The following is a 72,089-nucleotide window of genomic DNA, read 5'->3' on the forward strand; positions in this document are numbered from 1 at the left end:
AAAAAAACAAAACTTTTTGATCTCGTCTCTGTAGGAACGGGTGTGCTGAAAACGAACGAAGGACGAGGCACACCTAGTGGTGTGCACTCGTCCTCTAACAAGGGACAAGCATGGGGACGAATGGGAACGAACCCATTGTGAGTACTCTGAGTCATCTCCAATTGTAACATCAATATCCTCTGGCATACCGAGCTATCAGTTACTTCAACGACACGTCAGAATATGGTTGCATACTCAATCAACATATTGAACGCATTTTGTCTACAACCTAACACACTGAAACCCAATATGTCAATGTCATATCATCTTGGTCAAGCGCAAGAAAGAAACAAAAGAAAACATGCAATTACATGGCCTGCTAATACAAATTTTTTGCAATTTCTTGGCCAACACATTAAATCCTCAATCATAACATATATCTTTTTTTAAACAACTAAAATTTATTGATATTGTCCAATATAACAAAGAAATAGATACACTTACAATAAAAAGATGGACTCATTGCCCAAAGTGATCATGAGATACCAAGTATCTATTACAACTAAAAATTTTAAAGTACAATAGTGAAATAATCTTTAAGCATATATAAAACAAATTCCCTTTTTTTTTAAAATTTTCAGCCTTTAAAACACTTACTTTTAGTTACTTACTTTTTTAGCCTTTAAAACACTTAAAATCTCATTCTTTTTTATTAACTAATTAGATATTTTCAACTACTATACGTATAATACCCTTAATGAATTTATTTTAAAACATACATCCCCCAAGTTTTAAAATAATTACATTAACAGTAAACGAAGTATCCCAATGACAGGGAATTGAAACTTACAAGATGTGCTATAAATGTCTTTCTTCCCAAAAACACGAGCACAAGGTAACGTGTCAAATATGATACTAAAAATATGCTATATTTGAACACTACTATGACCTTTAAGTAAAAGGAAAGGTCACCTTTTTTTGTAGATGGTTATATTTTGACTATCCAGTTTAAGATCTTATCGTTTTTCAGAAGATTGGAACTTGGTGGATGTCATGTATGGTCTATTTGTATGTGATAACAAAGATTGATGACTCGAATATTTCTATTATTTTATATTCAATTGATACATTATGATAGACAAAAGACTCAGTTTATACAAGTCCATATGAGCTTTTGGTATAAATAGTTTTATGGTATTGGTTGGCATTAGCTTGGTCCAAAAGTTGCTGCAGATTTAATGGAGACAATCATCTAACGAGGAAAATGATGTAATCGCTGATCCCCGTAACCTTTTCTATTCTAACACTCCGTCTTAAGTTGAATGGTGGGATTTACAAAATTCAACTTTCTCAAACATTCTTGTAATGTTTTGGTACCAATTGTTTTTGTTAAGATATCGGCTAATTGATCTTAAGACTTGACAAATAGTAACTTGATAATCCTGCTACACATTTTTCCTTAATAAAATGTCTGTCGATCTCTACATGTTTGGTTATATCATGTTGCACAGGATTTTCAGAGATTTGAATTGCGGCTTCATTATCACACATGACACGGATAACTTCTTTCGGGGGAAACCCAACTTTTGATAAGAGTTATTTGATTTACAACACTTCTGCAACTCCCTTTGTTATCTCTCTGAACTCAGCTTCAACATTTGATAAGGCAGCTACTTTTAGTTTTTTACTCCTCCATGTAACCATATTACCTCCTACCAAAGAAAAATATACAGAAGTTGATCTTCTACTCCCTTTGTTGCTAGACCAGTCTGCATCTGTTTATATCTGAATATTCAAATGACTAAACTCCAACAGCATATGCAATATTTGGACGAGTGTGCGACAAATATATCAGCTTTCCCACAATTCGTTGATACCTGTCTTTATCAGCAACTTTAGCATCAACCTCCATGTATAACTTCTGATTGACTACCATAGGTGATTCGTCTGGTTTGCAGTCAATCATTCCTGATCTGCAAGCAAATCTAGGATATATTTTTTCTCACAAATGAAGATCCCATGTGGTGATCTTTGAACTTCAATCCCAAGAAAATATTTTGATCTTCCCAAATCTTTCATTTCAAATTCTAAAAACTACCCTTTCTTAAGTCTCTTTATTCATTCTCATCATTCCTTGTGATGATCATATCATCCACATAGATTATGAGACAAGTTACAAGCCCTTCTCTATGCTTTAGGAACAAGGTATAATATGAGTTGTTTTGTTCAAAACCATACTTCTTCATTGCTAAACTTGTCAAACCAAGCTTCGGGAAACTGTTTCAGCCCATATAAAGATTTTTTCAGACGATGGACTTTTCCAGTCCTGAAATCATGTGAAAAACCTGGGGGAGCTTCCATATATACTTCTTCTTTTAAATCTTCATGCACGAATGCATTCTTCACATCAAATTGATGAAGTGGCCAGTTTTCATTTGATACTATTGAAAAAAACACCCTTATCGGGTCAATCTTAGCTACTTGAGAAAAGTTTTAGAGTAATCAATTTCATATGTCTGGTTATAACCTTTAGCAACTAGTCGAGCTTTATACCTGTCAATTGTTCCATCTGGTTTGTACTTCACAGTGAAACTCCAACGACATCCTACAAGTTTCTTCCGATATGGTAAAACACACTTTTCCCATGTTTCATTTTTAATTAGTGCATCCATTTCATGATCCTGGGCTACTTGATTTGTCACATCTTACTGTGCTGGTTCATTTTTAGTAGTTTCAACACAATCATGAGAGTTACTAGTATGATAAGAAACACTTGGTTGAGAATTGCTTACCTCGGATATTAGGTTAGGGGATATATCTTCGGTGGCACTAGAAGTTGGACTGGATTCAAGTGATGTGGTACCGTGGACAAGACAACTTCCTTCATAAGTTAACCAATTTAGTGGGTCACATGATTCCTCCCCTAACCACTGTGTTGTGAGGAATAGAAATACTTGGTTTCAAGACAGTCACAGTTTATTGTGGTAAACACACGGCGTGTTTTTGGATTGTAACACTTGTAGCCCTTTTGATTTACTCCATATCCCACAAATACACACTTTGTCAAGCTTATTTCGATATGATTTGGGTATATGGGCAAAAATGGTGCATCCAAACACCTTGGGTTGAAGTGTGAGGGGTTTCTAGAGGGGTTTTCAGGTTGAGGATTTTGGTTGGAAGACGGTTTAAATGATAAGTGGCAGTGGCTAGGTCTTCTGGTCAAAACATCTTTGGAGCAGTGATTTTATTATGAGTGCCCAAATCATCTCTAGTAGGATTCAATTTTTTCTTTCAGCGACTCCATTTGTTCAAGGGTGTGAGGACATGCAGTTTGGTGAACAGTTCCTTTTGTTTAAAAAAAAAATTCACCTGAGAGTTCACATAGTCTCCACCATTGCCTGACCTTTCAATCTGAATGGCCTTTTTGAATCGAGTTTGAATCATGGTTTAAAATGAAGTAAAATTATCAAATACTTCATTCTTATTTTTCAAAAGATAAATCCATGTCATTCTGGTACAATCATCAATGACGATAACATAAAACCAAAAATTTTGTCCCCCAATTACAAGGGTAGGACCCCAAACATCATAATGAATTAATGAAAAAGGGACATTAACTCGAATATTATTATGTCTAAAAGCTTGTCTATGGATTTTGGCTAAAATGCAAGTTTCACAATAGATTGACTTATTTTAATGAAAAAGTTCACGAAATAAAGTGTGTAAATAACTAGCAGATGGGTGAACCAACCTTCTATGCCATATAAGATTCTCTCTCTGTTGATCCATGAGCTAACATCACAGTACCAATTTGAGTCACTTCATCAACCAAATATAGTCCATTTTTTAAAGTGTCACGCCCAATAATTTGTCTCGTCCTGATATCCTGTGAGAGGCAAAAGGTTGGATGCAGTTGAGTAGAACAATTTAATTCCTTTGTCACATGACTAATTGATAATAGTTTGTGTGACAACGAAGGAGCACATAAACAATTAGGGAGTTTTATATTTGAAGAAATTTCAATAGTTCCTTCCATCTTTACATCCATCTTTTCTCTATTTGGAGCTTGGATGTGAGTTTTTGTTGGTTTCGATATCTCAACAAAATCAGAATCTTCATATGTCATTTTGTCGGTTGCACCACAATCAAATATCCATTTTCCATTCACTATTTTTGACTTACTTTGAGTTGTATGGGCTAGAACACCAATATTACCTTGGGTCGTAAAACCCGAGCCACCCTCACCATTAAAAACGGATTCATTCACAGCTGATCCATTCCCTTTATTATTTGATATATTCTTATATATATTTATATAAGGAGATGATTGAGTTATATCCTAAAAGGAAAAATGATTAATCAACCTAACTCATATGCCTAAAAATCAACCTAAAACCTTAAGAAGGTGACATGTGGATTCCACTAATTCTCTTTTCTAATATTGCCCCCTAGTTTTTTGACATGTCATCATCTCACTATTAGGCATATCTTTAGGCACACCAATTAGGTTATCATAAAATAAGGAAGGATGTTCATGTGTGTTAGGTCCAATTGTCCAGATATTAGAAGTCTAGTTGCAAGGTACAGTTTATGCAACTGATGACTGCCTCCAGTTGAAGATCTGAAGAACACATCTGAAGACATTCCAGTTGAAGTCGAAGACATCAAGTGGAAGAAAGAGAATGACAATGGCAGCGAAGCCCATTTGACATTCTAACAGATCAATGAACTGGAGACCATCAGTGTAAATGCACTTACAAAGCTTTACATTGATTACGAGGAGGACCTTTTACTCTACATCCTTTTACTCGAACAATAACCTTGTCTGTGGATAAAAGTACAAGGATGTAAAGTGGTTGAATAAAGTAACCTTTTGTCTTACTTTATTTAGCACACACAAAGAATGATTTACTAATACTTTTGTGTGCTGTCAACCATATTTGTACGTCGAAGTTGAGATCCCAATGCTCAACCTTCGACTATAAATAGAGGTCCTTGCACAAGCAAGAATATATCTTTGCAAATACACACTTGCAATATTCTTGGTGAACTTGTGCAATATTCTCTCAATCGTAAAAGGGAACATTTCCTAACTTTAAGTGTTGCGATTGCTAGGAGAATTTCCAAGTATATAGATCAATTGTATTTCATAGGTTGTTAGGATATCTACATTCGTGTATTATCTTGGTCTCGTAACAACCTTGTATTTTGTTTATAAGCAATAAATAAAATACATTTGAAAAATACATATTGTCTCACCAACTTACATTACTTGTACTTTACTTAATTGCATTGTATTTACTTATTTATATTGTCACCTAAATAAGTAACTTCCAGTTAACCTGGTACACTGTTCACCACAACTGGTCACATCAAGTTTTGTGAACGTGTTGCAAAGAAATCTCACCATAGACGTAAAGGTATTTCATAGGTTGTTAGGATACTTACATTCGTGTATTATCTTGGTTCCGCAATAACCTTGTATTTTGTTTATAAGCAATAAATAAAATACTCTTGAAAAATACATATTGTCTCACCAATTTACATTACTTGTACTTTACTTAATTGCATTGTATTTACTTATTTATATTGTCACCTAAATAAGTAACTTCCAGTTAACCTGATACAGTGTTCACCACAACTGGTTACATCCAGTTTTGTGAATGTGTTGCAAAGAAATCTCACCATAGACATAGAGGTGTCTTCAGTAACTATCTAGTAATAGTTGGGACTCACAAGTGGTATCAGAGCGGGCAGGTTGAATTGAATCAATTCTATAACCTTGATCTGCTTAGATGGCTACTAGTACTGAAGGTGAGAATGGTTCTGGTCCTAATATTGAAACTACAATTCCTAACACACCTCCCAACAATATTAATACCAACCCTCCTCCTCCTCCTCCTACTAGCCACGTCCATGTACACTATTCAAATACTCATGTTCCCTGATTCGATGGGAGCAGTGAGACGTTTGGTACATGGAAGGCAGAAGCTCTTGCATTTTGGTGGGATAGAGAGCTATATGTTGAAAATCCTTAAGGATGTTCCATATATACCCATGTCTAGTGGGGTAAGTCCTCTTCTTGACCCTACTGGGAGAAGAGGCACAAGGAAGAAAGCTGAAGACTACTGGTCTGATGAGGATCGCAGACTGGTTGACCTTGACACCAGACTGACAAATATGATCCTTGCCACTGTCCCTGAAGATTTAATTCCAACACTCGTGTTGTTTCCCAGTGCAAAGTGTATGTGGGATGAATTAGTTCTTCAGAATGAAAAAGGAAATGACACCATCGCAACCAGAAAAGTTGCATTAAGCAAGAAGTATAAATCCTTCTTTGCTCTACCCAATGAAAGCTAAACTGGTACTATACCAGATTTACTAGCCTCATTAATCAACTGAGAGGCTTGGGTGTTGAGAAGGATAAAGATATTCTTCTTGAGAAATTTTGTGATATTCTTCCAACCAAATAGGTACACATGGTTCTTGTCCTAAGACAAGGGAAGACCTTGCACAGCCACACTCTTACATCCCTCTATGGAGCCTTTAGATTCACTGAAGATAATAATGCTGCAAGATTATTGGCTGAGTAAGATGCTTTAAACGATGCTCAGAGTTCCAAGGTCGCCAGATTAACTGGGAAACCCTATGCTGCTTTAATATCTGCTGAGAATGTCCAGCCACATTCCATGAAGGAGATGTTAAACAACTTTTTGAACTCTGGCCTAACCACTGACCTCAGTGATGGTTGTGATGAAAATGACGATGATGATCTGGTCACCATGATTGCTAAAAGCTTCAACAGGTTTAAGCATAAATCTAATAGATTTAATGGGTCCAATAATGCTTCCATTTCCAACTCTCCGGATAAGGCCAATCTTACTTGCTAAAGTGTAGTAAGAAAGGCCATTTCATGAAGGAATGCAGATCTAGTCAAATGAACAACCAAGTTGGTCCCTCTGTCCCCAATTTTGTTAAATCTGATGACTACAAGGCCAAATACAAAAAGCTTAAGACGCAGATTGCCCTCATGTCACTTGAACAAGAAAAAGAAAAGAACAAGTGCATGTTGGCCCAAACTAAAGGGAAATGGGAACTCTCTAATGACTCATCTGATGATGAAGAAGAGATCAGGGATATGTGTTTTATGGCTCTAGAAGATAAACAACATATGGTGAAAGATGATGTTATTTCAGGAAGATGGGTGGATATTATCTAAAAAAAGGTACGTGATTATGATTGTGAAACTGATACAGAACTAAAACCGGACATTGCTGAATCACTTAATGATGATTTGTTGTTTGTTGAAACCATGAGAACTGATTGTGAAAGATACGTGGAAACGGTTTTAACTAAGCTTAACAATTTGAAACCACAATTAAATGATTTGCAAAGTGTCCAGTTGGCTCTCAAAGAGTCAGTTTTGAAAATTGAGGCATTAGAAAAAGATAACCAAAAATTAAAATTTGATTTGGAAAAGTAACACATGGTTATCAAGTCATGGGTACAAGCATCTGGTAAAAATTATGACGCTTTTTCTAAAACCATTGATGCTCAACAAACTGCATGGAAATTTGGTGACCTCCAGATGGCAGCAGTTTTACCCTCTATTCATCAATTGCCTGAATCTATTAGAATTGAGACTCCATATGACTCTTCTAACATTGTCAAAACTGAATCTGTTGAGACCACCCCCATTGAGGTTAAAACTGGAGCCAAAAAGGCTAAAGCTCCAGTTAAAAAGGAAGCTGGTGATGAACCCTTACCTCAAAAGTCCAAGGAGCCCAAGAATCCCAAGACTAAAAACTCCGCTGAACCCACGTCTAAGGGTCAGCAGCCTGATGAAAACAATTTTCGGTTGAAACTGGAGAGTCAACTCCAACTTTTATCGAGGCAAATGCAAAGCTGCACTGCCAAAACTAAAAATCTGGAAGGAGCCTCGACTTCTTCAGTTGAAAAGGAAATTGTTAAAACCCCTCCTTCTAAATCAAAACAAAAACAATCTGCTCAAAAAGGAGCCAAAACTGATAAGAAAAAGGAGGATGTACCACTCAAACTAATTGTTTTTACTCCTGAAACTGGAACAAATGAAAAATCTTCAGTTTTAGCCTCTAGTTCAAACCCAAACCAATCAACTAAGACTTCTCAGGGGAAGCCCAGTGGACCCATCAAGAAAAGATGGGTTCACAAAAATAACTGATGATGTGTTTGGGTGTGCAAGGCGATCGATAGAAAAATACCTGGTATCTGGACAACGCAGCTGGACGAACTATGACCGGATGTAAGCCCTTGCTGGAAGAGTTCACTGTCCAGGATAGACCGGTAGTGACATTTGGTAATGATGGTAATGGAAAAACTGAAGGATATGGTGTAATAAACAATGGACAGGTCCACTTCACTAGAGTTGCTTATGTTAATGGTTTGAAATATAACCTGATAAGTGTCAGTCAATTCTGTGATGATAGGTACTGTTCGATGTTGCTCAAGGCACCATATTTAACAAGGATTGGAAAGTGGTTATGATTGCTCCAAGAAAGGGTAATGTGTATACTATGGACATGGAACCAGCTCCACAAGAGCATTGTTTCTATGCCAAGGCTGATGAGGACACCAACTGGTTGTGGCATAAAAGATTATCCCATCTAAATTTTAAAAATATCAATAAGTTGTCTCGCAAGCAACTGGTGGATGGGATACCTTTAATTTCCTTCAAAAAGGAAAAGCCATGTCCAGGGTGTGAGATGGGCAAGAAGAAAAGGGCCAGTTTCAAGACCAGGCAAAATTTTAGCATTACTAAACCTCTTCACATGCTACATATGGATCTCTTTGGTCCAGTGAATGTTCAAACTAAAGATGGTAAAAGATACACTTTAGTTGTGGTTGATGAATACACCAGATTCTGTTGGGTGGTGTTTATTAGATCAAAAAGGGATGCACCTAGTGAAATCATCTCTCTTATCAAAAGAATTGAACTCAAGTATGCCCAGAAAGTGTGTCAGTCGAGAAGTGATAATGCTACTGAATTTCACAATAGAGAACTTGAATCATCACTGACACTGGCATTTCTCGGAACTTCTCTTCAGCTCATTCTCCAGAGTAAAATGGTGTTGTTGAACGAAAGAATCGAACACTAATTGAAGCTGCAAGAAGTATGTTATCTGAATCAGGCCTTTCCACCAGGTTTTGGACTGAGGCAGTTGCTATAGCTTGTCATACCCAAAATCGGTCAGTTTATGTCAAACGACATAGGAAGACTGCCTATGAAGTCCTCAGGAATCGAAAACCAAATATTGGATATTTTCATGTATTTGGTTGTCCAGTCTATATTTTACACGATTCTAGTCAGCTAGGAAAGTTCGATGCAAAAGCTGATGAAGGTGTCTTTGTAGGGTATTAAGATATTAGAAAAGCTTTTAGAGTTTATAATTATAGACTCCAAAAGGTACATGAGTCAATTCATGTCACATTCGATGAATCAAATGAAGCAATCAATAAAAGACCAAGTCTTGATATTTCTCCAATTGTTCCAGTTGATTTTGGTGTATCTGATAATGTTCATTAAGCAGTTGATACACCAAATGATGTTTCCAGTCACAAAGACTTGGAACCAGTTTTGAAAAAGAAAAGCTCCAGTGACACTCCATTTTATTCATCTATCAGTTTCAATTTACCACATAAACTGGTGATCAGATCAGATGTACGTGCCACTCCAACATCAGCACCAGTTCAAACGTCTCCAGTTCATCAAGAGATACCTTTATTTGAAGAAATTCATTGTGTCAATCAAAACCTTGTTGACTCTGATGTAGAGGTTGTTTAGGCTAATCCTTCTCCAGTTGCTATAACTGAGGAGAATCCCCAGGTGACTTGCACTGATGTTGTGCTTTATCAACCAATTGAGCAAATTATTGGAGATCCAAATAGTGGGGTTTAGACTAGAAGTGCTACAAGTGAACAATGCTTAAACGTCACCTTCTTATCACTGATAGAACCGAAGAAGATTGAAGAGGCAATGGCAGATCCAAGCTGGGTTGAAGCAATGCAAGAAGAGTTCATCCAGTTCGAAAGGAACAATGTGTGGGAAATTGTTCCTTGTCCTCCAGGGTTAAAGAAAGAACCCATTGGTACGATATGGGTCTACCGATGGATGAAGATGGCAATGTGGTGCGAAATAAAGCTAGATTGGTTGCCAAGGGTTATTGTCAAGCCGAGGGTGTCGATTTTTGATGAAACTTTTGCTCCAATTGCAAGACTTGAAGCCATTAGAATTTTATTGGCATATGCAGCCCATCTGCAATTCAAAGTCTTCCAGATGGATGTCAAAAGTGCGTTCTTGAATGAAATGTATGTTAAACAAACTCCAGGCTTCATTAATGAGAAGCATCCTCACTGGGTATACAGACTGAATAAAGCATTATATGGTCTTCGTCAAGCCCCTAGAACCTGGTAGGATACTTTAACTAAACATCTTCTCAACAATGGTTTTCAACAAGGTGCAATAGATAATACCTTGTTTATCTTGAAAGAAAAAGGTAATATCTTACTGGTACAAATTTATGTTGATGACATTATATTTAGGTCAATTGATGATGCAATGTGTTAAAAAATTTCTAAAATCATGTGAACTAAATATGAAATGAGTTTAATGGGTGAATTAACATTTTTATTGGGTCTTCATATTAAACAAACCATGGATACTATTATTATTAACCAAGTAAAATATGTCAAAGATTTGTTAAGAAAATAAAAACTTGATTCAGTCTCATCGAAAAACACACCAATTGCATCACCTTTAAATTTGAATTCTGACCCAAATGGTAAACCAGTGGACCAAAAGGAATATCATGGAATGGTTGGTTCACTGATGTACTTAACTGCAAGTCGACCAGATATAATGTTTACAACATGTTTTTGTGCCAGATTTCAGGCTAACCCAAAAGAATCACATTTGCACGCTATTAAGTGTATTTTCAGGTACCTGAAAGGGTGCCCCAGTTTTGGTCTTGGGTATCCCAAAGGCTCAGGACTACATCTAATGGGTTATTCAGATTCAGATCATGCCGGGTTATAAGATAGATAGGAAATCTACAACTAGTGGTTGTCACTTCCTAGGGGGAAAACTGGTGAGTTGGACTAGTAAGAAGCAGACGTCAGTCTCAATGTCAACTGTTGAGGCAGAGTACATTTCTGCGGCCAATTGTGCCCAGATTCTTTGGATCAAAAACCAGTTATTAGATTATGGTCAAAAATACACAAGGACTCCAATCTTTTGTGACAACACCAGTGCGATTCCTATATCTCACAATCCAGTGATGCACTCGAAGACAAAGCATATTGACATCAGGTATCATTTTATAAGGGACCATGTTATGAAAGGAGATATTGAAATTCATTTCATCCCGACTGATAAACAATTGGCTGATGTTTGTCCAAAACCTCTTGATGAAAAGACTTTTAAAAATATCATCAGTGAATTGGGAGTGCTAAATCCTTAAAACTGAAGACTTTGTTATGAACGCGTCAGTGACACTAATGAAGTTCTCCAGTTGAGGAGGTCCAAATGATCCAGTTGAGGAACTGGTCTCTCGCCAGATGATTTGAAGATACTTCAAGCCATACAATTGAGCCATGATACCACCAGTGGCAATATCTTAACTCAATTACAAGAAATCAATCATTAATGGCGAACCTTTCGCATGGTCTACACTGTCTTCAAGGAGTGCAAGGACTTACAATCATGGTAGCATCTAGATCGTCTGCCTTCCAGTCATGCTGATTCTGATGTTATAAGGAAGGGACTAGATGCTTCCAAGGGGGGAAGATCCGTTCGTGCACCCCAGGCCGTAATTGAAGCTCCAGTTATAGGAAAGGAAATTGTGGTTGCTGGTGCCACTAGTACTGAAGCTGGTGGGCACATTGAAGATTTTGATAATGTTGGTGAAAGGAGGAATGTGGACAAGGGCAAAGGAAAAGCAATTGATGATTCTGCCCAGCCGGCCACTGATGAAATTCTAGAAACTGGGAACATTGATTAGCTTCCTCTAGTGTCAGAGGATGTTAGCAGAAAGTTGGCAAGTATTAGGGATGCTATTAAAGAAAGAAAAAAGCAGATGAGGGTCAATCAGGCCAATGATAGAAGAACATTGCCCCAAGTTTTACTTGATACCATTGATGCTCGTCTTTTTGGCATGACACTTAGAGAATACAATAAAGTCAAGGCTGACCCAAGAATAATTGAAGCATTGAAAGAAATGTTGGAGGTTGAGCTTGACAAACACTATAAAGATGATGAAGATGAGCATGATACCAGATGCCTAAACATATCAGTGGAGAAGGCTAATGAGGTTAGAACTGAAGGGATTCTCAAAAGAATTGAGCATGTAATGAAGGTGGTCAAACAAGTGTTGAATCTACCCAAGTCCAAAGATAGATCGAAGCCAAAACCCTTGCCAATGGATGCAAACCTGAGGACTTGGATTGAACCAAGTGAGCCAACAAATGAAGATATCAAAGTTGTTGTGCAAAAACTGAGCACTGCCCAGTTCAAACTAACCAATGAATCTGAGGTACGTGCATACTTAACTGCAGTCCTTTAGCGGAGATATCATCCTAGCAGAATTACTAAAGTGAATGTTTCACTTAAACCTGGAGCTAACCACTTCATAATTGGGGTTCAATACTTGAATGGACCCATGAGCAAGACTGAGAATCCTGACATTCACAGGTATGGCCATTCATAGCATGTGGAGATGCTGAACTTGTTGGAGGCCAAGCAACAGAAGGATAAGGTTGAAAGAGATTGGATTTATGTTCTGCAAAGTCACATCAAGTTCAAAGAAAGTATTGAAGAACGTTTGAGCTTTGATGCTGAAGACAATCAACCTATTTCTTCAGTTGCTAAGAGAAGGAGAACTGGCGAAGGGTCATCTGTTTAAGCTCTTCCTTCTATCTATCTACTTGTATTTTTATTTACAATTTTTGTAACTTATGTAAATTTTATCATATAAATACAAGTTGCCAGATTGTAAGCCACAAGTCAGATAGCTGATAAAATCTACAAACATCAAAACAAAACCGAAGGCATTTAATGATCTATAAAACTGTCTTGGAAAATTAATATGTTTTATCAAACACGGGTATTTCAAGCTTACACTTGTATAAAAACAAGTTTGAAAATACTTGGCAATATTTCAAGATAATTAGGGGAAATTTGTTAGGTCCAGTTTTCAGTAAAACTCGAGCCTCTCCAGTTGCAACTGGAGACCAGAAGAATTGTCCAGCAATATTAGAAGTCTAGTTGCAAGGACATTCCAGTTGAAGTCGAAGACATCAAGTGGAAGAAAGAGAACGACAATGGCAGCGAAGACACCCAGTTGACATTCTAACTGATCAATGAACTGGAGACCATCAGTGTAAATGCACTTACAAAGATTTACACTGATTACGAGGAGGACCTTTCACTTTACATCCTTTTACCTGGACAATAACCTTGTCTGTGGATAAAAGTACAAGGATGTAAAGTGGTTGAATAAAGTAACCTTTTGTCTTACTTTATTTAGCATACACAAAGAATTATTTACTAATACTTTTGTGTGCTGTCAACCATATTTGTACGTCAAAGTTGAGATCCTAATGCTCAATCTTCAACTATAAATAGAGGTCCTTGCACAAGCAATAATATATTCCTTGCAAACACACACTTGCAATATTCTTGGTGAACTTGTGCAATATTCTCTCAATCGTAAAATGGAACATTTCATAATTTTAAGTGTTTCGATTGCTAGGAGAATTTTAAAGTATAGATCAATTGTATTTCATAGGTTGTTAGGATATTTACATTCGTGTATTATCTTGGTTCCGCAACAACCTTGTATTTTGTTTATAAGGAATAAATAAAATACACTTGAAAAATACATATTGTCTCACCAATTTACATTACTTGTACTTTACTTAATTGCATTGCATTTACTTATTTATATTGTCACCTAAATAAGTAACTTCCAGTTAACCTGGTACACTGTTCACCACAAATGGTCACGTCCAGTTTTGCGAACGTGTTGCAAAGAAATCTCACCATAGACATGGAGGTGTCTTCAGTAACCATCTAGTAATAGTTGGACTCACAATGTGTGTGAGAGAGAATCTTATCTTCTTTCTCCTTTTTACCTGTCACAGAAAAAAGTCCATCAATTCCATATTCATGGTTTTCGGCCGCTACTAGCCCCCCAAAACCTTTTTCGATACCTTTGTTTGTGCTGGTGCTAGGCTGGCTGGTAAGAACCTTTTTCCTTTTCGCGAACTTAGGGTTTTTTGTACCCTTCTTTTGGCCATTGGTCCACCACTCCGGATAATTTATGATCCAGAAACATTGAGGCTTGGTATGGCGTATGTCCGGTTCTCTTTGACAAACGTTTCTTTCCATCATATCGGCGATAGCTTTAGTAGCTAATCCAACACCATCCATTTTGCCTGAGCCGACATTAAGTCCGGTTGCTATGACTTGGGTTTCATCGATCATTGCTCCCAGAATACTCTGGTGAGCGGCTTATTTGCGAACAGTGGCCTAAGCGATTTCAGCGGATGGAAGGGTGTCAAGTCGAAGTATCTCACGTTTAATCGGATCAAACTTCTGATCCAGTCCATGAAGAAACTAGGATAGCTTTTTTTCATATCTGACTTTGGAATAAGTCTAGATATCGTTTGCACATGTCATGGGATTTGGATTGATTCTATCAATTTCTCCCCAAACTCCTTGAAGTGCAATCCAAAATTCTTCGAGGGATTTTTCATCTAGCTTGAGTTCATTGGCTTTTAAGTGAAGGTTAAATATTTGTAACTTATCTTTTTCACTTTTGTATGTTACTAAATCATCCCATAACGTTTTTACAATGGGGTACTAAGTAAGATTGTCGGCTATAACAAGTTCGATATTTTGTATGAGCCATGATAACACAACTAAATCTTCTTGGTCCCATGTCTCATATGATTCACTTGTTTCTTCTGGTGGGTCTTTGGTTAACTGAGATAACAATGTTTTTGATTTGCCTCCAATGGCAACTCAGATCATATGAGTTCATAAAACAAAAATCTGGTTGTTTAATTTGAGATTTTATTTGAAGGTTATCGGATAACTTTGGGCTTTGTGATTGTTGGTTAATATTGATTTTTAGAAGGTTTGCTAATTGGAGGGCAACAGCTGACCCAGAGCCGCCGTCTTCGGACATGGTAGCTCACGATATTTAGATGGTTCTGAAGGGGGGTTAACTGGTAGATGATGAGATCGTGACCTTCTCTGATACCATGATAACAAAGATTGACTGGAATGTTTGTATTATTTTATATTAAATTGATACATTATAAGAAAAGATTCAATCTATACAAGTCCATGGCTATTTGTAGAAATAATTATATGGTATTGGCCGACATTAGCTTGGTCCGAAAGTTGCTGCAGATTTTATGAAGACAATCTTCTAACGAGGGAAATGATGTAATGGCTTCCCCATAATCTTTTCCATTCTAACAGTATGGTCTGGAAGCAACGCAAAAGTTTTTTTGGCCCATTGAGTTTTTTTCTGCCCAAACACCTTTTAAGCTCTAAAAGACGCCAAATAGATCAAAGTGGGTTAGACAATCAGTCTGTAGAAGTTTCGTTAATAAAAAGCATCTTTATATGAATTAGTGTACAAAACTGTATGCAGTTTTATTGTGTTGTTTAACTGAAGTGACAAGTTTGCGAGTCACATTTCGTGCCGAGACGAGTCACGTTCTGAGTCGCAAATAAAAAAAATATTATTTTTTGTTTTTATTTTTTCATTTTTTAAACATAATTGTTTTTACGTTTTTAAATTTTAAATTTAATTTTATTTCAATAATAGTTTTTTTTTGGATAGTACCTTTGGAAGGAAAAGGTTTATAAAGATTTGTAAGGAAAATAATATCATCCTTATAAATAGAAAAGGGACCTCCTTGAATTTTAAAAGAGCAAAGAAAGCAAATATAGATAGAAATTTAGAATAAGAGCATTTGTAATGAGAATGGTGTAGACAAGGTGGAAAGCCATGTTGTGGTATTAACAATTAGGTGAATTAGTGTGGTGTTCGGGTGGACAAGGTGGGTGTGTCCACCTGGGGAAGGTTTGGTGTGGTTTAGTTTTTTAAAAGAGCAAGGAAAGCAAATAGAGTTGGAAACTTAGAATAAGAGCATTTGTAATGAGAATGGTGTGGACAAGGTGGAAAGCCATGTTGTGGTAATAACCATTAGGTAAATTAGTGTGGTGGTCGGGTGGACAAGGTCAGACTCGCCTAGTTTATTTTGGGTACTTGGCTAACTCGGGGGAGTTTTACAACCTTGCTTGTGGGTACCCTTTCCTCCTATGTATTTATATAGGAAAAAGTGAATATAAGGTTGTTCGATACGTAAATTTTTAGGCATGGAACCTCTCACATGCTAATTTTTTAATATTTCTTGTTTAATGAATAAATATTTAGGTCCCCATAAATTTTATGAGTTAAAAAATCAATATGTGGGTGTTCCATACCTAAACTTCATACTTTTTTTTGGAAATTAAGATTCATTCACAACAATAATACACTACCCCTCAATTACGGAGTAGTACAACGATTACAAAGGAGGAAACTAAACTTAAACTTAATACCTAACAGTCTTATATAACCATCCCGTTATATATATTTAAGTTATTTTATTATTTAACTATTTATTGGTGAAAATAAAAATTAGATAAAAAAACCCGCTAAAACAAAAAATGAAGTCTAACATGATTTTTTTTTTGAAATACTCCCCCCTCCCGCCACTCCAAAATTATCAAATTCCCACCCTCCTCCTCCTTCTTTTCTTCTTATTAGAAATCTCATTAGATCTCTTTCTCCCTGATGTGACCAATTTATACCTATCGCCCACATCATTATTGGCCATTTTATTAAGAGTTTTTAGCTATTTTGTGTGCATTTGGTTGGCTCATTTTTGGATGATTTTTGGCCAAGATATGGATGAGTGAGATCGAGAGTTGATTAAGAGTAGAAGATAGAAGAATTTGGCAAGATTCAAGATGGAAAACGAAGACTTTTTGGACAGCAGATCTGAACTGCGACGCAGTGAGAGCACAACCAGGCCACTGCGTCGCAGTGACCTTAAAGTCAAACATGTCAGGTCAACAAGCTGAGACTCCACCACAGTGGAGTTGTTTTGAGGCCCACTACGCCGCAGTCATCCAAAGGAAAAACGAACACCAAGTCAGTGATATTTGGCTGCGCCGCAGTGGGGGCATCACTCGCCCACTGCGCCGCAGTGAGTGCACGGGAATTGGAGACCTAGGTAGGTTTTGCATCAGATTTTTGGAGGATTATAAATACAAAACCCTAGGACGAATTTGAGGCTATCAAAAGTCTTTCTAGGAGCTATTCTATAAGGATTCTTCGATCTCCAAGCAAGTTTTTCTTAGGCGGACTCATCGAAGATTCACGGGCACCCATCTAGATCGTAATAATTATTGTCTTGTAATTTTCCATTTTGTCAAACGATTGGTACAATATGTTTTTCTTTTATTTTGATTAATGTTGTTATTTGATCATGAGTGACTAAACGTATTATCATCCACCTTGATGAAACGAGACGAATGATGTGACTGCAACATTTTTAACTCAAAGAGTTGATTTTATTTATCGTTGTTTCGAGATCTTGATTATTTAATTCTTTTACATAATTATTTTGATATTGGTTGCGTATTAATTCTCCGTTAGTGGTACTAGTTGAATTGATATGTGATTTTAAAATGGTTGTTTGTCTATAAGCAATTATCACTAGTTCATGGTATGATAGTGAATATCATTTTAATAAAAGAATTATTTTGTCAACGTAATTTATAGCGGTTGGTGGTACCACGTTATTTTTACATAGGTTCAATTGATAAATTGATAGTCAGTCAAACTAGTTATTGGAAAAGTTGTCTTGGCACCGGTGGTACCGGTTTGGGTAATTTGACTAGTAATTTAGGTGATTTGGTGATTTGTTCATGGCTGGTGGTACCACATGAGCACCTTATCATTTCACGATTATCTTTTCATCTCAAATGAATTTGGTCTAAATTAAATGCAATCACATTTGAAGTCGAGGGAAGTCAAGGTGGATGACCTTTAATTACATTGTCTGAAGTTTCTCTACTATTATATGTTCTGTTTTCGGATCAAATTTAATTTTCTAGTCAAAGAAGATATTAAGTAACACTTGGTTTTTCAAACTGCTTTACTGAGCAACTATTTCATACCAATCCCTGCGAACGAACTCAAACTTACTTTTTAGTTATATTGCATACGAACGGGCGCACTGCCCGAAAGTGTGTAGTAGTCAGTTTCAAGGTATTTTCTGATATAAGTTTAAAGCTCGATTTTGCACATCACTCCCTCTTCTTGTCTGCTGTTTGTTTATCCAAAATTTATTATTATTTTCACAAAATCCAAACTCTCCTATCTATATCTATACTATATTATAATGCGAATAGGGTTTCAACTTTCAATTTCAACAATGTACACATCATAATATATGATGTACAATACATCACAACATATTTTTTTCTCACACTTCCATAAATCATTTAACTCCTCTAATTCATTCAAAATCTTTTATCTCAAAAACTGTACATCGATAAATTGTAAAAGTTATATGGGTGTTCTTAAAATTTCATGCTCTTTCATTAAAGATATCATCCGATATACTTTCGACGAATTTTTAAATCCGGGGTCAGAACCCGTACGGCTAAGACATTTAGCTATCATACTTTATGATCTATCACCCCACCACCTCACCGTCGCTAACTCCACGGTCGCTGCAACGTGTGGGTACCGTTCTCGTTTCAATAATAATAAATGGGGAAACCCAAATCCAAAATAGACAACGGAGGAGGAATTGTAACTGCAACACAAGTGGCATTCATCATTGATCGATATTTATCTGATAACAATTTCCTTTTAACTCTCTCCGCTTTTCGCTCCGAAGTTTCTTTACTTCTCCCCCCTTTATCCCCCATCGCCAATCAGGTTTTCTTTCTTTCTTTGTATATATATATTCCAATGATTTGAAAACCGGACCAGACATTGAACCGGTCTTACAATATTTTACAGGTCGGACCGGTCGGGTCAGTTGAACCGGAGTTAGACCGGGTTTTTATGATATATAATATATTTATTTATATGTATACTAACTATTATAAAAAAACACAATAATTTACAAAGAACACTTAATAATATATACTAGGCTCTTTATTGCGAACCCAATTAGAACATCATAAGATAGAACTCTCGACATTTGCGAATTATTTACACATTTCAAAAATTAATCGATGTTCCTAAATAAAAAAAAACTAATATGTAAAATTAACTTTTTGTGGAGTATAACAATATAACAAATATTTTGTATACATTTTCTTTTATATTATATTATATATATTATTAATGGAGAAGGATTTATGAACAGTAACAATGATGAATAGTAACTCGCCTACGTGACGAGTTACTATTCGTCCACGTAATATCCTGTAAATTTTATCAAATCGCATCTTGTTTAATATTTTTCTTATGAGTTATTTGTTGGTTTTTTTCACACTCTTTTTTCTTTTGGGTTTTCAACCAACATTTTGCAACTTTTTTATGCTTAATTATATCCGGATCGTTTACCATTATTCGGATTTTGTCACATTGCATCCTGTTTGGACGTTATATTACAGGTTACTTATTGATTTTAGTCTCACACTTTTTTTTCATTTGGGTTTCCAAACAATATTGCAACTCTTTTACGGTCATATTCTGTAACGTTATGTACCTTATTTGGTTTTTGCAAACTTTTTTCTTTGTGGTTTTAACTAAAATATTTGAAAGCTTTCATTTGACTTTTCTCATTGTGCATATTAAACTAAATAGATGTGTTCGATCCTATAAACTTTTAGATGTTGTGATACTACTTTAAATAAATATATATTTAATATATTAACATATCTATAGTGATACATCACAGGTAACAACATGTAATCACAATAATTGACACTCTCACAATACTAATATATAAGCTAATGTGGTTTTGACATTAGATAAATATATATTTTTGAAACAAAGTTATCTATGACACAATGATTTTTAATTAAGCGGTTGGATGTTCAACACAAGTATTCTAAAACAACAAAAAATTTCAAAACAAAAATTGAAGTCCCGCAACGCGGGACTCGAATAATACTAGTTGTAAACATTTTTTTTATTTTTAAAATTTTTTTTTTTATAGATTTATGAGATTCATTTCCAATATAGTTTGTGAAAAAAAAGGGTCTTAAACATATATGCCAATCACGTGAGTATACAATATAACCCTAATCATTTTCGGTTTTTCCTTTTTTTTCCTTTGAACGTTTGTGTCACGGGACGGCTAGCCGTTACATCCATACGGGCAGACACTCACTAGCGACCAATCCACAAAGTCAGGGACCACAGGGGAGGGAAAATCCATCAATTTAACCGCTACCAGAAGGCATGACGTTAAATTGGAGGTAAAAACTCACCTACTTAGACTCGAACCCTGATCTCATAGGATCCAAACATTATTGCAGGACTTCGGAATGCCATTGGGGTTAAAACCATTGGCATATATCAATTTAATGTACATATAATGACATAATAATAAAAGAAAAATGATAAATTCTCCTAACCAATCATCTTAAAAATCTTCTTAATATATCCACTTGTTAACATATGGGATTCATTAATTCTCTTTCCTAATCTCACCAACTAATTTTCAATATGTTATGATTTTATTAATTAAAAGGCTTTTTAGGTTAATGAGTTTGGAGTAATGATCATTACCCATCATAAAAATTTGCTAAGTTTTATAGTTGCAAAAGTTGATGTCATTAAAAGTCTCAAATTGCTTCCATCTCACGTGCCGGCTAACACTTCATAATTTATATTTATTTTATATTCTTTGTGAGATGCTTATTTCCATAGATTGGCATCTTTCCTTTAAAGTCAAATAAATTATTTATTTCTTTTACAAAGCATTACCTCCGATCCTCCATCACTATCAGTTTCTCATTCCCATTTCACACATCTTTATTTCACCACCTGTTAATTCCGATGAGATGATCTAAAAGAGAAGCCAAAAAGTTTCATTCATCCACCGTCAGAAAACCCTAACAGCCCCCTTTCATCTGTAATCTACCATTCAGATCCGCCACCTGCTACAATTTCCGGCCAGATCCACCACCAGCAACAAGTTCCGGCCAGATCCACCACCAGCAACAAGTTCCGGCAAGATACACAATCACAAATAAGTTCTCAGGGGCAGTTAAGCTTTCAGACGGTAACCAAAAGGAAGATTTGACTGTTATTGAACCGGTTCACAAACAAGTTCTCAGGGGCAGTTAAGCTTTCGGACCTTTCAAAGGTTCTTTTCAAGACCCATTTAATTTGTTGTTATATATAGACATACTTTTTTTCGAACGACAATATATATAAACATACATGCTGTTTCTATCTTTCTATCTAAAAGCTTTTGGAAAAAAAAAAAAAAAAAGATTGTTGTAATTTATGTGTTGGCTGCTTGGCTATATCCTTTCGTTTACAATATATTAAGAAAATGCACTGTCAGATCTTGAAGTCTTAAAGGCACGCATCCCTCATATATCTGTAATCTAACTCATTTTCTTTTTTTTTTTCCGGTTACAAAAATAGGTTTTCATTGAGGTAATCTAAATATAAGTAGCAGCAGAAAGTAATTGATGGCATCTGATTTCTTTATCATCGATCCATCCATCAAATTTTCGATCATGATTTCACCGTTTAATAATGAGTAAGTTACCATTCTAATCATTTATTAGTTTGTTTTTTTTTTTTTATTTACTTACATGAATATTCACTATTATTTACATTCACTATTATTTACATGTTAAATTTTCGTAATAACATGCCTTTACATTTAATGCATTTATACTTTAATACATTACATTATTGTTGTGATAGTTGTTTGTATGTTAGTATCAAGACTCCAAAAACATAAGGTAAAAATAGTCAAAATTTTTATAAAATAAAATTATATAGTTTATTTGTACTAACAAGATAAACCGTAAAACAACATTTTCAATACATAAAGATAAACATTTTACTTTAAAATTAAGTATATGAATATCTATTATAAACGAATGTTATAAAATAATTATCCTTATACATATATACTAGATTTTAGACCCGTGTTCAACACTTGACACGGATTTAACGATATCATCACTATTAGATATTTATACATTTAAATATTTAAGTCATAAAAGCTTGTAATTTTAAAGATTCAAGGTTCTAAGTGTTATATTTTGCAAGTTGTACTACAATAATCATAGGTTCGTCACGTCATTGTTAGCTGATAGATATTGATGGAATTGTTTGTCCTAATCATTGCACAAGACACATGCTATTCACAAGGCACATGCTATAATAATATCTCTATTATAGGAGTTTTTGGAATCAGTTGTTCTTATAATGTGATATTATTATGAAAAATAATTAAAAACTTAAATATAAACATACTTGTGATTCTGAACAAAAGTATAACATAAACAAAAATATTTATAGTCAAAGTTCGTAAAGTTTGACTTTGAAAATAATAAAGTGGACAACTTTAGTGAGACGGAGGGGATATTTATTAATAAGTCATTATGTTTTGAAATTATTCTTTGTAGACAATATTTCATACGTTGGAATTTTTTTAGTTAATTAAATGATTGTAATTTAAAAAAATTCTCTCAATTTGATGACTAAAATAAATATAAATTAGGTCTTCAGGGCAAAAAAAAGTGTATATTATGGATGAAAAACAAAAAAGTGTAAATTAATGAGACTGTTTCTACAAATTAATATATATACTAATATAATAATATATTTGGATAATGATTATGAAGATTTATAATTTATAGTTAATCTAAATGATGACATAAACGAAAGTCAATTTGCTGAAATTGAGCGATTTGATTGGTTAATAAGTCATTAGTTCAACTGTATTATAGTATATAAGATTTATCTTTAGTCGTGTAGTTGACATTGATATTTATATGCGTAAATCTATATTTATATATATAATAAAAAGTCAAAAAAAGTTAAAATTGAAAATTTAAGAAAATCGAGAGGTGTGATTACGCGGATTAAAAATAAATAAAGATTAAAGTCGCGTTTGGTTCACAAAATTTTATGGAATCTGATGGAATTGTAATTGAATTCCATTCCATAGTGTGTTTGGTTGGTTAAAGATGGAGGAATCACATTCCGTTGGAATGTTAACATTCCCTCCTTTGATGGAATCTCCATTCCTTGAGGATGAGGGGAGGAATCTTATTCCGTCCCTCACTTGAATCTTCAAAAAATCAAAAACATTCCGTCAAATTCCATTCTTTCAGATTCCAATTCTTTTAAAGATTTCATTTCTTCCAAAAACATTCCGCGAACCAAACGCGCCCTAAGTATTCAGGGCTAAAAATTATAAATTATTGATGGAAAAAAAAATGTAAATTAATAAGATTTTTTTACACATATTAATATAATAATAATTATATTTGGATAATGACTATTAGAATTTTTAATTTATAAGTAAATTAGATGATGACATCATCAAAACTCAAATTGATAAAATTAAACGATGTGATTGGTTAATAAGTCATTAGTTCAACTGTCTTATAGTATATATAAGATTAATATTGTTTAATTTTATTTGAAATATAACCGGTTACAAACAAATTAATTGATATTTAAATGATAGAGTGGCTAGAAAACGAAAAACTTATAATATTGTATCGAAGCGCGTAACACGACCAGGTAAAAAAGGGTAGCCCCACCACCCACTATTAGCGGCGATGTTGTCACAAATAGTGGGTCCCACTGACAAACTGCAGCCATTCAATGCGACCGTTTAATGTGCAATGGACCCCACTATTTGCGGCGACGTCGCCGCTAATAGTGGTCCCCCACTTAAACTACATAGTTTTAAACGCGCAGATCTCTTCCTTTCTTCTCCTTAAGTCCTCCGGCCATCTCTTCCTTCCTTTCATCTATTTTTGAGGCAATATATCCTTTTTATTTGCATAATCCGGCCATCTATCCCCTCATCCTCGTTATCAACAATCCTATATGTTTGTCCCACGTTTTTCGGCGTCCCGGTCTCCATTTTCAGACGCGTTATTAGCGGCGACTGTTTTCCGGCGAATAAGTTATCCGGCGAACTAGTTTTGCGGGGAACGTTTTTTCTGGCGATATCCGGCGAACCAGTTTTCGATATTTCCGGCGATATCCAGCTATATTTATGTTTTTCGGCGATCGTATTTTTTCCGGTGACCCAGTTTGTCCGGTTTTCCGACTACTCATTTTTCCGGTGAACCAGTTTTCAGACGAGGTAACACTCATTTACCTTTTAAATTGTCGTTTTTATTTTAATATATAAAAATGTTATATAATATATGTTTGTTATAGAAATTATTAGTTATACAAAATAAATGTTAGAAAATATATGTTTGTTAGAAAATATATGTTGAAAAAAAATGTTAGAAAATATGTGTTAGAAAATATTAGTTATAGAAATGTTATAATTTAATGTTATAAAATATATGTTTGTTATAGAAAATATATGTTAGAAAATATTATTTATAGAAATGTTATAGTATTATAGTTAGGAAATATATGTTTGTTGGTTTGATTGTAAAAACTTTGTAGAATATGATTGTCAGAAAGATTATGTTATTATAGTTAGAAATGATATGATTCTTAGAAATTAATTGATTTTTAGGAATTATTGGTAGTTAGAATTATTGTTTAAAATGTTATATTATTATAGTTAAAAAATTATATGATTGTTAGAAAATTATGGTTATTGTTAATATGATTGTTAGTATTATGTTAGAAAACACTTGTTAGTATGATTGTAATTGTTAATATAGTTGTTATTAGGTTAGTATTAATGTTAGCAAAGAAGGTTTGAAAAATAAGTTGCAAAAATGTGGTCAATTTAGGTATAATAAGTTTGAAAAAAAAATTTGTGTCCAAAATATGTTAATTTAATTTGCACCTTTTTTTTGACATTTATGATTGTTTATATTATTTTATAAATTGTGTATAACTGATGTAGGTTAAAATGGCTGCACTTCACGGCGGAGATGGTGGCAACGACCCTCCAAATTGGGGGTGGAACCCCGAATGGGGTTGTAGGCGTACGAGTGGTAAGTATATATTGATGTATTAAGCATATAAATATATGGTATATGTATATATATATATTTGTTATTTTATTTTGTTTTGCAGGTATTAGCACAGGGAGAGTTAGCACAGGGAGAGCTGCTGCTGCTAACAATGATCTGTAGCGGGAGTTTCAGAATTCGGGACGCCAAATCTCACTTATGTTGAATAACGATCTCAGCAGGTGGCAGGCAATCGGGGACCACGCCAAGTGGTACAAGAGCTATTTGGGGACCTATGTCGCTACCGTCCCACATAATTACGAGTCGTGGGATCAGGTGCCCCAGCCCATCAATGATGGACTTACTGACTGGCTTATGGTATAAAACTTATTTTTTTTTACTATTTAAATACGTCATTTAAAAAGTATGGTAGATGCTAACTATTACTACAAAATCACAGAGACGGTTTTACTTGGAACCATATCTAGATCACCCAGAAAGTCACCCCTTACGAGAGGCCGTGACCAGGATGCCCTGAAGATCTACAGGGATAAAAAATCAAAATTCAAGAAGACTTGGTTCACCGACAGGGGTGGTTCACAGAGGCGGGCAGAACTGCAGGGTTAACCTTCGTATAGGATGCCTCCACAGGTATGGAGTTATCTACTGGGTTACTGGACCAGCGACCCCGGATGATTGCTGCCCAAAGAAACACGACAAACAGGCAGCAACAAGATAATATTGTCAGTACTCACGATCGGCAGTCATACGCTCAGCGTGAATGGCGTTACGCTGTAAGTTATACGTAAATATTTATATCAACATATGTATATATATATAGAGAGAGAGAGAGAGATACACATACATATATATAACTTTGATTAATGTATATAAAGGAAGATAATGAGAGGCGACGTGAGGAGCCGCTTGAGTTCTATTTGCGGGCCCACACGAGACGAGATGGGACGGTGCAGAACGCAGTTATGCCCATTTATGTAAGTTCTCGCACAACACTTAAATTCGTAATTTTTTGTAATTTTCTATTAAGTATAACTAATTGGTAGTTTTTTGTAATTTTCTGTTAATGTGTTATAGGAGCGGCTTGTTGATACCCACCATAGACTTTCCCAAGTGCCCAATACCCCCACCTACGCAGACATTTGTGGACGCTTTAGGGACCCGATCGGGACATACTCGTGTGGTTGGGCGTGTCGTTAGGGGAACACGTGGACTAAATGTCCCCCTCCCGGAGGATATAGAGGAACCTCTCCCAGCCTAGCAGTCATCGTCCTTTAACGTGAGTGATATGTTCGCCCAGGTTAGCCCTTGGAGCCAGGCATCATTCCAGGCCGGGCCTAGCACGTCATCATCCCAGGCTGGGCCTAGCACGTCACGGGCCCACACACAGCGGTTGGGTAGTGATAGTGATAGTGAAAGTGATTAGTTTTTAATTTTACGAACTTGTTCGTTTATGTATGTATTCATGGTTTAACTGAAGTTCGATTTCCTTTTATAATCTTCATTTGCGTGACCTGATCATTTCCTTTTATAACCTTTGATGATAAAAACAAAATATTATAAAAAATATGATCTGATGCACCTTATAAAAATACGATGGGTATCAACTTTACAACAAAATTAATGATTGTAAATTTGTTTTGGTACAACGAAAACTCGAACATAAAAAATATGTACAATAAAAAAATACACAAACATACAACCTATATACAACATCGAACGAATTTAATCATTTATTACAATAGGAGGCCCAGGTGGTACTCTTGGTATGTTTCCATTTATTACAATAGGAGGCCCACTTTGGATTCTTGTAAGCCATTGGGTAGTCGCCTGCTAATTGCACTGCAACAAAATGGTTTTCGCCATTTATGAGAGCAATACTTATCGGTTGGTCGAATAACCGTTCATCCAAGCTGTGATGCATCGGGAATACTGTGCGGGGGTCACGTAGGCTTATGCAGTTGATTATTATACCCAGCTTATTGGCCAGGAGGATATGGAACCACACTTTACTCATCTAATGATCTCTCGGTCGGCTTCTTCCATAATAAGATGTTCGCAGCGCCGAAAACATGCGGGTGCCCTCAGTTTGCCCAAACATTCGCATATACCCATCGAGGTTAGATTCATACTCCGCGAGCATCTGCGTACGAACCCACTCTGCACCCATCTCCTCATCTAGCCCCAAAGCAACAGCAGTAGCTCGAAATCCACAATTACCATCTCCATTGACATTCTATGCGCCGACAACGTACAGGCGTATGTACGATGGTAGCTCATCTAGTACCCAATCGTAATTTTTGGACAGACTGGCGTTATACGGTTCCGCAACATACCCAACCCAACTGACCGAGGACTGTGCCTCTGACTCTGGATCTGACACTTGCTCTTGCGTTGTTTCATATATGGGTGCATAGTTAGGTTGTGTCGGTGGTGCCTGAAACAAGTCATCAACTAATTCGGAATATGGTTGCTCAAAGTTGACCCCATAGGACGGGTCCCCGAAGCCATATAATTTTTCGAAAATGTAGGACGTTTCCCCGACACAATATACTTTTTTGACCCCATAGGACTGGGTTGGGTCCCCGAATGTATATATATCATCAAGACCTGGATATGGGTGTAGGTTTCCAAAAAAGTCAGGATTATCTTTGACCTACTCTGCCTCGGGGTGTGACTGCTCCCCGAACAAGTTTCGTTTCTCGGGATAACGACAGAATTGGGACGGCTCGTACATACTGTGTCGCGCACCCTTTAGGTCATCAAAATAATCATGTGTGTTGTCGAACCGTGATGTGGTGGGGGCATACTCACATTGTCTGGCGGGCTGCGCAGGTGGGGGTTTGTTCAAATCGGGCACCTCGTCTTCCCTCGGTCGACTGGACTTGGATTTTCGAAGCCCAGGTGGGTTTTTGTTGAGATCCGACACCTACACCATTAGTAAGAATCAATTACCTAAACTGAGGTAGTTATATATGATGTATTTCTTGAATCAGCTCGAAAAAGTTATGATGTATTTTGTATACCTTTGGCGGCTTTTGTTTCGACCCGACTGGTCTTCCGCGTGTGCTCTTTTGAACAAGAGGATATTTCACTTGTGTCTTACCGGGCTTAAACATGTCTTTAATCTTTGACAACCAATGTTTCTGTTGGGCCTTGGGTTGCCCAACCAAGAAATTCGTAAGACCATCGACGACTTTATGGACATCGTCTTCGTCTTCTACGCATGTCCACGGTGTTAAGTCAAGCTTTCTCCAAAACGGGTCTATCACATGAGGCTAAATACGAGTCCCTGCATTTTTTTGATATCAATAAGTATACGACATTATGTCCTTATGATGGAAAAAAAAGTAATAAAACATACTAACCACGCTGCATGTACTCGACAATCTTGCAGGCACATGGTAGCCCGCAACTAGACTGAACCTCGCACCCGCATTTTTTTACGTGTCATTTAAGGACTTTGTCTAAGCGTACGATTTCACTAGCCATGATGTTCAAAGCTTTATGTGAAACCTTTCCCAACAGGTCCTTCACACAGTTGTAGTTATGAATCCCCTTCCGGGTCCCGTTGCTGTACCCCAGTTGGCCCCTTATTTTTGTCTCTTGACCGATCAGGACAGAATCAACACATTGCAGGATTCTAGTAAATGTGCATTTCCCCCTCAATTCTTCCTTCAGTAGGTGGTGCTCGGCCTCGACTCTGTTTGTGGCCAATAGGACACAAACTGCTCTCGGTACGGGGACAACCAATTATCGGTCAGGTACTTGTAAACGTCTGGGAAAGCTGCAAGTTTATTCTTTAACTCCTTCTCGTGTGACTTAAACTCGTCAAAAGTCCGAGATTGATAGACTTTTTTCCACCAGACGTTAAGCCTGTCAATGTTAACATCTTTCTTCATCCGCAATGCCGGTTCGCAGTGTTTGATTATGTTTTGCCATATGTGGTACCTACACAACAGGTGTTTCACTTCCGGCATAACAACCTTCAAAGCTCTCATCAGGGCCAGCTCCCTGTCAGTAAGAACGACACAAACGGCAAAGTTTTCAACAAGGGGGACTTGAGACATCGTAACACCCATTGATAATTCGCCTCCTGCTCGTTTACGATAAACACATACGCTAAACTGAAGGTCTTTCCCGTTGAAGTCACGCAGACGATCTCAACTAGCGGCATGTTGTAGATGTTGGTTTTGTACGTGGAGTCTATTTCAATAACCCAGGGAAATGCGCCATAGGGTCATTGATGTTGGATGAATGAAAAACAGGTTCTCCAAACGTCCATTTTTGATATTTGTGGTGAACTGGTAAAAGTAGCTTTTCTCCTGCAACATTGAGAACATAACCTGCGAAAAGTGAACAAGATATAGTAATTAAGTCACTTCCAATAACTTAGTACATAATCACTAATTTGATGTTTGTACCTGCATTGGAGTACGCCCTGTTTGACCCGACCTCCGTCTCGATTTCAGGAAGTTGGTAATCTCTCCTTTCCGAGTCAAGTTTCCTGGAAATTCAAGTTTGAGGTTTACCAGGATCTGATGTGGGTACAAACCGCGATCCGATTGGTTCCCCACATATTCCTTTTCTTCATCCGTTATCCGTCTCGCGTACGCATTCCCTTGTAGTTCGGTAGTTGGATCATGATTGTGTCTCCAGTCCTTGACAGTTACCCTCCAACCACCATCACGCCTAGGACGGCCTATTAAAGTGAAGGGACAACCTATCTTACTGGACCGTTTGGGTGGCCCAATTAACCTTGCATCGCGCGCTCCACCGTAGTGACATATAAATGTCACTTTATTGACCACCTCTTTTGAGTTTTTGTTCGTCCGCCGTATGACTAGAACATAACCCAAATCCATTGCTGTTCTTTGAGCCCACTCCGTGAATTCTTCAACGGAACCGAACACCTCATCGGTTTCAAAGTCCCCAGTTTCGCATTCAAATTCACCGTTTGCATCAGGTTGCTCAAACACATTATCCGGCTCTTCAATACGTACGTTTTCTGGGTCTGCCCAAATATCCTCCAAACTATCCATCTGAAACAATTCAAGTAAACATTTGTTTACTTTAAGTTACCTGTTTTGGTTTACTTTAATTGAAATTTTAACCCTTCTTGTTTATATGTTTAAAAAAATTCAGATCACCAGACAAAATGCTTGATGGAAGCACTGGTCATCATGAACTTCTTTCTGGAATGTCTTCTACATTTACTGAATTCCAATCCAACCAGGACATGAATAACGTCTTAGGTAACTAATTACTACTACGTTACAAATGGGTCATTGAATTGATGGTCTGGAAATGGGGGGTCGAAATTGGCATTTAGCTTAAGGTTGTTTGGTTTTAAGTCTAGTTTTACATACCTGACATAATAGGGAGACTCAAAAGTTGATTTACTTTTTACGTTTCATATTCCCACGAGCTAGCAAATGCATACCAGTAGCCAGTAGGCCACAATGATTTTTGCTGCAAAACAAAAGCAACCTAAATGTTTTCATTAAAATTTTCCATACAACATAAAAATTACAACACAAGGGTATTGCTGGTCTGGGGTCATATCTTCTTTCTCATTCGGTTTGCAGGCTTTAATCTTAAAGGTTGTTATCTTTTGGGTCCATTAGACCCTTTTCTTGCTTAGCTTAAATACTTTTTTTTATCGGATCATTTGTAAACCTTCAAAATCTGACAGTTTTGTGTCCTTATGCTTGCAATCAAAGTGAATAACTTTTAAGGAACATCTTTGAGATACGATAATCGATTTTTCAAGTAACGTAGTACTCAAAGGCTCACTCCCCGAGTTTCCTGAGAACTGGTCTCTTGAACAACTAGTATTTAGTTATGTTGAGGTCGTGGGGAAACTACCAGATTTTATTGGTAGGCTTAGGATGTTGTCCAGGATAGAAGTTAAAGCAGTTTTGATGCACAATTTTGTCCGACTTGTCTATCTTGATCTATCTTCTAATCAGTTCACATGGTCAATCCCATCATATTGGTAGTCAAATGGATAAATTTACCAAAACAACTTGAGTGGAAAAATTAATTGAAACTGGGAAGGTTTTGAAAGCCTCGGTTATATTAGCCTGGGTTACAACTCCTCGGGTGGGAATATATAGTCTCTGCTAACCTTGCCATCACATCAGGATTTAGACCTTTTAAACACAAAATCTGTAAACTTAATGATGTTTCTTCTTATCAATCATGAAATTTGGATCAGTCAAGTGTTAGTACTTGGATCCATTTGAAATTTCCAGCTATTTTAATTCTCACCCTTTCTGCAAATAACTTCACTGGCAGTGTAGACCTTGTCCTTTGACCTTGACATGTTTGGAAAGTTTAAGGAGCTTTATGCACTTGATCTTTTAAACCATGATGTTACCGTCAGTGTTAAGGCAACGTGGCAAACGGATCAGCCTTTTCATTACTCAATAAGCTCAACACGTAGAAGGCCCCTTTATCCCCCGGTGAATGCGTAATGCCAGTTCTCACTGTGTTATTGACCTATCACACAATGCTTTATCAGGTAAAGTTTGTTGATTGGAATTCTTAAAGACTTGGGATTCCCTTGGAACTTTGGGTCTACATGTTAACTAGGAGTATCGCTGAGCAGCTTGAAAATCTTACTTTTCTTTCATTTCTTAATCTCTCTTATAGTCATCCATATTTGTTAAAAGCCATCGCATTGTGCGCCTAGGCCCTAGGCGTAGTAGATTTTTAGCTAATCGCATCTGATCCCTAAGCCCAAGGCCCATAAGTTTAAGCGAGTTTTTTGGGAATCGGATTTAACTTAAATGGTGGTCAACGGTCAAACCTGACCGGATATGTCTCAAAATGGGTATGAAAAAAAGATCTTGTGGCCGGAGATGAAGAAATCCATACATCATGGAGGAGAAGATGTAGAGATATGTTGATGAAGTATAGGAGGGGATACTTGCTTGTTGATTTGACAGATGGATATGGAGGCGCACAAAAACCCTAGAGTAATAGAAAGAAAGTAGTACTTTTTTGTATTTCCAACGCCTTCTTTTCTTTTGGTGTATAAAAGGTTAGGGTAAATGCCAACAAATGGGCTTTCAACCCAATATTAAGCCCATGAAAGTATGAAATAAGAACCTATACTTTTTTTAATATACAGTTTAGCCCATTAACTTTAATAAACATGTCATTAATACTAAATAATTAACAATATTTGTGAATATTGGTTGAATAATGGCATTTTCTTTGTTTTACTTAAAGTGCGCTTTTTTTGCTCAGTCCTGCGCTTTTTTTGCGCATCTCGCCTAGGCCACATTTAGTACCTTTGCGCATTGAGTGCGCCTCGCGCCCTTAACAACTATGTAGTCATCTTTCACGACGGATCCCAAAGGCTCAAACTCTTAGAAATTTACAAAGTTGTTTTTCGAGCGAGATGAAGTGATATGTCATACGTTGCTCTAAACTGGTTTTTTTTTTCTTGTTTGTATAAAGCAGACTTCTAAGGGGGGTGGGAGTGGATACCCCAACCCCAATCTTTCCCAAATTTTCACATCACCATTTTCCAATAAAAACCTTCCACCTCAAACTTTCTCAATTCACCCCAAATCATCCCAAAATGATGGCGCCACTCACCCCAACCCCAATTTCCACATCATCTTTTTTATTTCCATTTATTTTTACTTAACAAAATCACAAATTATATTAAAATTAAAAAACATACCCTTTTATTATATTATAACAAAGAAACATTACATAATACTTAAAAAAAAATAAAGATTACATAATACTTAAAAACAATAAACATTACATAATACTCAAAAAAAAAGAAACATTACATAATACTAAAAAAAAACTAATCATCGAGATACGCCAAATCTTGAGCCCATACGTGCTCCGTAAGATCATATCGAAGGCGATGGTGAACTTCTTCGTCTTTCAACTCCGCATACACACTTTCATCGAACACCGGTTGCACTGGCGGGTCCATTATATGGACCGGTGAGATTGCCCTCCCGTCCCTCTTAATGATCATGTTGTGTAAGATAATACATGTATGAACATACTTTCCAATTTTGTCTTTCGTTTGAGGTCGAAGAGGTCGTTGAAGAATTTTCCATTTACCTTTGAGGACACCAAAAGCTCGCTCGACATCTTTTCTGGCCGCCTCTTGCAATTTCTTGAATCTTTTTTCCTTAGGGTCGGTTGGATACGGGTATGCTTTAACAAGTGTTGACCCCTTGTTGTAGATCCCATCACTAAGATAGTAGCCACGTTTATAATCTCGGCCATTCACGCGGAATGAAGAATCCGGAGCCGTTCCGTTACGCGCTGTGACATACAAATCGGATTGGTTCAACACGTTGATGTCGTTGTTCGACCCCGGGACACCGAAAAAAGCATGCCAAATCCACAAATCTTGTGACGCGATGATTTCAAGCATAATAGTTGGACCGTTGTGGTCACCCCTCGTGTATTGCCCTCTCAAACGTCTAGGACATGCCGACCACTCGACATGTGTGCAATCGATGCTACCAAGCATTCCAGGCATATGATGTCGAAGCTCGTGGGCCTCGAAGATGCGTGCAACGTCGTGTGACGTCGGCCTGCGTAGGTACTCTCGGCTATACAACCGAATGATGGCGTCACAAAAATAATCAAGGGTCTCACGTGCGGTTCTGGCTGCCATGCACAAGTACTCGTCATACTCGTCTGGTGCATTACCCGTCGCGAGTTGCCTAACGGTGGATGTGCATTTCTGTATCGCCGTAAAACTTTTTCTTTTTCTTGCATCGTAACGTTCTTGGAAATACGGGAAGTTTGCTTCAATGTCGCGCACGATATCTAAAAACATGGTCTTGTCCATTCGAAACTTCTTTCGAAAGTAATCGTCTTCGTATTTTGGTCGTTGAACGAACCAATCTTTCAAAAGAGTGGCAAGACCAATTTCCCGACGCCGGTCCGTATACCGTCGAGTTTGAGGAGCACTAGAAGTTGTCGTATCTTTAAGAAAGTGTAACGCGTTAACAAAGAATTCCATAGAGCTATCGTTTGATTCGTCGGGAGAGTCGCTCGAATTATCCAAAAGACCGGAAGCCATATTTTTTGGTGTTGGGTGTAAGAAATTAGTGATGAAAAGGTTGGGGTGTTTGAATTTTATAAAAATGTAGTGAAAATGAGAGTAGTTGTGTGTTGTTTTGGGAAGAAAAGAGTGTATATATATAGAGAAAAAGGTAAAAGACAAAAAAAAAAAACAAAAAGCAACGGCTCTCTACTACCCCCGCTCCCCCTCGCCACGTGTCCAGCCACCATTGGTCCGTTTCCTGCGCGCGGCCCCCACGTCCGATTCTCTCTCCTCGGGCTCCATTCCCCGTTTTCGGCCATATCTTCCCCACCCCGACCCCCTGGCGGCGGTGTTCCCACGCGGGGCCGGGCTTCACCGATCACCACCCCACATCCACTCCCACCCCCCTAAACTTATTGATGTAATGCAGGGCCTAATTCGGTGACATCTGTACGTAAAGTCTGTAACCAAATGCATCAAAGTGTTTAGTCCAGGTAAGCATTGATTCTCTCCGGTTTATTATTTTATATTAATTACTACTGAGTTATTGATTGATGATGTTTGTTGTGTAGTAAAAAGCCGTAGAAGTATAGGAACATCAGATCAAGAGACTGTTGACGCAGATGTGGTGGCGTGACAAATTTTGCTTACATGGTGAAGTATAGTACTTACTGCCGTTGAATGGTTTAATGAAAAGGATACAACATTACTTGGTACAAGTCGTCTTTCTTGGTCGTAGACTTAGATCATTATGACTGATGACTGATATTTTAGTAAATCTTATTTGGTATTTCCATTAATTGATCACCTTGTTTAGGTGATGTTGATCTGAATGTAATTTGTTTATGTCAAATGGTAGTTGGAGGGTGGCTTTTCTTCTTGCGTCAGTTTTATTCATTTGATGGTATGCATTATCTATTTCTAGACAAATGTCTGCGCGATGCAGCGGTGTTACGGTGGCGGTGGTGACAGTAGCGGCTGTGGCGGTGTGGTTATTAATCTAAAAGTAATTGATGTAAAAATGGTAGTATTTTTTCATGGTTAAAGGACGTATGTTGTAAATGATAAATTCATTAAGGGTATCATATGTATATTAAGGAGAGATATTTAAATGAATGAGAGGATAAGTTTGGGTTAGGGCTACCATCGAGGCGAGTTTTTTTCGAGCAACTCGAGCTCAACTCGATCGAGTCGAGTTATTATTGAGCCCGAGTCTGAAATTGAGGCTAGAAATAATTATCGAGTTGGGCTCGAGCTTTACATAGCTCATCTCGAGTACTTATCAAGCTTTTCGAGCTTTTAATATATATTGTATATGTTTTTTTGATAGCATAAATTGTATGTATATTTTTGAGTTTTTCGAGCTTTCAATAGCATAAATTGTATTGTATATTTATTTTCGAGCTTTTCGAGTCGAGTTTCAAGCCGAGCTCGAGTCATGTTTATAGACACAAGCCAAACTTGAGCCTTTTTTGAGCTTTTCAAGCCGAGGTCGAGCCGTATTATAAGTACAACGAGTCAAGCTCAAGCCTAGACACCGAAAGCTCGTCGAGCTATCGAGCCGAGCTCGAGCCATGCTCAGCTCGAGCTTGGCTCGACTCGGCTCGATAACACCCTTAGTTTGGGTTTATGTCCTTTATGAAACATTTGAAGGAGTAAATGCTTTATAAGATACTTTAGATATTGTATCTCTAGTAGCTACTAAAATCACTCCCAATGCATGTATACGGCTCCCGTATTCGTTCTGTATGCAAAGTCAATACAGTCTAGACTATTGGGTGTGTTATGTATTGACACCGTATTGCTTACTTATTGGAGCATTCCATGGTCATGAATACGGAGTAAGGAGCGGTCCTTTTTTTTATTTGAAAATTGATATAAGATATGTATATATATTTGTAAAATAGCCGTTAAATTCAAATCAATGCAGCTACTTTAAAGTTATACTAATTGCATAAAGAAGTCGGTGTAATGCAAAATACATTTAGGTCAAATATTTGAACTCATTAAAAGAAAGGTAGCATAACATACAAGTAGGGATGACACCCGCGAGTAATGGATCCGGATATCTTTTTTTCATAACCATGTCCGCGAGTTTTTCTTGATCCATCAATTAGCGGATATCCACCAACGGGTTAAATATTTAATCCATGTATCCGCGGTTATACAAGCTTACGGATAAATTTACGGATTATCATTATAAACTTTATAGTATGGCCCTTAATAAATAAAAACAACTATACATGAATGAACAAGACTACCCAATCTCTAAGAGTAATATTTCTAAATTTATTAGATTTGAATAACAAATTGGAAACATTATGTATATCAGTGGGCTATAAAATTGAAATTAAGCATTAAAACAAGAAATAGTTCTAAACTAAAGGTTTAAACATTTTATATAGATAAATTCAAAGTTGACCAATATCCTTATCACATATATAAATATAAGTTTTATATAAAACTAAAAATAGTTTGTGTGTTTGACGGGTATCCTATGAATATATTCACGGATCTCTCAAATGAGTATCACGAGTTGCGTGACGGATATATCCATGACGGATATGATATATCAATTATCCATCCGCAACCCGCAAGCGGATACAAATTTATATCCATTATGTATCTAAGGGTAAAATTTATTGAAATTATCCACGGGTAATTTATTGAAATTATTTACGGGTAAAATTTATTGAAATTACCCGTCCATGACGGGTGAGTATTTGCGGATCACGGTTTTTTACCCGTCCATCCCTACATACAACAATGATATAAGGGGAAAGTGAGTGTGAAGTTTTTATACACTTAATTGAAAAACGCTGTCACATCTTATTAATTAAATATTTTTTACAAAAATTGAACAAATGTACAATAAGTATTAAAAAATTAAATGTGAAAGGCTTTCATCCAAGTTGAGTGTGAGACAACCCATATTCATTTCTCCAATGATATAAATAACATGTAATAATATTAAGAATAATGAACGAAAAACATTATGTTGATTAGCAGAATTCAAATAATATTAATAATGATGATAATTGAACCTCAATTTAGGTAGAAATGGAGGGAGAAAATGCAAATTTGCAATACATATGATTGAATTAGTTGTATAGTATATAAGGTAAAGATTTCGCTGTTTCACAAAATGAATATCTAGTGTAGAAGTGTTCATGGAACATTACATTTTACATGTAAACCTGTTCATCTTGTTTCATAACACAAAGAAACACTGAAGGCATGGTAAGAAGAAATTCAGAGAAATAAAATGGATTGAGAAATTCAGTGATTTCCTTTGTTTGATAATGATAGAGAAATTAATCTGAAAATTAGAAAAAAATCATTTTTCTATGTTTGATAAAAAAAAATCTGAAAAATGAACAATAATACATAAACAATTAGACATAGACCTAAACCATTACATAAAAAGTTATATTAACAAAACAAAAAAAAAGTGTACAATTATACATACAGTAAGTAAAGTCAGTAACATTATCAAAACACCATTCCGTCTATATCCATTCACTTTTTTTTTTTTTTTTTACAAAGCATATAGTGATACACAAAGTGCACCGTCTTTACCATTGCCCTCACAAATTCCTTGAAAATTTACACTTTCATAGTTTCATTACTCTAAAAATTCCATCAACAATATGCACGCCTAAACCCCTTTTTTGGTGCTCTTCATCGTCACCATCAACATTACCATAGTATCACCACCATTAATCCACCCAGTGAAGAAGAAGATGAAGACGACGGCGGTGATGTTGATCTCATCGATGACGACGACTACAATTCCACCTCCTCCGGCGCTGCCGCATCTGTGACTATCGTCGTCCCCGACACCACCAGTAAATAGATTGGGTTAGTATCAAATGAGGATTCGATATGTGTTTCATAGGTGATGAAGATGTATGTGGGTTTTTTGTTCAAAATAGGAAAAAGGAATTGAGAAATAGATTTCTTCGTGTTTTATTTTTATAGCTGTAAAAAGGAGAAAATGATTTCCTCACAGAAAGCAAAGATATCATGTCTAGTGTAACTCAATTTCTCAGAGTTTTATTTCTCTGTGTTGTAATTTCTCCCCTATTTCTTTGGTGTATCAAACATAGGAAATTATATCATTTCCATTTCTCCTACTTAAATTCCCTCTACCAAACATGTCCTAACGGTAAACGTAAAATAACAGTACAAGGGGCGTGACAAACTAGTGATGATGAGGAAATGTGTAAAGTTTCTACAATTTTTTCCTTTATATAATATAAAAGTAAGATTAAAATTGTATATAGTTACAATAATATACAAACAACAAACATGACCCACGGAGAACGGGGATGGTTGGTCAAAGCTTTGAGTGACCAACAATACTAGATACAAAGAATTTCCACCCAAAACCTAAGCTTTGATCACTAGGGTCATACACAGACAGGTCATGATTTAAATGACTGTACATGAAGTGATGAAACAAGTTATCAAATCAGACTTAACACTATTCAGGCAGAAATGGCAGCCTAGGAACACTTGTACCTGCAATGCCACCAGTAGGAGGTGAGTTGGGTCTTGTGCTGCTTTGTGAAATCGAGCTTGGTTTAGGGAGTTTTGATGATTTCTTGTTCAACTTCTGCGGCAGAATCTGTAGCCTTGGATTAAGGTCGGTGCCTGAGTTTTCTACGGCCAAGTGATAACTTTTAACAAGCTCAAGTTGTTGAGCAATAATCTCAGAGCATCTTGGGAGAAGCTCCACGGGTTCGCCACTTGGAATCACGATATACTCAATTGCAAGTCGAACTTCCTACAATATTGCAAAAATAGAAGGGGCATGAAGTCAAAATCTATAAATCCTTAAGTAAACATATATATTCGAATCAACTTTGACATATTTACTCCTGAATGGATTTGGATTGTAATAATCTCAAATGGGCCAATAGAAAAAAATAGGCAATAATGAAAGGGTCAAAAGGGAAGAAAGTAGCCCAACGTGTATATCTAATAGATACAATCTCTTGGATCATTTTTATTCCAAGATTTCACTTTATTGTATAAAAGTTTGAAATTCCTTAAATGTAAAAATACAGTGCTTGAGTATACATGCAACCTCACCCACCTGACCCCCTCCATCTTGCCACCTCAGATTCAGTATATCTCTCTTGCAATTTATTTCCCAAAAGAAACACAATTTCAATTAATCATTTTCCATTTAGAGTAATGGTATACCCTCCCAACAAATTAATGACATCACTAAATAAATCCTCTCAATGATATCACTAACAACTTCGTAGGGAACTCAGTAACCAAATTAAAGCCTACAAGCAAGGACTGGCTTGTGCTACATTTGCAATAAGAATCTTCCACGGTTTAATTTAGTCAATAACTTATAATGATTATGCTTTGGCTTTTCACTGTATTAAATAAGTTTCTTATAAATACAGGCATATTAAATACTCTACTTTTGGCAAGAGTGTGTGACTTTATAAGCAACACGTACAACGGCTATATATACATTTGTGTTTGACGCCTTATCCAAAATCGCTTCTCCATAAATACCACAGAAATTTTTGTGTGGCTATATTTACAAGAGAGATGAAAAATAACTCCCAATGCCGTCTTCCACGGGTTTTGGGTCCCAATACCGTCTTCGACGGTGTATGGGGGAGGTTAAAAAGACGGTCTAACCAAAGGTTGCCTTTCTTTTTTTTTTTAAATAAAATTTTGTGGCATAGAAGTTATAATTTATTTAATTATCGATAATTCCGAACTCACCTCCAAGGCATCTATCTCTTCTAATGATGGTTTTCTTCTTGGAACATCATCTTCAATCTCTATATCTGCAGAGCTTTTTCTGAGTTGCTTTGACATGGCACCAAATGAGTCCCTACCCAGGATCATGCGTATAGCTTTGACCATCTGAGCCATGGTAGTTGACTGCAGTATCAAATCGTCAATATATGTACAATTAAATCCATGCTATGTATTTTCTAAATAGAGTCAGAGTCATAAAGTATCAATATACCTTGATGACAAATACTGGCAAATGATGAAATTTAGCTACACTGCGAATCCAGGGATTCTCCTTCATTTCATAACTGGATGCTAATATAGCATCCGCATTACTAATATCATCAGTTACATCAATTTCCTCTGTAAGCCCCATCACCATTGCTACTTGTAGTAGGTCAGCCTCCAATATCTAGAGCATAGTCAATGTAGAAGATTTTAGCTCTATAACATTAGCGATTAATCAGATAAGTTTATGTCAACTTGCTTTGCATGGTGTAAAAGTAACTTCTTAATAAAGGTTGCAGTTACTCATTTACCTTAGAAGACCATTTGGGGTATGTCTCATCTCTCACGACTAAAATGAATATATAAGCTCTAAATGAATCGACCCAAACATGTCAAAAGTCACCCAAAGGATTTTACACATTACACAATGCCCAAAATGAGATCAATACTGAAATTATACAACTTTGTTGACCTTATTTAACAAATAAAGTAATTGGACAGAACATGTCGACTTGACCCGTTTGGCCATTTCAACCGTACCCTAAAAGTTACCCATTTTGACATATTACCCAACCCACCCAATCCTTCTATTTACCACTTAGATCCTATAGTAATTAATAACCATTTCACGTAGTCCATTTGTGGCAAAGGTAAATCAATCATGTCTGCTTTTAGGGTCTTGTTTCAAGCCAAAGTTACTCTTCTATCAATTTGTGACCATCATATGAAAAATACTTTGCTACTACTAAAGGGAAACTCAGTGATAAACTTGTCGAGTCTAATGTTTGCAAGGATAGTCAAGTCAGTGCCCCAGAGCAGAAGACATAGGGATCCCATGTGCCTTGGTAACAAAAGAACTTACGAGACAAGCATGTATGGAATTTGTAGTCCCCAAAAAGATAAGTCGGTTTCAGAGACCCCAAGAGAGTAAGTGATTGTATAAGATTTGAAGCACCCTAATCTATCCACTGCATAGAATTCCTTAATGTAATTGCTAACTGTATCAAAATCAAAGTCAATAATGTGGATTAAGCAGATCAATGCCCAACCACATACCTTCGTGTGTTACTTCCTTCATGTGAGTGCTTACCTGTGTTTCTATTTTTCATGTGTCTTTGAATTAGAGTTTAAAAGGACCCCCAACATAATTAATGGCCGGATACTTCTATGTATGTGCCCCATAAGTGTTGCATTTACTATAGAACCAACGGGCCACCTTATATAAAATGGTCAGTTATAATGAAACACATTTCTATACCGTGAAACACATTGTTCTACCAATTTTTTACAACCATGAAACAAACTTTATAAATCTTAAGCAATAAAAGCAACAAAAGACGGTGTTTACCTTATAAGTATAAACATAAACCGGGGTGTTTTTTCTGCTTTGTTGTTTAGTGCTCAATTCTCTGAGATTAGATGAATGTTCTTCATCTTCCACATCAGAATAGATATCCTCCTTAACTCCTTGTATAATATCCGCCGTATCCAACTTGTACATTTTTGGTGTAGAAACAGTCTGTACATTCACCTGCTTAGTTATCTTGTGGTCTTCATCACGGCTAAATTTCTCAAAATAAGAAGAAAGTTCTTTATCTTCCCCATCTAGCAGATCATCTTCATCTAGCAGATCATCCTCATCTAGTAGATCATCCTCATCTAGCAGATTGTCCTCATTTAATATCTCAAGCAGTGAGGATTCCTTATCGGGCTGGGAACCATTCAAGGATCTTTCCACTTCAGCATCCATGCGACGGACTTCATACAACGGAGATTTACCTGTTTCCGGTAAAAAAAAAAATGCATATGAGCTAGCTTCCAAGTAATACTATAACTTTTTTGACAAGAAATTTTCAAAAGAACCCAATTGAACCAAAGTACTTGTTTTGACACCTTACCCAACCCGTCCATTTTGCCATTTCTAGTTAACACATTAGACAACCGATTCATGAAACTTAGAGGCACCTGCAAGTATAGCATCTACAGTAGCATCCAATCTATGATGAACAGAACACTCTGTCCTAGATATCATTTCAACAGCACATGAAAATGTAGGAGGCCCTTTCCTCTCAAGTATTGTCTTCTGTACTTTCCTTTTTCTCGCTTCATCATCACCAAGAGTAACACTCTATGCACATGAAGGGGGAATATATAACCATTTCAGCCCAAGTTACTTAACATATCATAAATTCAAAAGAAAGCAAATTAAAATTATAAGGAATCACGAACCTCGATGCCGCCAACAAGAATTTGTAGAGAGGGGTTTTTTATAATGCTTTCTATTGTTACTCCATGTGCAGTTGCAACGAGTTGAACTCCTCTTTGAGCAATTGTACTGGCAGCCAAAGCCTCAAGTTCTGTCCCAATCTCATCAATTATAATAGTCTGAGGCATATGATTTTCAACTGCTTCAATCATCACCTATTCAAAGAGCAAAGAAAACTGTAGATTAAACTTCCAACACACTACAAGCACACGAGCAACAATGGTGAAAGCAGAAGACGGAGTTGAAAAACAAACATTGTGTTGCATGTTAACGTTCGGAACTTGCATCCTTCTTGCACGACCTATACCAGAATGAGGAACATCCCCATCACCTCCTATCTCATTGGAGGTATCTATAATGACAACACGTTTCTTTCGCTCATCTGCCAACATTCTAGCAATTTCTCTACAAGGATAGCGTCAACCATGATGCATTATTCTTTTGAAGATTATATGCAACTAAAGAACAACCAAAAGTTCTCTAACAAGTCACTAAAGTGACAAACTTCAGTTAAATATCAATTTTTGGTAACCAACTTTTTTTACCAAAAACAAACTCCATCAAAATTTCAAATAACCTTAAACCAATGTAACTGCTGACTTGCTTGTCATGGATAATAATAAGGGAAAGAACAAAAAATTATAGAACATCTTGAAGGATTACAATGACAAAAAGTTACAAACATAAATACCTGATTAACGTTGTTTTGCCAACTCCAGGTGGTCCTATAACTAAAATGGAACCTCCGCCTTCAACCAAATCACGAATAATTTCTGCACTACCAGATACAGCTCGACCCACCCGGCATGTGAGGCCTATTATTTGCCTTTTACGATTGCGAATGGCACTTATTCGGTGAAGAGAATGATCAATGCCTGAGCGGTTGTCATCCGAAAATTCGCCAACCTTCAAACGAAGAACCCGGTAAAAATTACATAGTTATGCATACTACTATGATGCACTTAGCTATGTGACCATAATAAAGGTACATTTAGTTCAACTTCTTCATTATTTCTAGAAAATGAGAGGTGTTTCACTGTTTCCTATATCCAAAAATTTTACTGGGAATATTGAAATTGTGTTCATTTGTTTTCATATTGTAATTTAAAAAGCATAAGGGGTTTTCACAAACTTACTTATAAAACTGAAACATATGTTTTATCCTCTATTTTTTTTTCATCAAAGGTTCTATGGAACACGATTTTTAGTTGTCAACTTTTCCTTAAAGTCTAAAACCCTTTCCTAGACAAGCGCCCGATTTTCTGCTACCAAATGCACACTAAGAATCTTTAACTTTTGAAACTATATGGTCTGTAATCTGTATTAGACCACCCCCATCGGTTTTTATTTTAAGTTGGTCGTATGGTCGACAGTCCAAAGTTGGTCAAGAAATCAAAACACCCCCCGATTTGTTTGCTCCGCCCACCAAAGTTGGCCTATAATCTAATATTTCAAGTTAAAAACAATGTCATAACAATTACATGGGTCGGTCATTCACATCTCTTCACCAATGGGGATAGCCTTATGTAGATATATTTGTACTTGTGAAAAATTGTTTAGAGAACTATATAGTTTTCCTTTGTATAGATAAAACAAAAGTTTGGCTTCATTTCCATGATAATTGAAAATAAAGTTTTCCACAAATCTCTCTCTGAATTCTCTCTCTTATGTGAGTCTAATGGTAGTCTCCGTTCATAATATGACAAATAAACTTAATTCTTTACTTACCAAAAAGGTAACTAGCTATCTAACGAATTAAAAAATTCACACAATTACACAAACAAAAAATTACTTCTACAGCTTTAAAATTTACTTCCTGTCATATGCTTACACTTTATGCAGTTCATATAGAATATACGATGTATGCAAGTATTGTAAAATAAAACTTAGCATAAATAAGTCAACTTCTATTAATAAAAATAAAAAAAAAGAAGCTGAAAGTCAATTAGTACAAACACACCTTTGAAATAGCATGATGCAAATCTTCAAGTTGAACAGGATCCTCAGAAATAACCCAATCACCAGATGGAAATCTAGCAATTGGTTGTCTCCCCAAATCCATCACAACTTCAATCATTTTCCCAATTTCTGAATGCCCAAACAGCTTGTTCCTCATTCTCATTGGCACCAATTCAAGAAACATATCAAGCTCCGATCTTTCTTGAATTTCCGAACTGGGTATTGAATTTGACACCGACCCATTTCCAAATGATGCACGATCTCTCGGTCTACGTGATTCCGGCGACCGGATTGAAGGTATTGATGATGATGCCGAAATCCGTCCACCACGTGTTCGACGAAATGCCGCAGAGAAAGATGTTTTGAATTTTGGTGTATGTATATATGCAAATGTTTGGTTTAGTGTTTGCCATGAGGTGTTTAGATCAACTAGCACAGCATGTGAATTTAATGCACTCATTATTTATTACTTTTTTGGTTAACAAGAAGTGTTTGTGTATGTAAATATATGTATGTGTATGTATATGTATAGTTATAGTTATATATATACAGATTGGTGTTTGATATTTGAGTTTTTTTTTTAATGGTTTTGTGAAAAAAGAAGTTGGAAATGGAGAGATGAAATGAGAAGATTCTAAGGTATGTTCTGTTTTGAAACGAAGGAGAAGAGAAAGCCATCCACGTGTTTAGGAAAAGAGATACACACCACACAATCACATTCAATTTTCTTTGTTTTGTATATACTTTGCTTCTACTCTTCTATCACTTGCTTTTTCTTTGTTTTTGGGAAATTTGTAGCTATCAACCCGTTGGTTTTGACTAAATGGCACAATTTCATTGGGGATTTGCATTTCATGTTTGTAATAAAATAATAGAACTTTTTGGAGTCGAAAATTGAATCGACGTAAACGGTATTACGTATATTTTCAGCTTAAAATGTAGATTATATGACATGTAATAATCTTTTTTTTATTAAGGGCAAGTTTGTTTCTTGTTGGTTTATTTGCTCTCATTGTAATGCTAGTTTGATTGTTAGCTTGTCATATCAATTTATTACCAAACAAATTGAAGACAAATTGAGTTTGTAAGAGGTTGATGAAAAGTATTTTTTGAAAGAAAAAGTCTTTGAATAGCTATATATCATTGGAGACAATAGCTTGTTTTTTCAAAAGCTTGATATTCATCAAGCTATTTGATCAAAGACTTTTTATTACACATTCACACTCACTTTTAATTAAATACTTATTTATAATTTCCACTAACACTTGTAATTAAATATCATATATTGATAGTAGGGACATTGAAAAAAAATCTTTTATAACTTGATACCATTGGAGATGCTCTAAGGTCAGTTCTAATTATTGTTTTTAAATATTATTAGATATACATGTATATGTATATTTAACATAGTGTTTTTTAATTTTATATAAATGATGATTTGATATGAGCAAACTGACTTTTAGTATGATGGGTTGGAGAAAAAATCAGTTTAGTATATTAGTTTGGTATATTAAAACAGTTTGCTTTGTAACGGGTTAAATATTGTAAAAAAAGGAAAATGTAATAGTTAGCAAATTAACCTTGTAAACTATATGTCAGTAAATAAGAGTTTATATAAAAAAAAAAAAAAAACACACAATTTTCACCTTTTGAATTGTAACTTCTCATGACAGATTTAGTTTAACTAAATAATAAATTGTATGCTTTTTAATATTCATTTAAGCACATAAATGCGATGGATATCTATATGTAGCATATTGAAAAAGCATGAATCAACATCCCGTAACTTAACAACCGGTTAGCTAAACTTTCAACCCCTATAATTAGTAAATGATCGACTTACTACCGAGTCCATTATCTACCTTTGGATAAAACACCCTCAAGTTGGACCCAAAGTTTTTAGTTTAACTCCCTCAAAGAGCTAACGAACAAAACATTTAGAAACACAAAAAAATCTGTAGATAAAAACTCAACCGGTTAATAAAAATACATTGACATAGCTATGAGGGGATTAGATTTTTTTTTTTTTAAAACAAGAATAGTGGTATTTTTTAATAGCAAACACTAGCAATGGGCTAATATAAGAAACTTTTTTTTGTATGAACAACAAAATTTATTAAAAATTAACTTTTGGCAGGGGTTAGTACAAGAAACATAGTACAGAAAGCAAAAAGATTATGATAAACAAGGTCTATAACACCAACTGTCCCATGTTATATCTACCATTTTTGCACGATTAGGAATCCATAGGTACGCCATTGATCGAAGCTCTTCAAAAACCAAGAAGGGGGTGCGAGATACGTTCTTGTGAGCAACATCATTCCTTGCTCTCCACACAGAGGCGGTACCAGAAAAAAAATCTCGGAAGGGGCAAAATTAAAAGTTCATGAATTATAAATCTCAAAGGGGGCAAAATGTTAAAAACCTATAAAAAAAAATTTTAAAATTTAAAAATACATAACTAAATTTAAATTTTGAAGAGACCATTAGCCCCTTAAAATTTGAAGGGACCATTACCCCCCCCCCCCCCCCACCTTAAGACACACCCCTGTCTCCACATAATCCATAGCGATCAAGATTATCGCATTTTATCAATTTTCTCCAGTTTTTGTCTCTTGGTAAGTTATTGTGCAGCAATAAAGATCAAAAACCTAGAACATAAAAATGGAATTTACTTTACACTTTTTCCCAACAAATCAAAGTTTTCCTATTTCTATTTCGATATCATATATACAAAGAGTAACCATAAAATCAAAATAGACAAGCGCCACACGATTTGGTAGTTGACATGAAGTCGTAGAGGCTAAATATATATAAGATGCTAAGGATGGGGGAGGACCTCGCAACCCCCTCCCGGTTTTTCTTCTTCTCCCCGCCCCTCTTCACCCTTTTATATTTTATTTATTTTTATTCAATAATAACTAAAACTTTTATTTAATAAAATTGTGGTCACAGCTATGGCGCGACCGATGGATATGAAATATAATTAGGAAATAATATGTGGTCCTCATCTTTTAAAATCATGTTGTGAAGAATACAATACGCATACATGATCTTACGGATGGGGAGTTCATCCATTTATCGTGCAGGTTCTTTAAGTATCTTAGAAGTGTTTTTTGATAATACCAAAAGCTCGCTCCACATTCTTCCTTGCAGCCTCCTGTGCCATTGCAAATCGAATCTTTTTCTCACCGGCTGGATGAGGAATGGTATTCAAAAACATCGCATATCTTGGGTAGATCCCATCCATAAGAAAATACGGGTACTTAAATCCAGTTCCATTGAATGACTGGTGTTGTGTCGTCTTCATAGTAATTGAATCAGGGAGATTGATTCAACACATTAATGTTGTTGTTTGAATCGACAACACCAAAGTACGCATGCCAAATCCATATATCCTGTGAGCAACTACTTCAAACGTTATTGACGGGCCCTTTTAATCACCTCTGGTGTATTGGCCATGCCCAGCCACCAGACAATTCGCCCAAGCCCATTGTGTACAATCAAGATGCAGAATATAAAGAAGAAGAAAGTAAGAATAAGAAAAAAAAAAGGGGGGGAAAGACAAAAAAGTGAGGTAGCCATTAGATGTGGGCCCCATGGCTTTATCATTTTTTTTAAAAGTGAGCAACGGTCAAAAATCGACAGAAACCCGGGGAGGGCCGTCTCCCTTCGCTCCCCACCCAACTAGTACCGGTACCACGGGGCGGTGTTCCCTTAAGTACTAGTTAGTCCTGGGCACTCCGTGTACCATAAAGGCTAATACGTATATGCACTACGTAATAGTGTAGATAAAGACGAGACGCTTTGGAGTTGTGATTTGACCATAACTATCGTGTCTATCTATTAACCCGGGCCATTTTTTACCTATGTATAGACACCCCTCCCTAACCCATAACCATAAACCCACAAAACGCAAATCTTTTTATCGCGTTCTCTCTTTTCACAAAGAAGATGGACGCTAATCCGGTGGTGATCAACGAGCAATTAAGGAACTTCATCGTTAACGAGATGAAAGCTTTCGACATCAACTTGGAGATCTGAAAAACCTTGCTCTCGGGTGATGTCCAACAAGTCTGTTAGGTCCAGATTTACTGGACTCGCTCTAGACATGATTAATGGAGCCCTCTGAAGATTTGTCCAGAAATTATGTGAAGACCAGTGAACAACTTACTTGTATAGAAATCTGGATTCCACCAGATTCGTTCACTGGACTTCACTCCAGTCAAGATCTTTCTACTGAAGAACATTTTCACTGAAGTCTGAAGAAAGAAGTCTGACAAATAGCGGAGCTCACTGGAAGACTTACCAGATCTCCTGACTGGAGTCCTTGTCAGTGTTCTAGACCTTACAAGTCTGAACACTGATTACGAGGAATTGACTTTATGCCTTTACATGCCTTTAACCGGACAATCAATTTGTCTTTTGTTAAAAGCCTTACACGCATGTAAAGGTGGTTGGTTAATTAGAAGACAAGTTACTATCATGTGATTTTATTCTTGTACTTTTAATCAATGCTTTTAAGGAGTTAAAGTAATTTCTTTAAATGCATGTAACCATATTTGTACGGCAAAAAGAATATTATATTTATTCTTTTTGCCTATAAATACCAAGTCACTTCCTCGTCCAAATTACATACTTTTGCAATTTGGTGTCTTTGCTCAAATACTCTCGATCTAAACAGTTATACTTCACAACTTTAAGTATTTTGATCAAAGAGTTTATTTAGCAAAAATAGATCACTTGTAATTCATAGGTTGTTTAGATACTTACTTTGTAATATCTTGTTCCGCAACAACCTTGTATTTTATTTAACATCAATAAATAAAATACACTTGAAAATTACATTGTGTCTTACCATTTACTTACTTGCTTATCTTTATATTGCTTAAGTACGTATTACGTTATATATATTCTTGCATTTATATTTATCGTAATACTAGTCCAATCTAGTGCTTACTTGAAGTTTCATACTAGTCCTATCTAGTGATTACTTGACTTGTTATTCTACACTTGTGGGTTAAACCATTGAGTGAGGGACTTCACACATCAAGATTCTTCATTCGGATTGAGGTGGGAAATACTTAATCAAAAGTTTAAGGATCATCAAAAAGCTTGTGGATTTATCCAAGAGCTTACTCTTATATAAGGGTATATGTGAAAGGAAAAATCGAACCTTATTTATAATAAACTCGTGACTTCTTGACATATGATGATCGAGAGCCAGGTCAAATAGTAAAACTAGTTTTAATACCCATATAATGTACGGTAGTTATACCAATTGTATTATAAAGAAATTCGAATATGCATTACTTACATGATTCACGAGTATAAAATAAATAGTGATCAAAATAAACCGATGATTGAAGCTAAATTATAATAAACACTAATGATAAATATAATATATGTTTGTTTAGAGTTTTGGATTTACCTTAAAATTTTAGAATTACATCAAAATCGGAACTTGAAAATAACCTTTTGATTTCGGATCGTAAAGTCAAAATTTTGAAGTCTTTATGTCAATAACTTATTATAGGTAATATAAATAATAGGATTTGAAAAATTGAGAAAGAAAAATAGACTATTTATTAATGAGAAAATGATCTATCAAGTAAAGTTATAATGTCTTTTGTATTAATAAGCCAAGAGTTACAGTTATGTGGAGATTTGGATTCTTGATCACATATGCACGAATATTGCTATGATCACATATTCGTGCAAATGTGATCAAGAATCCAAATCTCCACATAATTGTATAACGGATGATAATTCATGCCTCTACATAATTATAAACTTCAAAATTACACATAAGTTATTCAGAAAACAACCAAAAAATAATTTTCACGTAAAGAATAATCATCGGTTGGGCTTGATTTTAAAAGTTCTCAGAGGTTTTCGCAAAAAAAAGGGTTTTCAAATAACTGTTCACTATATATATCGGTTTTATATACCAAATTTCTTTTTTTTTTCTTTTTCTCTCTCCCCGCGTTATTTCTTCCCCCTTTTATATTTCCCCCCAAAACCAAGAGCTAATAAAACCGATATGTATAAGTTAGTCAAAGTCAGCTGCCACGTCAGCAAATCTGATGATGTGGCATCGGTGACGTGACACTTAACGGGTGTCGTCTGTCAAAAATTAATGAGATACTCTTTATTAAGAAATTTTTAGAAATAGGATTCTTTAAATAAACGAAAACAAAATAGATTACCTATAATATGAAATTTGTGTAAATAGATGATTTTTTATGAATTTCACCCTTTTTAATTTATTGGTAGTTACGGTTAACTCTTGAAACTATGACACATGAGTACATGACTTCTTAATTCTATATCCCTTACTGAAAGGTTTAGTGGTTTACTATGAAGGTAATTATATTTATATCACTTCTACTCTTCTATGCTGTCTGTGCATCGATAGCTTCATAATTTATTTATTTTTTAAAGGCGTTTGGTAACCCGACCAGACTTTTTGCAGCGACCTAGAGAGGGGGCCCGCTTTTATTCTGTCATATTTACCATTATAGACATGGGGGCCCGCTTTTTTTCCACTTTTTGCAGCGAGGGTCGCTGCAAAAAGTGGTAGTGGTCTAGATATTAAAAATGGCTGGTTGGGATATGGGGGGCGTTTTTAAATTCGTACAAATAAACTATGGTGCATTTAAACACAAAAGGTTGTACTAATTAATACGATTGTTAATTATGCTGCCTATGCATCGATAGCTTCATATTTTATTTTTCAAAAATTTCGTACAATGCAAATGAACTATGGTGCATTTAAATACAAAAGGTTTTACTATAGAAAAACGATAATTAATCAACTTAAATCATATATACTTAAAAATCAACCTAGAATACGTGGATTTCGCTAGCTTTCTTTCTTAATCTTATTTTTTATTGTTCCACATGTCATTATTTTAAGATTAACTAGGTTGATCTTTAGACATGTGAAATAGTTTATTTATCATTATCTTGGCATGTACTAATTAATTAATACAAATATATGTTTGTCAATACAATGAAAGGACACCATGTATTTCGTAATTAAGTTTCCTTTTATAATTTATCTAATAAAATTAGCTGTTACAAATCATACATTATACTAAATATTTAGGGGTGCTTGGTTGGGGGTATTTAGGGGTAAGGAATGGGTAATATAATGAATAATTGTGTTTGATTAGAAGAAAAGTGGTTAATAAATACTAGAAGTAGGTAATGGGCCATTATAGACTAAATTGGGTGTAATAACTATCATTACCTAGTAAATAATGTAACTCCCGCCGTGATCTTCATTGTGGTAAGTGGTAACTACTACACCTAATATGGTTTTAAAAAAAGAATATTATCCATATGCCAATTTGTGATATATGCAATGTAAATATATTTCCCAGCACGTAATAATTGCATAAAAGTAAACAAATATGTGTATATATTAATATTAATTTACTCATTATTATAATAATTAACGTTATAGTTATAATCTATATAGATGATACATCGACATATAAATATAATCCGAAAGACTTCTAAATAAATAATTAGTATTACACTTATTTAATAAAATTTTATACATTTTATATATTTGTATAATAGACTAGGTTAACCAAGCAACATTAATAGTAATGGAATACCCATTGCATTCTTTAGCATTCCTTTTATCTTTCCCATTTCCATTCCCCATTTGTTAAATACATTCCATTCCCCATTTGTTAAATTTTCTAATCCTAGTGAAATACTTATTTCTTTAATTTTCGTTTATTATTACCCTTAAAAACCTCTATAGACACATGCACCTCCTTAACTTTGCATTCTTGATTCGAAAGTGCCAAGTAAACTTGAGTTTAAGAACACGAAGAAGATGGAGCGTGGGCCGGTGGTGATAGACGAGCAGTTGAAGAACTTCATCGTTAATGAGATGAACGGTTCAGACATCAAGTTGGTTATCCAAAAACACCTGTCGTACAATGACGTGAGTCAAGAACTGAATAGGTTAACCATGCCGAGTGAGAAACTCGTGACACATGACTTCTTGACATATGATGAAAGCCAAGTTCTCGCTACTAAGAACTATGACGGCATTGAGGTTCAACTGGTTGGGCCGACTCTGCAAATGTACAACCAAAGCATAAGCTTGAGGCTTTGGAGTATGATAACGGCCTCAAAGCATTACGTCTATGTGTTCAAAACCAACTGGTACAAGTTTGTGACAGATAATGATGAGTTAAAACCAGGCACAAAGATACAAGTTTGGTCGTTTCGTAGAAACAAGCATCAGTTGTGTTTCGCCGTTGTATGTCCTGATACATGATGGCAAAAAGCCAAAAACAATGTTGCTTGAAAAGTTGTATTTAGATTATAGTCCATTATTTGCTTTTTATCCTAATTGTTAGAAAGACAAAAATTATGAGACTTTTTCGACTATTTTCTTGTATTTAATGAAAGCCATAACAAATACCTTGTGTGTACTCTATAGGAATAAGATGTGTTTGAGAAGATCAAGATACGCATACCCTAAACTGCATTTTTTCTGTTCAGACTTAAGATGGTACATGTATTTTAACTTTAACTTAACTATATATATATATATACACACGGACAACTGGGGTTAAATTTGTATCCCCTGCATATTCTATTTTTCTACACTTGATGCATTGCTAACTTCTACTGTACAATTTACGTATATTATAGTCTACAAATGGATGCATCATTGGCTCGTACAATTATGTTATAAAGCCAACGATTCATTCATGACTAACTATAATAATGTACAATCTTCAACTCTTTTTACCATCCCATTAAGTTCTTGACAACACACTCTTTGATCTTGCTCCTAGGCACTAAAGCCACATCCCCTTCATCAAGTAGAAGCCGATAGACTTCCCATTCTCTATCGTGAATCTTGTGTCTTGCAATCTCAACCTATGCGAAACACAAAATATTATGACTATATAGCATGAAGTGGGCGGGTTGGGTGTGCCGAGTAATTGATCAAAATGAGTTCGGGTCAAAACAGGCTGGATTGACCTGCCAACATCTTCTATCCAGTTATCCAAATTTTACAACAATTTATGTGTGATATATTATTACAAACTTTGTATTGTTAGGATAATGATTTCTAAAACTACAAATATGATTTAGGAGATTTAAGACGTGAGCATATTTTACAAAACTTCTTATATGTTTAACCCCTATGACCCATCTTCCACTCTTTTAATAGCTAATATTTCTGTTAAGCCCGTTTTGATATACATGAGTTTGACACATAGCCTTCAAATGCAACATACATTCAACAAAGAGTCACTAATCAATAATGTTTTGGATAACATACCGAGAAGATGCGTATGTTGAGACTTGTTATGGCAAGTGTGATGTCATAAAACACAAGCGGCCGGCCTTTTCCTGCTAACTCTGCCGGATTAGCTACAAACAACTCAGTGTCCGGACCACGGCTCGTTACTTCCACTCGTAGAGGTCTAACAAGCTCCATTCTTAAACGGGAACAAAGTATATTCTGCTTCTCGGTGTCAACTATCTTCCTTCCATCTGCTTGCATTATAAACAAGTCGACTTCATATCTTTCTTTCGGTTTTGCAGAGAATCGTCCATATGAGATCTGTCAAAGTGTCAAGTTTATAAAATCATTACTTTATCATAAAACTCCAGTAGGAATGTATGAATAACTATAAAAGGATAACAAAATTAAAACAAGTTGGTAACAAGTGAAAAAGCCATATAAAGTGCGTGGAGAAGGTACATAGATACTCCATTTGATTTCCAGTTTTCAAAACATACTTCTAAAGTTAATGTTTCTGTTTTCATATACAAAACAGAACAAAAATTTAGTACTAACGATCATCGAAAACCAGTCAACTGGTAGTAAGATGTGTTAACTTCCTTCTAAAAATTCAGGAGACCAAAACCTTTATCGTGACGAATTTGATATAAAAAGCACTTTTGAATACAATAGGTTATTTGTACTGTTATTAGAAAGAGCTGACATATTAATACCAACATGTTGAATGTTTAGCTTTAAACAGAAATCAAAGTAGTAAAATACAAGTTTTTCTTGTTTACTTGTAAAAAGACATCTGATATTATCCACGTGAGTCATTAATCGTACGATGGCCAAAGAAGATGTCAGTATACCTACATTGCCACACAGAAACGACATATATAAGTACCTGGATGTTGTAATCTTTTAAGGTGCGCATGATATCATAGATCAAGCCTTTATGATCTTGACAAACAATATGAACGACTGTGTGTGAAGGACTAAGGTCATTGTCGACTGTAATGGACACACAGTCTGAGATGAGTGCACCGTCCATGTGGGTACCGACGAATTCCAAACCCAACATGTCATCTGTGATAGCAGGCGGCAAAAATGCCGATCCTTGAGGGGTAGCAATCACCTCATGGCCTGCCAGTTCAATCTCAAAACTAATCATGTTCTCTCCCAAAATAGCGTTCAATTGACTCTTCGTTTCATCCTGACGGTTTTTAGTATGAAGAAGTTCTCTGTACATTTGATGACGGTAAAAAGGTCAACACATAAAAGATATAACTTATATAGTGTGAGCTCATATAGTTTGACATTTGAGATAAACAAAAAAAAACTTGAATGTGAGACAGTGAGACTTACCTTGTATCAGTGACAAACAGAAGGTCCATCACTGTCCCATCTGGAGCTGTAAATACTTTTACTCGCTTAACTGTAAGCTCTAGCTCACAGAGGACTTTTGTTACATCTATAAACCAATTTAATAAACGAAATCCAATGAGATTGAAATTTGAGGTCCTTCTGATACAACCTTTTTTTTTTTTTTTTTTTTTTTTGACAATTTACATATGATCAAATACAAATGAACAAAATGACTATCCAATATTAAAAAGAAAAAGAGTATTTCAAGAACATCAATGAGGAAAACTATAACAACTCGAATTTAATTTGATGCGATATTAGTCCTGGCCCGTCTAACCCAGCCCAAGATCAGAATAGCCCTACATATGAGAATACGTTTTCTTATTCAGCAAGTTGCTGGAACAATTATCTATGCTTATCTATTTCTATTTTTATATTCTGATGTATGTTTCCTAGTTTATCTAGGATTACGTTTACTTTATATACGTAAGTTCATTCATTGTAAAGGCAGTTTTTTGAGATTTATAAAAGAAAGAACTTGTGTTCTTAGAGCCTTTGTGTTAAATCTATGTCTTTGATTAATCTTTAGTTTTCGAGCCATTTGATTGCTAAGAAAAACTGCATCACAATTTTTGAAAATTAAATGGTAGTTAGTGAATGTCACTGCAATTGTTTGGAACACATCATCGAATCTAACTAACCTTTGTACACATATACAGACAGGTATACCCAAAAGTGTATATGTATTTTGGTCCCTCAAAAGTCAAAGGGGCACAAATTAAGCAATTATAAAGAAATGCAATGCTATCCAATTCATACAAGACAGCCATGGGCTGAAAAGATAATCAGTGGACAGATAAAACTATTGTGACTCTACCATAAGTCTACATATGTTATCAAAATAGTTTTTTTCATAATATTAGTTATAAGTCCTTTTCAGCTTGTCTATTATATTGAAGCAGCTTTGGAATGCTGTTGATAATATATTCAAAAATATGCCGACTTTCACAAATAATTAATCTTCTTAGTCAAAGTAAGCTTTGTATCTCCAACTTCATAAGAAACCTAATCACATTAAATTATACAATCTTGACAAATCTTTGTAAATTCAATTTCATGTGGAATCACCCTAAAAGTGGGAAAGGAATCTAGTATCACTCAAAAGACTATATTCTAATAAAAGTGTACATGGCTTTGTTATGCCACTGTAAATAAGGAATGGCATACGGTAGCCAAGTACACCTAGTCATGTTTTACTACAGAAGTGTATACCTCATCATGTTATTTAAAAAAACGTACATAGTTGTATACCTAAACGCTCTAAGGCGTATAATGTAGTGATTACACTTTCTTGTGAAGTTTGTGTAGAGTATGTTCCATAAAATAGATTAGGTGCAACTGTGCCACTATAAACTCTCGTGAGTGTAATCACTTGAGTGGCATGCTGCAGCCATTTGCACTTTCTTGTTGCAATCATGTTTTTAAAAATTCTATACCACTAAAAAGTGTATTTGGTTGCAGTATGCCAACGTAAACACATAAAGTGCCCTGCGGCAGCCATATGTATCAAACTGATGTTTTCTACACTACAGTTTTGAGAATGTGAACTTGTGAATAATGTAAGAGGGGTACCGTGTAAGAGGCCTTTTCGATCAAAGGTACACCAGAACTTCAATAGGAAAACCTTAGGTGGCTTTGGCTGCTGAAACTCTGGTAGGAAGTAGAACATTTCCAACATTGCAGGGGTGCACGGTGGGCATACCTTAAGTAGCCTTTCTCTCAATAAATCCCACCTGGTTGTTTGCTTTCCAACCACCCAGAAAACCAAGTAACACCATTTCCCATCTGTCGATACATCTGTGCCAAACAAATCATATAATCAACTATAATTCTCCCATAGATCCGAACTAACTTCATATCGACAGGTCTCAAAGAAGTAATATGAATTCTTATTCCATTTCATGTTCCGAAACCTGACAACTTAGGTTCATGATATCATTTCTTACATTTGCCCAATTCAACAGTTAAGATACATTTGTACTTAAACTACCAATTACAGGGTAGTAACCCTAAAATGTTAAAGTTGGAACAAAAAAACCACTTATATGCAATTCGGCCTACTTTTATATCAGAAATCACAATCTTTTGACCAAATCCCCACTCACTCAACAAAAACTTCTAATTAGCTTCACCATGGAATTACATTAAATCCAATAAAGCTAAATATATGGCTCATAACTAAGCAAGTTCAAAAGATAGTATAATCTTTACTGACCCCAAAATATCAAAATATACACTACAAACTACAAATAAAAAGAAGATATGAAACACCAGCTAAAACTTCACCTAATTAAAAAAAGGGTAATAAAAAATTATATCACTATTTTTACTTTTTTTTCAACAAGATCTAAACTTTTGCAAGAAATGAATAAAAGGGTAAAACAAAAAGTTACCTCCTTTAGCAATACTAAGACCAAAGAGAAGAATAATTCTACACAAATCACAGCCAAGGCCTGTTTTATCAGGACAGTTAACAGTGATTAAAGTGTTGTCTCCCGATTCTTTAATCACAACTGCATCATCATTAAGAATTCCCATTGACCTTAATATCCTTACTTACTATCTTGAGAAAGAGTGTTTCTTGATCACATAAATAGATAAATAGATAAGATTTTGAGCAAAGAAAGAAATAAATAAAAAAGGTTGGTTTTGTTTATTGTTGGGAAAATCTTTGGTTGGTCTCACTGTCAACAAAATCTTAAAGATTCCGCCAAGAAAAGAGGAGGAACCAAACACATGGTGGCACAGGATCTTGTTTGCTTTGTTTACTCTTGTTTTGGTCTACTTCTTTTTTACTGTACTTTTTTAAATATCTTTTGGAGCTATCAGACAATTAGTAATTGTCGCCAAATCATCAAACATTTTTAAAAACCGGTATTTTAATTATACCGGTATAAATTTTTTTTTGATATTACCGGTGTTATCGGAATTACCGAAAATACCGGCCGGTACGACTATTTTAGTTTAGTTTATTATTTTTCTACAAAATTTGTTACAATTTAATGAAAATAGTCAAAAAACAATCGTAATTCACTCAAAAATAATAAGAAATAGGTATTTCATAACAGAATATAAGGTTTAAATTACACAAATAACAAAAACTAACATTAAAGTATCATAAAAAAATATTTTAAAAATTTTCAAAAAAAAAAAATGAAAATACCGGAAATACCGGAACAATAATACCGGAAAATACCGGGAATACCGGCCAGTATGAAATAGTGCAAATACCGAAAAAATATCGGGATTAAAATACCGGAGTACTCTCAAATACCGGTAATACCTGCCGGTATATACCGGTATTTAAAACATTGATCATCAACATACAAAACCACCCATCAACAACAACAACATGACTCAATCCCTGCGCGGGGTATGGGGAAGGTAAGCTGTAGACAGTCTTACCTCTACACAAAGGTAGAGAGACTGCTTCCATAGGGACCTCCGACCACAAAGGACTGCTTCCATACCTGTCTGCCGAGAATCTGAAAAGAAGAAATACCTGTCTGCTGGGTCCGGCTACTATGCGGGTCGAACGTTTATCACTCATGCGTCCTACCGATATCTTAGAAACATGTTTGACAATACAAATACAAATACGAAAGTAACCATATTGGGCATATTAAACAACATAAAAGTAGCGAACTAATACGTAACTCGAACAAGTAGTGGGAAACAACAAGACAAACATATGGAAAAGATCCCGATTGAGCCAAGGCAGTAACTACTTCTAAACAACCTATGGAAAAAAGGACCTTAGGCCACCTAGCTATCCTAATCCTAATCCTCTCACCTGCTCTTCTAAACCAATAAACTAGTCCTAAACCCCTAGTCCTCTAGATAAACTCTCATTGGTTATGTCCTCCGTATACAAAACCACCCATCATTTACATCAAATCCGCATCAATTACCACACTATATCATATTTTAACAAGAGGAAATAATTAATCATTCTAATCTAAAAAAAAGGAAAATGTTATATGATAGTTGCATTTTACATCAATTACACCCATCTAAAAATCCTTCTAACTATTAGTGACAAAATTAGGAAACAAGATATATGTTACCTTTTTAGAGTTTTAGAAAATTATTAGGCTAATCTTTAAGAGAATTTATCATTTTCCTTTAACAAATAACCGCATTGTATATAACATAGTTAACGCACTCTATATACATAGTTTAGACATTTCGTTATAATACTCAATTCACACCTATAAAAAAAATCATAATTATCTTTAATTTTATCATTCTAAATATATATAATAAAAATACAAATGACTTATCACTTATTAACTAATCAAAAAGTTTAACTGACATTTATAATACATATATTTAGTTAATATCTAATAATTCACCAATTGCATAAAAGTTTAATTTGTTATGTAAAGAACTAAAATACCGTGTTTGTTTTTTAGTAAATTTCAAATTACTACAATACAATATATTATTTTTTAACCTTAAATAATAATAAAAGTTTATATATTAATTAGTTTTATAAAAAAAAATCATACGAAGTACATTCTCCATTATTACTAATTTAAACTATAAATAAAGTGACTAATTAGAGCCAACTATAAATAAACAAACTAATTAGAGCCTTGTATACAAACAATTTTATGTTGCAATCTATATCAAAAAGATCTCATAGTGTTCATATGCATAAAACTTGAAATATCAAATAATACTAAAACAAATTTCATCAACAAAGAATTATTTAAAAAAACTAAATAAAATATATGTTGTTTCAAATTTTAATTTTAGTGTTATTTAAATACTTTATTAAGTAACCAATTTTTTTTATTTATAAATTTAAGTTTATAATGTATTTTATTTTCATTTATTTAGCAACTAGTTTCTAATCCGGGCGTTGCCCCAAACAACATAGTGATACGTAAAATTTGAAACATATATAAGATCAGTAATGGATACATAACAATAAAGGTACATTATAAAAGCATATCATTAAGATAATAAAACATATATCACGAAGAATAAAACGTGTTGCAAAATACTATTTAAGAACTAACTCTTTTGGTGTTGTACCCGTCCATGGTTTGTAAATAACCACTGTTTTTTTTTTAAAATCACTCTTAAAAACAACTCAAAATTAATATACTAAATGAATAAAAATGAAAAATTAAGATTAACTTTGGGAAGTATGACCAGGAAGGAATGTCGGCAAGAAACGAATAAAAGAAAATTCAGCGAGGGCGTTTCAAGATCAGCAACAATAAAAAGAGCAAAAAGGCTTGGACGATGTTATAAATGCAGAAAAGTCACCCACGAAGGGACATGTTCAAATAATCAAACGCATTCCGATTTGGAAATCGTTCAATTATGTGAAAAAGGCCCTGTCGAGTGTTGCATAAATGAACTATTAGACACACGGGGCTATGCTTTTGGACGAATGATGGTGGATCTTGCACGACTTGCTGAAGAGGCAGCGAAACGTGGATTGTTGTAAATCTAGGTGTCTTTTAAATTTTACTATTGGTTTTTTTATTCAAAAAAATATATATATATATAAAAGTTTTTTTTTAATTAAATAATATATTTTTCACAATGTGTGTATTTTTCAGTTCCAATTAGTTCTACAACTCCATTATTTGATAAATGTTGGAACTTTATCTTTAAAAACCTTTGAATTTTATAAAATGGACCTAAGTAATAATTTTTGAATTTGTGTTCGGTATTAGTAAGTCCCTGCGACTGAATTACTGTAACCGGTGGAAAAAGGGCATAAATTAAAATTATATATTTAAGACTATTTGATAAAATTCAAATTTTTCGTCTTGGGGATCTGACGATAAAAGACCCACCATTTATGTGTGTTTGTTTTGTGAATAAGTGTTAGTAAAATAATGAGCGAAACGAAAATAAAATGGAAAGTTGTATTTCATTATTGGTACAACACGAACAAATCCGTTACATTATTCAACAGAAATACAACAACTATATACATTAAAACCCATATAAGTTCACCCATGTAGCCACGAATAACAGAGGAGCTACACCGAAAATGAACCCAACCAACCAAGGGTAGGCATCATCCAAAGGAAGTTGCGCCACAGCGTAGAACCAAACGATGAGCATTAGATAGACAATGATTAAGACCGGGTTTAACATTTTTGGGAGTGTTGCGAATCGGCCGAAGGGTTTCGAAATGAATGGGATGTTGATAAATGTTGTTGTGAAAAATAAGGAAAGAAGTGTGATGTGTGAAGTAGTAGGAATAAGTATTTTTAGATGGGTAAAAGATTAAAGATAAAAATGAAAAAAAAAAGAAAAAAAAAAAAGAAAAGGGTCGTTGATGCCCAACGGTTAAAAGGAAAAGGAAGAAAGAGAGTAAGTTTGAATTTTGTATTATTTTATAATTTTAAAATGATAATTATGATTTGTGTGGGTAAAATTTTAGTATCTAATACTAAAATGTGGTCACCCGTCCAAACATAAGTCAAATTATAATCTTTAAGATTATTTAAAAAATACAAAAACACCGTCTTGGAATCTGACGTTAAAAGACCAATTTTATCTTTTGTAGTCTGTGTTTGAAATATTTCAGGAAATTATGCACGAAACAGTTCACAGACGTACATCAGAAGCAACATCATGCGTAACAATTAATTTGGCTAAGTTTTTCTCTCCCTGTTTACACTCGTACTTTTTCATGATTAATACATTGGGGACAATGTATATCTTAAGTGTGGGGGGGGATAATTAATTGTTACTTTGTAATATATTATAATTAAGTGTGTTTAAAATTCTTTTTTCAAATTTTTAGGTAATTTTAAAATTTTTCAATAAATATACATTAACTTTAATGTTTGTCCTCGTTGAAAACTGGTCACTTCTAACACCAAATGATTAAATATTTAAAAGTGGCAAAAACGATTTCTTGACTAAACATTTTAAATGGATATGTCGCAAGGATAAACCAGTAATGATGGTCTAGCATAATCCAAATCATTAGATATTCAATACGAATTTCGAAAAGTTGGCGAACTTAGCATAAGAAGAGGGAATGGCCATTTTTAGTTATCGTGTTCAATGTTTGTGGCGTTTTACTCTTCCAATAAACATTAAGCTTGTTTTGAAAACTCATACAATTTGAAATTAGAACTTATATTTTAACTTAAAAAAAAAAGAGAAATAAATTAATATAATAAGGGATGAAATAAAAATAAAAGTACGGACGTGACTAAGTTACCTTAGCTCCGGGTAGTTCCGAGGCTAAGGAGATGTAAAGCGTTCATACTAATAATAGCAAAACACATTAACTAAGTTACCTTAGCTCCGGGTAGTTTCTGAGGCTAAGGAAATGTAAAGGTAGAGCAATGGTTACTGAAGGTCCGGTGGGGTGACATTATTGGCATTACTAAGTTACCTTAGCTCTGGGTAGTTTCTGAGGCTAAGAAAATGTAAAGTGTCTATGACTTGAATAGACTCACCACCCTGATGTCGGGAGACCCATGTGTCATTAAAAGAAATAAAACATCCCTGCATATGAGCATTCAATAATAAAAGGAGATACAGCGCTACAGAAATTTGAGTTAATAGATAAATTCTATTTCAAATTGCATGATTAGTAGTTATGAGTTTAATGTGTATTGGAAGAGAAAAACCGGTAAAAATGTAAACACAAACATGGACTCGATGCTATTAATGACCCAATCTCTTGCCTTAAGCTAAGGTATTATCTAGATAATCATACTGGTTGATCGTTGCGATGCCAAATATATTTCGATTTATATAAATTTAAACTGCATAGAATTAGTAATAATTCTATATCTTTGAAAAATTGAATATGTGGAAAGTCAAGTCAAGGAAATTTTCTATTTAAATGATAGTTTGCTTGAGGACAAGCAAAGTTCAAGTGTGGGGGAATTTGATAACGCTCAAATTATACATATATATTTGAGTGTTTCCGTGCCATTTAACGTATAAATATGACCCATTTGAATGTAAATTAATGTATTTTAGTTACTTATTACTTGCATAAGTGTTTTTGCATGTTGCATTGAAAATTGATGGGAAAATGCACTAAAAAGACAATAAAATTGTTGTTGAACCATTTTGGCCATAAAATATTCATTCGGACTCCGATCAAGACGATTCAACTTTCTACGGATTTAGAAGATTATTATCTACAAGTTTCATGTTGATCACTATCGATGAATTAGCCACCATGATCACGTTTTGGAAGTTTAAAGCATAAAGATAAAACATAAAAGCGACATTATTCACCTCGACCCCATCTATTAAACATTTGTAGCATATGAATTGAAGAATTCATTTGAATTGGCACATTTTTGATTACTATTTGTTTCAAAATTTTGCTATTCACCTGTTGTTGCTGCACCTTATGTCCGCACATTTATGACAAACCTTTGACACATTGGGCTATAAAAGGAACTTGCGAGAGATTAATTCGAGGTGTGCCTCCTAGTGAGAGCTACCATCTCACATATTACTTCAAAGTCACCAACATCAATTCAGTTCTCAAAACACTTATTCGTAGTTTGTAATAAATCATTTAGTTTTTAAGTTACTATTGTTGATCATAAAAGCTCTAGTTACATTCAGATTACCATTGTCATTTAGAAAATCTTTTGTTAAAATTTGTCTCCTAAGTTCTCGATCAATAAACTTTCAAATTAAGTTTGCACTTGAAATTATTCAAAGTTACTAGTTCTGAAGTCTCTAAAAAGCTTGCTTTATTACTAGAATACTCTAGTTCTCAAATTGTCCGTAAAACTTCGATCGCAATTTGCATAAAAATCTGTACATCGAAATTTTGTTTTATAAGTCGTTACCAGTTACCGTTATAGCTAGTTTGAGTGAGATGAAGTAGCTCCTTGGTACAAACTCATTTGGTGTTCTTCCACTTTGAAGTCATCCTTTAGCTAAAAATAACGTTACATTCAAGTCTTATTACAATTGGAGGTTAAGTTTTCATATTGTTACTTTAATCGTTTAAGGTTAGTCATTTCCACTTATTAGTTTAATAATCGGATAGTGACAGTCCGATTATAAACTGGGGGTTGAAACAATTTCTGGTTACAAAAATCAAACAAACTCTTTTTCGTGAGAAATAGTTAAATAACTATTTTTCGGCCGTAACGACCTTAAGTTTTATCTTTCGCTCCTTTTATGTCAAAATTTACTTTTCAGACAATTAAAAGATTTCAAAAGATCACTTTTAGTTTGTTAAGCAACGTGACAACTCGGTCACAAAACCCCCCAATTTTACACTTTCTTTTTAGACTAGATTTAATATTGTTATTAATTACCAAACTAATTCCCTTGGACGATCCTGGACTTACTACTAGCTATACTATACGCGACGGGGTACACTGCCCGTGTGTGTAATATAATTATTAGTATATCCTTGTTTTATAAATTTAAAACTTGGGTGATTTTTACAAGCAAAACGATTTAATAAAATATGCACTAAAATACACGCATCAGTGTGTGATCTGAATAATGAAAGAATTAGGGCTAATCACCCCCTAATCTGTTGGACACACTTTCCATAGCTCACACTTAGGCCCCTCAACTTTACAACGTTACGTTTAGGTCTTAAACAACTTAACGGGAATACTTACCGATACATTAAACGCATCTTAAACATCTTTGGCATCTTAAACACATTAACATATACATTATTTAAGGCATTGAAGGCTCACACATATAGCACATTAATCACACATAAATATTAAATCTCCTAGAGACGTAACGGACACATAGTGTTGACTTAACGAGTCAAGTCAACCGTTAAATAAAAAGTTCAGGATGTTACAAGTATTTCCGGGTGGAGTGACTAACCACCAATGTTAAAAGCATAACGGAATGCTTAAAGTTGATTAAAGTTGATAAGTTGATACATTGATTAAAGTTGATAAGTTGATAAAGTTGATAAGTTGATACGTTGATTAAAGCTGATAAGACGATAAAATTGACATGTTGATAAGTTTATACGTTGATTAAGTTGATTAAGTTGCTTACGTTGATTAAGTTGATTATTAGTATGATTTATTGTTGATAGGCACAATTAGGAGTATGTACCCTACTTGTGCTAGCTTGTATATGTGGGATATGTTTACGCGTATTATGCTAAGTTATGAGATGTTGAATATGTTAAAGGTATATGACGATATGATATGATATGAGATGTTGACTAAGTTGAAATATATGTTGACATGTTAAGAAATGTTCATTAAGTTGCATGTACTCGTTGATGTGATGTGAAATGTGTTGAATGTGGGAAAAAGGGAAGTATGGGTTGATCAATGATTGTTGTGGATGATATGTAATGTGGTTATATTTTGATAAGTAAAATATGACGAAGTTTTATGAAAGTAAAATGAAGAACGTTTTATCAAAATTTGTGTATCTTACTTAGCTAATTTTATTAGCTAACACTTGCTTTTATGAAAATGTTGTGTCTTTCAGGATAAGAATGTTTGAGCTAGGAAAGGTGTAATACCCCAAATATTTTAAGGTAACAGAAATTAACCCCTTCTCTTAATTTTGACATTAAATTAACTTCATAGTATTTTATTTTTTTGGATATGGGATTAATTTAGTTGGAACTTTAGCGGATAGCGGGTAAAACACCCACCAAATTGAGGAGTGGGTCGTGGCACCCATAGGAAGTGCCAGACATCTTCTTTTGAGTATGAATCATACTTCCACTCTCATTTTCTTCTTCCCTTCATGCATTCCTTCTCTTATTCTTTCAAAATCAAAGAGTAGTTCATCAAGAACAAAATCATTAATCCTCCACCTATATTAGGAATTTACAAGCTAGGGTTTTGGTGATTTTGGGTGGTGGCTGAAAATCAAGAGGAAAAAGGAGAGAAAAAGGAATTGTAGCCTATAGTCTTGATTTAGCTCTTTGAATCTTGAGGTATTGAATTCCCTTAATTTAGTTTTATCTTCCTTCTGAAATTAGGGTTCATGGATGAACCAAATTGGGGGATTTTGCTAGAAAATGAAGTATGGTTCATTTTCTCCAATTCCTTAGTTAACCTAGTTGTCATTGAGTTATAAGATGTGTTTGATTATGAAATTGATAAATTCATGTGATGAATTGAGTTTGTAAGAAAAGATGAACATTACTAGTTATTGTTGTGTGAATGAAAATAGTAGGTTGAACTACCTAATGTTATAGTTAAAGATGAAAGTAACTCAATGACAAATGGGTTGGGTTTTGGGTTTAGAAAAGGCTAGTGATTGTGAATGGCTAAGTTGAACTAGTCAAGTTGTGAATGTAAGCTTATGCAGTTTTTCGATACGATTTTAGGTTGAAGCTTGCTTGTGCTTGTTGTTAGCGTTATTCTCTTTATTGCGAAGGAGGTGAGTATTCTTGCATACCTTTATGTATACGTTGGGCCAATTACCATGAGATGTGAATGTTCCAAGCATGGTAATTGGTTCGGCGTTAAGCCCATGTGGGGCATTGTTTATGAGGCCTAAGAACCTCCGAGGCCTAAGAATCCCGATAGTTGATGTGATATGAGGCCTAAGAACCTCCGGGGCCTAAGAATCCCGATAGATATGATTTGTTATGATCGTTTAGCTTATATGGATCCATATATGTATTGTTTGTGTGCAAGGTGAATATGTAAATGTGACATGACGATGCCATAGGTTACATGTGAAAGTCCTTGTACTATGCCCTCCTTCGTATTCGTAAATGTATGCAAGTATATTCACTAAGCCTTTGCTTATATTTTAGATGTTTACCCTCTTATATAGGTAGTTCCGGAGGAAGGAACTAGTGAGTGTTGTTTGAAGATAGTTGATTTAGAGTTTGAAGCGATCTTTGGACGTCTTGAAGGTAATTAGGTCATTCCCGGCGAATGACGATGATTTGGTTAGAAACTTAGTTGTCCCTCTTGACATTGGCTCATGGTACATTTTGGTTGTTATTGGCCATATTTTGATATGTTTTGTAAATGGTCATGTTCATGTCTTTTGTAGTTGATAAGGATAGTTGGTTTGGTTGTAGCATGTCAAATGGGTAATCGACCCATATGGTTGCGTGGTCGATCATGGATCAAACTAATTTGACAAATATTAATGTTTTCGGGTTAACTCTCTTACTTTCAATTCTGGAATGTAATTTCTTATAATTTTGGTTGTGGTTCAAGGGTTTTGGTTAAGTCTTAAAGTGGGCAAAGTTTGATGTTGTTGGGTTGTGGGCCACTGCGGCGCAGTGGGAGCGTGCCGAGCCCACTGCGGCGCAGTGGAATCCCACTGCCAAAATTTCTTTTCTTCCCACTGCGGCGCAGTGGGAGCGTGCCAAGCCCACTGCGGCGCAGTGGGGGTTCTTCCAGTTTTGGCCCGAGAATTTCCACTGCGGCGCAGTGGGAGCACTCGACCTCACTGCGGCGCAGTGGGGCATATATTAAAAAAAAAAAAAAAAAAAAAAAACTTTTGTGTTTTCGAGTTATCGAGTCATGTCGTTATAAGGATTAACTCAGTGAGATGGGTAGATGCAATAAAGAAGACTAGCATAGTTTGTTGAATGCTTAGACTTCTCCTTTTAGCCTTATGTCTTGGATACTTTCCTTTACGATTTATGAAAATGTAATCATGATGGCATTTATGTTGGTGTCATAACTTGGATTTCATTTATATTGTTTTGATGATGCACGTTAGTAACACCATTTTATAAAGGTACCATCCGGTTACGGATGAAGCAGTTTTAAAGTGATCCTTTTCCGCTACTTTTTAAACGCCGTTTGGCAAAGTTTTTTTAAAATCCAAGTTTTTAAAATGACGGGTGTTACAGTATATGATTTATTTTATTTTAAGAATATCATTAACCTCTCATAAATTTGACATATGACTAAGTATAATATATATTAAATAAGAAATGTATAAATATATATACTAATGTAAAAACCGAATAAATTAATAACTAATTACAATCAATTGTTATAAAATTTGAAAATTAAACTATGCTTGAAAATTCAATTGTTATACAGTGGTTGACGAAAGTTATATCAATAAAAAGTAGATTGAAAACCCAATCCGCCCGTATATTTTATATGAAATGTTATATAATATAGACAAATATTTTCACGGTCAAAGTTCAAAACAAAAGACTTGACAAGTCAAAATTGGACATTTAATATGGAACGAAGGGAGTATAATCAACTAATCTTAAGTAATTTAAATCCATAGGATACAAAATTTGTTATTATTATTATTATCTATAAATCCACTCAAACTGACAACAGTTGTTAATAATGTCAAAAGGTCACAACTATATATTTTGATGTAAATACCTTAAGAGAAATGATGTAATCATAAACTAATTATAAACATAATTTTACAAATTGACATGACTAATCATTAAAAGGTCACAACTATATATTTTGATGTAAATACCTTAGGAGAAATGATGTAATCATAAACTAATTATAAACATAATTTTACAAATTGACATGACTTATGAAGTGGACTAATCATGAGAAAATTTCTCTTTCTTTTTTTTCCTTTACTTTTATTGATAGGAGAATAAATTTATAAAAATATGTTTGTAATTATTTATCGCATCTATAGCATCTCATTCTCAATAGTCAATACGCCTGCTCTGGAAATAGACTGTAGGGCACATGTTTTTCTAATAATAAATGGAGCACACTCTACTCATAACACCCCTTACTATCAATTTAACTTGGTTAATTAATTCTAATATTATATTATACTTTTATGCCTAACTCGTAAGTCGTAGCACCCCTTATATATGTACACGTCATGGGTATTTGCACAATGCGGTAGTGATAGTGGTAATGACAGATAGTGATGGTAGTGACGGTACGGTGTGGTTATATGTAAAAGTTATTGATGTAAAGAAGAATGTATCTATTTTATGGGTTGATAAATATGTGTTGTAAATAATTTCATTAAAAATATTTTTGATATATTAGGTAGAAATATTTAAATTAGTGAATAAATGAAAGAAGTAGTTTGGATAAATGTGGTTGAAAAATATTTTAGGAATATTTTGGATAGATGTAGTGTGTGGATTGAGAATGTGTTTATTTTAAGTTTTTCAAAGATATAATGTTGAAAACGGATGAAGGATGTTTGTTTTATAAAAAAATTAAATTAACAAATAAATTAAACATTTTAATTAATAACCAGTTATTGTACTCGCGCGTTGCCGCAAAATACGTTTTTTACACGACAATGTTTTGGATCCAAATTTATATCAAAAATTCTAATCCAAGTTTTAGAAAAAGACAACTAAACATGTAACAATAACATATAAATTGTAAAAGAATAATAAGATGTATCAAAACATAAACAATAACTATATTAATGGTTTAAATGTTACATGAATATAATACAAAACGATTATGAAAGTTATATATATGAAAAGGCGACTGAAAATAATCAAAAATAAATGTTTAAAAGTAAACCATAACTGTGTGAAATTTATTTGATCAAAATATGAGAACCCAAAAGTTAGGTATCAAGAAAATGAAAACTTAAAAGTTAAAAGATAGAAACTTTAGAGATTACAATATTAGCTATGAAAAGAAACAGTGGAAAAATCTTACTCCCTTATAAAGGAAATTATCTCCTTTTATTTTAGGTAATTTTATCTTTGAATTACCATAATTACCCTTGATTTTTATTTTTTTGCCTTTAATGAATTATAATTTACACTTTAAACCTTTATTTTAATAAGTGAAAATTACACTTTTGGTATCTTAAATTGGCAGTTTTTGCACTTTTAGTCTCCAACTCAAAAAATTACAGTTTTAATACCTAAAGTTTTGTGTTTTTTTTCAGTTTTGGTACCACGTACATACGACGTTAATTTTTTCTGTTAACACCCTCACGTGATGGGGTATTTTAGTTTTTTGACCCCCTCTTTTTAAGAAAATTACACTTTTGATACCTCAAATTGTCAACTTTTTCACTTTTGGTACCTCAAGTAGACAACGTATTTTTATTATACTCTCCAACTTTCATCTCACACATTAGCTCAGCTAGACTAAGCGAGGCAGTACTCTGAGCCATATCCGAGACTAGTAGCATTAGTTCCCCTCTCACCACACACTCAAAAATCAACACACATTGCGATCATTCATATATCCATATATACCTATATCTATATACCATACCAAATCCAATACATAAACATGCGTAAATAAATTCAAATCTCTTATATGAATCATACACCACCAGAAAGGGTTACCGACTATCTCCTTCCCCACCAGGCACCACGACCTCCACCTTAGCTAGATATTCCGATCTAATCTCGTTTGTAGCAAATATATTCATTTGTAACAGATTCCATTCAGATCTCGTTTGTACCATATTCCAATCAAATTTCGTTTGTAGCATATTCCGATCGAAGAACAAGGTAATTTAGGGGTGAGAGGGTTTTCAATAATATGAAGAAAAGAGATCGATGGTGGGTGCGTATTCCGGCAACATTAGTTTTTTCCGGCCATCGATCCACCAATGCATTCAGTTCTTCCACCATCACCCGTAATTACACCAACAACATATAATATTTCAAGAATGGATACACCATTGGGTGTTTTTTTAAGAGCCGTAAAAAAAAATCATGTGTTTTGATTTTTGAGTGTGTGTTGTTTGATAGATGCTAATATGTGAGATGGAGATTGGAGAGTGTAATAAAAATATGTTTGTCAAAAGTGAAAAAATTGACAACTTGAGGTACCAAAAGTGAAAAAATTGACAACTTGAGGTATCAAAAGTGTAATTTTTCTCAAAAAGAAGGGGCCAAAAGACTAAAATACCCCTCACGTGTTTGTCACGTGAGGGCGTTAATGGCAAAAATTAACGTCGTATGAACGTGGTACCAAAACTGAAAAAAACACAAAACTTTAGGTATGAAAGCTGTAATTTTTTGAGTTGGAGACTAAAAGTGCAAAACCTGCCAACTTGAGGTACAAAAAGTGTAATTTTCTCTTTTAATAATTAAGACTTTAAGCTCCTATCATCTAAATATTTTCACTATCATAATTACATCAACCTACACCACTTGACATCACCACCACCACCAATAGTACCATTACCGGCACCATTAGATCGCCTTCCATACCACCACCACCGCATTATGCGGGTACCATGCTCGTGGAGTATAAAAAGAAACCTAAGTGGAGGTTGTTGAATTAAACTCCAAACATCAACAACATTTTGACATCTGATTTTATTAGATTATTTCGTGGTTGTTTTTGAATCTTATTATAGCTTCCCTCATGATTATACTTAACGAAATCTTAAACTTATCTTAATTTTACTATAATATAACTAAACTAGATTAAACCCATGCGTTGCATAGTAAAAATTGTTTTCGAAAAAATCTGTTAAAAATAAATAATGCATCTTTCAGATTTAAAGTTTAAATTATAATGTATCAAATGTAAATTTACTTATTAAAGGCAATTATATCATAAATGAATATATTTTTATAATAATCAATGGACTTCTTTTTCAATAATGTCTAAATCATATAACCAGTAATAACAAATAAAATTTTAAGAAAAAAGTTTATAAAATATATCGTATAAATAAACTATTAATATAAGTTCAATTTTAATGTATAAAGCCTAAACTGAAATGGTTAATTTCTATAAAAAAAAAATGAATAACTTATTGAATTTGAGTAAGAAATTGAATTTTTGTTGATTAATTAAAGGCTAAAATAAGATATTTTAAAATTCAAAGAATATGAAAAGAAATTTTTTTCCCTATATCATATTTAAGTCAATGCTAAAATAATTCCATATAATTGATATCTAATTTATTTTGTACATGACCTATCGCTTGAGAATTGAAGTTATATTTTACAAAATGGGTAGTTTGCACATGTTAGGATCCTTGGGCATTTGTGGTTCAAGAATATTTTAGGGATTATTTTTACTTTTGT

The 72,089-nt window shown here is 34.8% G+C and overlaps 5 protein-coding genes and 1 long non-coding RNA gene across 7 annotated transcripts; 3 read left to right on the top strand and 3 right to left on the bottom strand.

The window, feature by feature from the left end:
* Positions 1–20,983: 20,983 nt before the first annotated feature.
* On the top strand, positions 20,984–25,712 carry LOC122588401. The gene is made up of 5 exons (XR_006322161.1): positions 20,984–21,417; positions 21,705–21,822; positions 25,132–25,222; positions 25,305–25,558; positions 25,641–25,712. It is a non-coding gene; the product is annotated as an uncharacterized LOC122588401 (long non-coding RNA).
* LOC122588400 lies at positions 25,712–26,711 on the top strand. Of its 2 annotated transcripts, none has more exons than XM_043760506.1 (3): positions 25,712–25,974; positions 26,077–26,175; positions 26,276–26,711. In XM_043760506.1, the coding sequence occupies exons 1-3, from the start codon at positions 25,834–25,836 to the stop codon at positions 26,396–26,398; spliced, it is 363 nt and encodes a 120-aa protein (XP_043616441.1). In that variant the 5' UTR covers positions 25,712–25,833; the 3' UTR covers positions 26,399–26,711. The 2 variants fall into 2 exon arrangements, with proteins under 2 accessions (XP_043616441.1, XP_043616439.1); XM_043760504.1 differs by having other exon boundaries at positions 26,081–26,175.
* A 6,318-nt stretch (positions 26,712–33,029) lies between these two features.
* On the bottom strand, positions 33,030–34,274 carry LOC122587924 (protein ALP1-like). Its single transcript, XM_043760078.1, has one exon. It carries the CDS (start codon positions 34,272–34,274, stop codon positions 33,030–33,032), a length of 1,245 nt encoding a protein of 414 aa, XP_043616013.1.
* A 4,195-nt stretch (positions 34,275–38,469) lies between these two features.
* Positions 38,470–45,019, bottom strand: LOC122587046 (protein SEEDLING PLASTID DEVELOPMENT 1). The gene is made up of 9 exons (XM_043759116.1): positions 44,465–45,019; positions 43,196–43,410; positions 42,759–42,909; positions 42,468–42,659; positions 42,204–42,366; positions 41,587–42,017; positions 40,246–40,422; positions 39,996–40,157; positions 38,470–39,027 (listed from the first exon to the last, which is right to left on the bottom strand). Exons 1-9 carry the CDS (start codon positions 44,921–44,923, stop codon positions 38,725–38,727), a joined length of 2,253 nt encoding a protein of 750 aa, XP_043615051.1. The 5' UTR covers positions 44,924–45,019; the 3' UTR covers positions 38,470–38,724.
* Positions 45,020–52,318: 7,299 nt separating this feature from the next.
* Positions 52,319–52,768, top strand: LOC122587925 (B3 domain-containing protein At1g05920-like). Its single transcript, XM_043760079.1, has one exon. The coding sequence runs from the start codon at positions 52,319–52,321 to the stop codon at positions 52,766–52,768; it is 450 nt and encodes a 149-aa protein (XP_043616014.1).
* Positions 52,769–53,012: 244 nt separating this feature from the next.
* LOC122588858 (ACT domain-containing protein ACR10-like) lies at positions 53,013–57,922 on the bottom strand. Its single transcript, XM_043761074.1, has 6 exons — positions 57,556–57,922; positions 56,735–56,959; positions 55,103–55,208; positions 54,642–54,978; positions 53,789–54,073; positions 53,013–53,379 (listed from the first exon to the last, which is right to left on the bottom strand). Exons 1-6 carry the CDS (start codon positions 57,698–57,700, stop codon positions 53,245–53,247), a joined length of 1,233 nt encoding a protein of 410 aa, XP_043617009.1. The 5' UTR covers positions 57,701–57,922; the 3' UTR covers positions 53,013–53,244.
* Positions 57,923–72,089: the final 14,167 nt, after the last annotated feature.

The sequence above is a fragment of the Erigeron canadensis genome, chromosome 2 (assembly GCF_010389155.1).
Source record: "Erigeron canadensis isolate Cc75 chromosome 2, C_canadensis_v1, whole genome shotgun sequence".
In the NCBI taxonomy this organism is placed as follows: Eukaryota; Viridiplantae; Streptophyta; class Magnoliopsida; order Asterales; family Asteraceae; genus Erigeron; species Erigeron canadensis.

What these genes read in the sequence shown, in the direction of transcription:
- LOC122588400 (XM_043760504.1), top strand. Translation starts at nt 25,834, where the DNA reads ATGGAGTTATCTACTGGGTTACTGGACCAGCGACCCCGGATGATTGCT. An exon ending in AGCGTGAATGGCGTTACGCT is followed by an intron (nt 25,975 to 26,080) that starts GTAAGTTATACG and finishes ATATAAAGGAAG; the next exon opens with ATAATGAGAGGCGACGTGAG. An exon ending in ACGCAGTTATGCCCATTTAT is followed by an intron (nt 26,176 to 26,275) that starts GTAAGTTCTCGC and finishes AATGTGTTATAG; the next exon opens with GAGCGGCTTGTTGATACCCA.
- LOC122587924 (XM_043760078.1), bottom strand. Translation starts at nt 34,274, where the DNA reads ATGGCTTCCGGTCTTTTGGATAATTCGAGCGACTCTCCCGACGAATCA.
- LOC122587046 (XM_043759116.1), bottom strand. Translation starts at nt 44,923, where the DNA reads ATGAGTGCATTAAATTCACATGCTGTGCTAGTTGATCTAAACACCTCA. An exon ending in ACGTTAACATGCAACACAAT is followed by an intron (nt 42,660 to 42,758) that starts GTTTGTTTTTCA and finishes CTCTTTGAATAG; the next exon opens with GTGATGATTGAAGCAGTTGA. An exon ending in TTCTTGTTGGCGGCATCGAG is followed by an intron (nt 42,367 to 42,467) that starts GTTCGTGATTCC and finishes TCATGTGCATAG; the next exon opens with AGTGTTACTCTTGGTGATGA.
- LOC122587925 (XM_043760079.1), top strand. Translation starts at nt 52,319, where the DNA reads ATGGAGCGTGGGCCGGTGGTGATAGACGAGCAGTTGAAGAACTTCATC.
- LOC122588858 (XM_043761074.1), bottom strand. Translation starts at nt 57,700, where the DNA reads ATGGGAATTCTTAATGATGATGCAGTTGTGATTAAAGAATCGGGAGAC. An exon ending in TCGAAAAGGCCTCTTACACG is followed by an intron (nt 55,209 to 56,734) that starts GTACCCCTCTTA and finishes ATTGGTTTATAG; the next exon opens with ATGTAACAAAAGTCCTCTGT. An exon ending in TCAACATACGCATCTTCTCG is followed by an intron (nt 53,380 to 53,788) that starts GTATGTTATCCA and finishes TGTTTCGCATAG; the next exon opens with GTTGAGATTGCAAGACACAA.